Source organism: Elephas maximus, chromosome 3, assembly GCF_024166365.1.
Source record: "Elephas maximus indicus isolate mEleMax1 chromosome 3, mEleMax1 primary haplotype, whole genome shotgun sequence".
In the NCBI taxonomy this organism is placed as follows: domain Eukaryota; kingdom Metazoa; phylum Chordata; class Mammalia; order Proboscidea; family Elephantidae; genus Elephas; species Elephas maximus.
This window is the reverse complement of record NC_064821.1, coordinates 207,640,327-207,711,853: the sequence shown is the minus strand read 5'-3', so window position 1 is coordinate 207,711,853 and position 71,527 is coordinate 207,640,327. Positions and strand designations below refer to the sequence as shown.

General features: G+C 43.6%; 2 protein-coding genes across 3 annotated transcripts; one reads left to right on the top strand and one right to left on the bottom strand.

Moving 5' to 3' along the window:
- The first annotated feature begins 15,479 nt into the window (after positions 1-15,479).
- On the top strand, positions 15,480-46,082 carry TADA1 (transcriptional adaptor 1). Its single transcript, XM_049881135.1, has 8 exons — positions 15,480-15,718; positions 20,879-20,970; positions 21,226-21,291; positions 25,061-25,158; positions 29,654-29,863; positions 31,525-31,676; positions 44,367-44,529; positions 44,946-46,082. The coding sequence occupies exons 1-8, from the start codon at positions 15,645-15,647 to the stop codon at positions 45,096-45,098; spliced, it is 1,008 nt and encodes a 335-aa protein (XP_049737092.1). The 5' UTR covers positions 15,480-15,644; the 3' UTR covers positions 45,099-46,082.
- Positions 46,083-50,230: 4,148 nt separating this feature from the next.
- On the bottom strand, positions 50,231-68,326 carry POGK (pogo transposable element derived with KRAB domain). Of its 2 annotated transcripts, none has more exons than XM_049881132.1 (6): positions 68,244-68,326; positions 66,702-66,835; positions 60,191-60,317; positions 59,359-59,457; positions 52,335-53,819; positions 50,231-50,318 (listed from the first exon to the last, which is right to left on the bottom strand). In XM_049881132.1, exons 2-5 carry the CDS (start codon positions 66,831-66,833, stop codon positions 52,348-52,350), a joined length of 1,830 nt encoding a protein of 609 aa, XP_049737089.1. In that variant the 5' UTR covers positions 66,834-66,835; positions 68,244-68,326; the 3' UTR covers positions 50,231-50,318; positions 52,335-52,347. The 2 variants fall into 2 exon arrangements, with proteins under 2 accessions (XP_049737089.1, XP_049737087.1); XM_049881130.1 differs by lacking the exon at positions 68,244-68,326 and adding an exon at positions 68,070-68,206.
- Between the last annotated feature and the right edge of the window lie 3,201 nt (positions 68,327-71,527).

Below are 71,527 nucleotides of genomic sequence, written 5' to 3'. Positions count from 1 at the left end.
GAGCACAGTCCCACCCTGTCACACATGGGGTCACCATGAGTTGGAGCACAGTCCCACCCTGTCACACACGGGGTCACCACGAGTTGGAGCACAGTCCTACTCTGTCACACACGAGGTCACCACAAGTTGGAAGCCACTGGTTGTAACGGCAAAACGGATGAGCACATGGGACTCTGGTGCCAGTCAGACCTGGGGTCAAGCCTCAGCTTTGTGTGACCGAGGGCAACTTAACTCTCCCTCAACAACAACATGGGAATAACAGCAGTTCATGCCTCCTTAGGTTATGGTTGAGGAGGTGACGTAGCAGCACAGTGCCCCAGGGGTAGGCAGTCACTGTGAGCTGTCATTATTGGCTGTAAGGGGAAAAGTTCTCACAGTGGGCCTTCCATTCCCTGTCTCCTTCAGGACCCAAGCCTTGGGGTTGTGTAAGCTCCACAGACTCCTGTACTGTCCGGCCGTCACCATCCCACTGCTCTTATGGTTGTTCCCACTTGTGACAACTCGTCAATTTCTTTCTGTAGGTGACAAGCCTGACTGGAATCTGACAATGATTTTGAGTCCAGTGCCACAGTCGCTGTCAACCAGCTAAGCCTGAACACCCCAGGGGTATTGTCCTCCAAATATTCTCAGGTCTGAGAACTCCCACCACTGGATGGCCAACGTGTGTGAGCCTGCACATTTCCAAAGGCGAGGACATCCCAGCCCCCTCCTTATTCCTAGAAGGGCGCGCAGGTCAGGTGGCCATTCTGAGACCCGCTGAAGACCAGTGACAACGTCCCAGGCCGAGGCTCCGGCTGGGATCCTAAAACCCACGTCTGCCCCAGTAGCCCGCATCTTAGAGGAAGCCTGGTGGCTGCCGCTGCAGCGCTCCCGGGGCCGTCTCGGCTTCCTCCAGGGAACAGTGACAGTGCGCTGTGGGACATCCTGGCCTCTCTTCTCAGGGACAGCCTCGGGAGCTGGGCTCGGCATCGCGCTACACTTAGTGCGGCTGAACGTGGACTTCCCAGGCCAGCAATTGCTTGAGCCGCCTGGAGGAAACCAGACATGAAATTGAATTTGCAAGTTCGAGAACGTAAACTCACTGTTTAAAAGTAAGTGGTGGAAGCCCTGTTGATGTGTGCCGTCCAGTCTAACGCGACTGATAGCGACCCTGTAGGACAGAGTAGAACTGCTGTCCTGAACAGGCTGTAAATCTTTATGGAAGCAGTCACCAGGTCTTTTCTCCAACAGAGCGGCTAGTGATTTCTAATCTCCAACCTTTCACTTAGGAGTGCTTTAACCATTGCACCACCAGGGCCCAGAATTAAAGAACCCCACATCTGGCCTTTCCCTCACCACATGACCCCCCTCTAGTGGCATCACTAGGGGGGTGGGAGGGTACGTTGACACTGCCAGAGGGGTGACACCAAAATGACTGTCTATAAAAATACCCCTGCAGTTAGTTATAGCAGCAAAAACAATTTTGGTAAGCCCAGCTTACATGTATCAATATATCCGCAAGGGTAAAGCTCTAGGCTAATTTACTTTCTGAACTTTCTAATGCCCTCCAGTCAGAGCTGACATTATTACCCCGTTACAACGACCTGACATCAGGCGGTTTGTCTACAGCACAAGAAGTAGGCCTGCTGATTTGTTTTTTATGCAGTTATAGTTTTTATAGTTGCTGATTTTGCCCTCATGGTGCAGCGGATAAAGAGCGTGGCTCCTGACCTAAAGGCTGGCAGTCTGAACCCACCAGCCCCTCTGTAGGAGAAAGGTGTGGTAGTCTGCTTCTGTAAAGATTATAGCCTTGGAGACCCTACAGGGCAGAGTTACTCTGTCCTACAGGATTGCTATGAGTCCTAATCTACTGGATGGCAGTGGGTTTGGTTTGGTTTCGTTTGATTTTGTCAAATTTTCTGGTGTTTCAGCTACAATATTGTGGTAATTAGTATGTGTGAACCTACATCAATAACTTCTTTGAGAATGCAGTAGTAATTAAAGGAAAAGGAGTGATATAGGGGAATTACAATTTATGAGGACCATTAGTACAAAAATTATTACTAAGGATTCTGTATGGTCTGGTACAAGAGGAGGCCCATGAGGGGTGACACCAACCCTAGTGACGCCACTGGACCCTAATCGCAGCACATTAGGCCAGAGGAGGGAGCCATCTTTTGAGGTGTCAGGAAAAGAGTAATGTGTCCAACATTCAAAGGGTGGAGGGTGTTAGCAAAATAATAATGGATATCACATACTGACTTTTTCTATATGTCTGGCACTGTGCCAAGGGCTTTCACATATTAACTCTCTCCATTTTTACAAAAACACGGAGGTAAGTACTATTATTTCCTCTTTGCAGATGTAGTGACTGGGGCCACGTGATTAAGCACCTTGCCCAGGACCACACAACTGAATAGGAAGTGCTGGGATTCTACTTTGGGCAGACCAGCTCTAGAGCTTGCACTTCAGCACTATGTTATGCTGCCTCCTTTGCATTCCAGCACACCCACAAAACGAGTTAGATAACAGAGAGAAAAAAGTAACAGAAAAGTTATCTTTACAAGAGCAACAACATTTCCAAAGGAAATGAAAAACAAAGCTAAGGGAAGTTAGATATACAAAACTGAGCTCTTAGCTTTGGGGAAGTGCTGGCTCCTAGCAGGCTTGTTTCTGATGAGGCTGAGAGTGGATGGAGGGTACCAGTAGGTAGGATGCTCTGTTTGATATAACAGCAGCTGTAACTCCAGGCAGCGAGTTACCTCTTGGATTTCAGCCAATGAGCCGAGGTCAAATCTTCCAAAATTCACTTATCAAGTTCCTTCCCTAGGGTCAGGCATTTGAGGGCAACACCACATAACAATGTCTTTCTGGATTAGCATTTGTGGCTTTCCCTCCTTCCAAAAGGGTGAGGCTGCAGCCTAGCCTCCGTTCAGCTTAGTCTCCCTTTGTCACTACTAGCTCCAGTGCAGTATGTCTGTTTGGAATCTCCACCCACTCAGAGTGCCAAAGAGCTTCTTCCCAATGCTTGGCCTCCATCACTACACGTCATGGATTAAATTGTGCCCCCCCCCCGCCCCAATATGTGTTGGAATCCTAGCCCTACACCAGTGGGTGTAATCCTGCTTAGAAGTAGGTTTTTCTTTGCTATAGATCAGACCCAAATAGGGTGGGTTCTAAACCTAATCACTTCTGCATTATAAAAATAGCAGAGGCACAGATACATGGTGGTGGGGGGTGGGGGGAGACTGTCTACAAGCCAAGGAAACAAGAAGTGCTTGGGACTGCCTGTAAGGAAGGAATCCACACAGCTGAGACCCTGATTCGGACTTTTAGCCTCCAGAACCATGAGAAAATAAATTTTTGTTCTTTAAAGCCGCCATTTGTATTTCTATTACAGCAGCACTAGGAAACTTAGAACTGTACATAAACATATTTCAGCACCTTGGAGAGGCTCTTACCTGCATTCTGAGTAGTAGCCAAACGCTTCAGCCAGGCTTCCCAAATTTCAGTTTCACTAACTGCTCATAGAGGTTTGAAGTGGTTCTTGGTCCAACTTGTGTAGTTCGATAACTCGTGTTTTGAAAGGTCTGAAGAATGGTCTCAGCCCTCCATAAATACCCTTGATAGTATGCCCAGGGCTAACTTCACCCTTAGCAGGAGTTCTTTAAGCTATTGGCTCAGTCTCAGTACAAGGATGGTCTGTAGTGTTCTCACTACCATCACAGGATCAAAGGGGTCTTCACTGTCAGGCACCCAAAGAAGAGGCAGTGGAATGAAGAGCGTCTTCTGACATTCCCTTCAGGGGATAAAACTAGACTGGGGAGAGCTACGGGGCTGTGTCCATGGTTAGCCACCTCTTCATGTCCTCGTAAGCTAATTAGTGGTCCAGTTCTGCCCCATATTCACCCCCTCCCCCAGCTGAACAGTAAGCTCTACCGCATCTCAACTCTCAGTTGATTTTCCCAATCTTAAATCTTTCAATTAAAGCAACTCTGGAACTCCTCTAACTGGGGAAGGAAAGATAACTGCTATAGGATTTTAAAAAAGATGAAAAAAGGGACTAAACTAACATTTGTAGAGTTCTTTACATTTGATGGAGCCCTGGTGGTGCACTGGTGAAGAGCTAGACTGCTAACCAAAAAGCTCAGCAGTTCTAATCCACCAGGCGCTCCTTGGAAACCCTATGGGGCAGTTCTACTCTGTCCTATAGGGTCACCATGAGTTGGAATTGACTTGGCAGCAATGGGTTTTATGGTCTGGCTTTATGTTTGATAATGTGTAAGTATTGTACAGTTGACAGACTTCTAATTATCTTCTATGTGTCTTCCTTCTATCCCTTAAATATTTAACCCTCTGGTTTCAGACTCACTAACTCCAGGAAAAATGTTTTGATCGAGTCCATTACAACCACAATGGTATAAAAGCACATTGTAAAAATAGCATCTGCTTTTCAGTATTCTTGGCTTTGCGTAGGTATTTTTCTTTCACTAGAATCCCTAGATGCCCTCTGTTTCTCAGAGTTCTGGAACTCTAATCCCCTAGAGCTTCTGAGAAAGGGAAGGAGAAACTATAGCTAGGTCCCTGTAGTACCTATAAAGCATTAGAGGGTCTTAACCTAGGCTAATGGATAGAACTGTGTTTCAATGAAATTCAATAATGCATTTAAAAATTCTATATTTAGAGAAGGGGTCCAAAGACTTCACCAGATTGCCAAGACACACACACCCAAACCTTTACTTTCTCTGGCAGACATAAAATGAATATATGTGACATCAGGGCAAGATGCCCTTCAACGTGTTATCAATTGTAAATTTTACTGTTGTTGTTAGGTGCCGTTGAGTTGGTTCTGACTCGCAGCGACCCTATGTATAACAGAACGAAACACTGCCTTGTCCTGCGCCACCCTCACAATCATTGCTATGCTTGAGCCCATCATTTCAGCCACTGTGTCACTGAGGGTCTTCCTTTCTTTTGTTGACCCTGTACTTTACCAAGCATGATGTCCTTCTCCAGGGACTGGTCCCTCCTGATAACATGTCCAAAGTATGTGAGCCAAAGTCTTACCATCCTTGCTTCTAAGGAGCATTCTGGCTCTACTTCTTCCAAGACAGATTTGTTCATTCTTCTGGCAGTCCATGGTATAGTCAATATCCTTTGCCAACACCACAATTCAAAGGCATCAACTCTTCTTTGGTCTTCCTTATGCATAATGTAACTTTTGCATGCATATGAGGTGATTGAAAATATCATGGCTTGGGTCAGGCGTATCTTAGTCCTCAAAGTAACATCTTTGCTTTTTAACACTTGAAAGAGGTCTTTTGCAGCAGATTTGCTCAATGCAATATGTCATTTGATTTCCTGACTGCTGCTTCCATGGGTGTTGATTGTGGATCCAAGTAAAATGAAATCCTTGACAGCTTCAATCTTATCATTTATCATGATGTTGCTTATTGGTACAGCTGTGAGGATTTTTGTTTTCCTTACGTTGAGGTGCCATCCGTACCGAAGACTGTAGTCTTTCATCTTCATCAGTAAGTGCTTCAAGTCCTCTTCACTTTCAGCGAGCAATGTTGTGTCATTTGCATATCACAGTTGTTAATGAGTCTTCCTCCAATCCTGATGCCCTGTTTTCTTCATATTGTCCAGCTTCTCCGATTATCTGCTCAGCATACAGACTGAATAAGTATGGTGAAAGGATACAACCCTGATACACAGCCTTCCAGATTTTAAACCATGCAGTATCCTCTTGTTCTGCTCGAACAACTGCGTCTTGATATATATACAGGTTCCTCATGAGCACAATTAAGTGTTCTGGAATTTCCATTCTTTGCAATGTTATCTATAATTTGCTATGATCCATACAGTAGAATGCCTTTGTATAGTCAATAAAACACGGGTAAACATCTTTCTGATATTCTCTGCTTTCAGCAAAGATCCATCTGACTTTAGCAATGATATCCCTCATTCCATGTCCTCTTCTGAATCCAGCTTGAATTGCTGGCAGTTCCCTGTCGATGTACTGCTGCAACCACTTTTGAATGATCTTCAGCAAAATTCTACCTGTATGTGGTATTAATGATATTGTTTGGTAATTTCCGTATTCTGTTCAATCACCTTTCTTTGGAATGGGCACAAACAGGGATCTCTTCCAGTTGGCTGGCCAGGTAGCTGTCTTCCAAATTTCTTGGCATAGCTGAGCACCTCCAACATTGCATCCATTTGTTGACAGTTGATAGTTGGTATTCTGTCAATTCCTGGAGCCTTGTTTTTTGTGAATGCCTTCAGTGTAGCTTGGACTTCTTCCTTCAATAATCATTGGTTCTTGGGTGGACTTGAGAAGGACTGAAGATGGCAGAGCGAGGGGCACCCGGGGGAGCCAGCCTTGGGGCCCGAGGGTGGGCCGGCCCCGGGCAGTCGAGAGCCTCTGATGGACTGCAGGGGTTCCTAGTCACAAGAACATTTTCCCTGACCTTTATGTTTTCCTCATCTCAGAAAGAGAACAAAACTCTGAACTCAGGACTTGGCAAGCATTTCTATGTTGTCTCCTGGAGCAGGTAGCCCTGCTTCTTTTATCCTGCCACTTTCTCTGTTCTTGAAACATGGATATCTCTTCTCTACAGTTTACCTCCAGGATTTGGAATGGAAAAGGCTGCTTTTCTTTTTGTTTCACCTCTCAAATTCAACACAGAGAAGCCTCTAGGATGTAGACATCCTGCCAACTTCTGCAAAGAAAGAAATCAACTGACATGGGTCTTCTGTTGCTGCTAAATTGTAAAGAAATTATTTTGAAAACTGAAGTCTGATGTTTACTTTGAAACATATGATGGTGGTATTTATGAATTCTTTACCCTTTGTTTTATACAAGAAGACTAAATGCATAGCAAGCATGGATGACTTTGGGTTTTTTTTTTTTTAAATGTCTTCCATTTTCAGTCAGTATCATGAAAAGCACAATTCAGACTGCAGCAGTAAATCCCAAATATATGTTCCAATTTGAAATGAAAGCAAAGATAAACAATTACATACAAATCCTGGCTCATCTCATGACATATATTTCCTGAATAAACAAAGGTCCAATTTTGCAATTAAACCCTTGATGTGATAAAGAAGCATAAAGACAAGATATCTTGGGGTTAATTTTCATATGTGAATAAACCATTACAGTCTTTGTACAAATACACATTTTTGCATGTGTAAATCCACGTTCTTGGATGAGAAGAGCTATTTTTTTCCTAGAGAAGGAAGTGTTCAGTTTTTTTTTTCTCAGAAGTCTCTGGACACTAGTATTTAAAAAATTTTTTTCATTCATGTAAGGAAGGACCATATTGTGCAGAAGCTCGCCCTCTGAATGCACGCTTGAGTTTAATGAAAGAGTGGTAAAAGAAAACAAAAGTCTTGCACCCAGTGATGGAAACCTTTTTAACTCCCTAGGAAGTGAGTCTGGTGTGCTATAAGTTACTTCGTCCTTTGTGGAGTTTTATAAATTTTATAATAGCACTTGAGACTTGGTTTCTCATGCTGCCGTGGCTGGTAGAAGACTGGCATGAGTGGTTTTTCAGTTCAGAAGATGTTATAGACCCTATAGTATGACCTGCCTTCAACTGTGGACGTAAAGAGGTGGGGGGGCAGGGAGGGAATGAGAAAAGCTTTCATATAATTCCTTTCCCCTAAGAAAACGAAGCAAAGACGCCTTATGCAGCTCCATCTGGCTACAGTGTTTTACATTCTTTAGCTCTATTTTTTATAAAACCATAAGTAACTTTGTCCCTTCCATCCGAGATGAGTACCTGGGTATTTATTTTCCTAGGTGATTGCTGTAATATTAGGCTAAAAAGGCTAGAGCTCAGGTAACTCTTTCTCTAGTTGGAACCTAAGCTTCTCCTTAGAGAATGGGCCTTAAAGCAATGTTGCCAAATTTGTGTTTGTGTTGGTGTAGATTTAGGAAAAATTCAGGGTCTGAAAAAAAACTTCAAGAAAGAGAATTTCAACAAGAAATATGAATTTTCCTTTCCTTCACTTAAAAATTATACCACATGAACAGACTAAAAGAAAGCTATCCTTACTTCCGAACTAACAGGACCATTGTGTGAATTGTTAGGTTCTTACATACGGAGAAGGGAAATTTATTTATGATCCTTCGTGATTAGAGAAAATTTAAAATTTATTTAGTTGAAATTAAGAACAGATAGCCTTAAATCATTTGTGTTATAGGGAATGTTTGCCCTGAGCCATGCATGCTGCGATACTAGGAATTTAGAACAGATTTACCAGAATTTGATATTGATGTTGTTGTTGTTAGGTGCCGTCAAGTCGGTTCCGACTCATAGTGACCCTACACACAACAGAACGAAACATTGCCCGGTCCTGCACCGACCTTACAATCGTTGTTAAACTTGAGCCCATTGTTGCATCCACTGTGTCAGTCCACCTCGTTGAGGGTCTTCCTCTTTTCCACTGACCCTGTACTCTGCCAGGCATGATGTCCTTCTCCAGGGACTGATCCCTCCTGACAACATGCCCAAAGTATGTAAGACACAGTCTCGCCATCCTTGCTTCTAAGGACCATCCTGGTTGTACTTCTTCCAAGACAGATTTATTCATTCTTCTGGCAGTCCATGGTATATTCAATATTCTTCGCCAACACCACAATTCAAAGGCATCAATCCTTCTTCGGTCTTCCTTATTCATTGTCCAGCTTTCACATGCATATGATGAGATTGAAAACACCACAGCTTGGGTCAAGCGCACCTTTGTCTTCAAGGTGACATCTTTGCTCTTCAACACTTTAAAGAGGTCCTTTGCAGCACAAGATTTACCTAATGCAATGGGTCTTTTGATTTCTTGACTGCTGCTGCCATGGGCGTTGATTGTGGATCCAAGTAAAATGAAATCCTTGACAACTTCAATCTTTTCTCCGTTTATCATGATGTTGCTCATTGGTCCAGTTGTGAGGATTTTTCTTTTCTTTATGTTGAGGTGTAATCCATACTGAAGGCTGCGGACTTTGATCTTCATTGATACTGATAGAAATGGCCAAAAATGGGAAATGTTGAACACTCTATTAGTCAAAAAGAAAGCTTTTTAGTAAAATGATTATTATAATGTAGATAAAATATACTTTGCTTTAATTGAGGGCAATTACTGAGTGGCAAAGCAAAATAGAAATAACTTTGGTTAAAGGTAACTTAAATTTTCCACCAAGCGATCTTCTAGCCACTTCCTGATGTCTTCCTTTGGTATTTTGAAAGTGTTAAAAACAGAATGGAACCTACATACATGGATCCCATTAGTAGTAGAATTTGCGTCTTCCAATAAATTTCTTGTTACCCCCCCAAAAAAAACCCAAAAAACAAATAAACAAAAATAATCATTGATTCTTAATCATATTCTACCTCCTGAAATGGCTGGACGTCTACCAATCTTTTTGGTACAGTGACTCTGTGTATTCCTTTCATCTTCTTTTGATGCTTCCTGCGTCATTCAATATTTTGCCCATAAATTTTACTAGGGTCTAATATATCCCAGCCTATGTTAAAATCTATAGAATGATATAGATATATATGGTGAAAAATATCACATAAGATTTTCTCAAACACTGCATTCTAGTAAACATTTATGTTGCATGTGAGCCACTATGTACCGTAGTATAACCATGTGTGAAAGGAGCCATATGTATATACACATAGTACACCATATGTATACGCACCATGTTTGTAGGTACCACATGTATGTACCAGATGTACGATAGTCTATCATATAACAAGTTTACAAATTTCAGCAAAATATTTTAACAGTAGGTTCAAAAGGGCAATTAAAAAGATTATTAGTAATATTTTTAAGCGGAACTCTTTCAGTAAAACAGCTGCTGATTGAAACAACTCACGTGTGTGCTGACAGTGCTTAGAGAAGAGGCTAATGAGTCAATGATAATAGGTCAGTGGAGTAGAAAGTCAACCAACAAACTTTTTTCTGGTCTAGGCAATAACCAATGTGAAGAAGGAATCTGTGGTTTATAAACAGGTCTAAAGAACCTAAATAAGGTAACGAGGAAAAGGACAGAGTAATAATTACAGAATCCCCAGATACATACCTTATCTATATCTATAACCTTCATCCACCCACTCTAAAAGGTACTGATAAACACTAAGGTAATAGGTAAGGTGGAGTCCTATCTATTCCCAATATCCTGTTGAGTTGATTCCACTAGTTAGCTCCAAACCATCCTCTACATGGGAAAGAAAAAATAGATATAAGGTAATAAAAAAATAGATTCAAAAACTAAACTAAACTAACACTTGTACAGCTCTTTACGTTTTGTAAAGCGCTTTCACACACAGTCTCTAAAGTTATGTAATAGTTCCCTATATATGGTTTGGAAACCCTGGTGGCGTAGTGGTTAAGAGCTACGGGCTGCTAACCAAAAGGTCAGCAGTTTGAATCCATCAGGGGCTCCTTGGAAACTCTACAGGGCAGTTCTACTCTGTCCTATAGGGTTACTATGAATCAGAATGAACTTGATGGCAAAGGGTTTGGTTTTTTGGTTTACACATGGTTTGCGCTATACAAGTATTGCTATAACTAAAAGAAAATTTAGAATTAGTTTCTTAAAAGTAAGCTGCCGAATTGCAAATGGTTTTCAGTCATTTCTGTTAAGTACATTGGTCAGATGCCTACATGTATATATTACATTTGTCTAACACTTTACAGCTCAAATGGACATTTAACAAAATAACTACACTGAAATTTGTGCTAGTAGATGTACAAAGTGCTGAGATGAGAAAGGAATATTTAATTGTGCTAGATGTATAGATCCTTGGTGGTACAGTGGTTTAGAGCTCGGCTGCTAACCAAAAGGTCAGCAGTTCAAATCCACCAGCCACTCCTTGGAAACACTATGGGGCAGTTCCACTGCGTCCTATAGGGTTGCTATGAGTTGGAATTGACTTGATAGCAATGGTTTTTTTGTTTTGTTTTTAGATGTATAGAGGTATGCGTGTTGTCAAGCATGTTCAAAAGAACATCTTTGAGGAATATCTTTCTTAGCGAATAGGTACATAGAGAGAAAGAAGCCCTGGTTGCACAATGGTTAAGCGCTTGGCTGCTAACAGAAAGGTTGGCAATTGGAACCCCCCAGCTTCTCCACAGTAGAAAGACCTGGTGATCTGCTCCTGTAAAGATTACAGATTAAAGATTATTTCTGGGCCTCTATCCTAAAGTAAGAAGGAGCTCTGGTGGCACAATGGTTGATTGCTTGGCTGTTAACCAGAAGATAAGCAGTTTGAACCCACCACCTGCTTGCTGGGAGAAAATCCTATGTGGAAGTTCCACTCTGTCACATGGGGTCCATACGTGTCGAAATTGACTCAACAGCATACTACCATCACCACACAGCATATAGAGATGGGGATGCAGACTGTTGGTGGGAGATAAACCCAAACAGCTGTGTCCTTTGCTAGTCCTGTTGAATTGTCTCCTTAATAGGTTCATCTATATGTTTGAACTTGGTTGAAAAAAATGGATGCAGCCACCCGTAAGCCTCAAAACAATCAGAGGAGAGAACGTTTGTACAGGTACTGAGTCATGTGGTTTGTTATAGGAAGTCAGGTGACTACAGTGCTGTGTGTAAGTGTGGGGAGGGCAGGGGTAGGCTGAGTCCTGGTCATGAGAAAATTCAAAAACCAGGGGAGAGACAAGTTTATTGAGTAGTCAATAGGCAGCCATGGAAAGCTTAAGTGGATGGCTACTTAAAAAAAAAAAAAAAAAACAACAAATGGAAATTTCTCTGGCGTTTTATGACACAGAGACGAAGACTTTACCTGTCTTGTTCACCTTTGTAGCCCCAGCACCGAAAACAGTACCAGGTACATAACAGGTGCTCACTGCATATTTGTTGAATGAATGAATAAACTTGAGGGGGCTTCTGGGGAAAAACTGCACAAGATTTAAAAGCCATTTAGGATTATTTCAAGTCTTTGAGGCAATTTGAAAATATGTATCAAGAATCATAAAGATTCCTAACATTTGGCCCAGTAATTCTATTTGTGAAACTCTATCATAAAGTAAGGAGCCCTGGTGGTGAAATGGTTAAGTGGTTGGCGCTAATTGAAAGGTCTGCAGTTTGAACCTACCAGCCACTTCATGAGAGAAAGATGTGGCAGTCTGCTTCTGTAAAGATTACAGCCTTGGAAACCCTATGGGGCAGTTCTACTCTGTCCTATTGGATTGTTATGAATTGGAATCAACTCAACAGCAATGGGTAATCCTAAAGTAATAGTCCTATTATGTGTGTATTAGTTTCCAGCAGCTATCATAACAAATGACCACAAACCTGGTGGGTTAAAACAACAGAAATGTATTCTCTCACAGTTCTGGAGGCCCGAAGTCGGAAATCAAGGTATCAGCAGGGCCACACTCCCTCTGAAGGCTCTTGGGGAGAATCCTTCCTGCCCTCTTCCAGCATCTGGTGGCCAGATGCTCCTTGGTTTGTGGCAGCATGACTCTAGTCTCCGTCTCTGTCTTCACATGGCCGTCTCCCCCATGTGTCCTCTTCCGTCTGTCTAATTGCACTCTGCCTCACACCTGCCGTTGGATTTAGGACCCACCAGGTAATCCAGGGAGATCTCATTTTGAAATCCTTAACTTAAGGACACCTACAAAGATCCTTCTTCTAAGTAAGGCCACATTCATAGGTTCCAGGAGCTAGGATTTGGGCATATCTTTTGGGGGCCACTATTCAACCCACTAGGAGTCACTGGGGCGTATAAACAGTTCAGAAACGGACTACTAAGCTAAAGGTTGGTGGGTAGACAAACCTGCAACAAGAGTATCACCAAACATGAATTTACAAATGTATACATAGGTAGACAGGTATGCTGAGAGGTATGGGAAGGTGTAAGGGAACATACCCACCTATAGATATAGGCTTGGTGGTGGATATTTCTACATACATGACTGTAGGTAGTGCTTATACGTTCATATAAACAATAGAACACACAAGAAGCACAATCAGGGCAACTTCTTAGACATAACCAAACAGCTCCAGGGATGAAATCCCTAGGCTTGGAGGCAAAGGACCATAGACTCAGGGGACATCTACATCAATTGGCACAACAGAGTTCATAAAGACAAAGTTCTGCATCCTACTTTGGTGAGTAGTATCTGGGGTCTTAAAAGCTTGAGAGCATCCATGGAAGATACAACCGTTGGTCTCTTACCATCAGGAGCAATGGAGACTGAAGAAAACCAGACTCAAGGGAGCAATTAGTCCAAAGGGCTAATGGACCACATGAACCACAAGCTACATGACCTGGAGACCAGAAGAACTAGATGGTGCCCAGCTGCCACTACTGACCGCTCTGACTGGGATCACAACAGAGGGTCCCAGACAGAATGGGAGAAAAATTGTAGAGCAAAAAAATCAAATTCACACATACAAAAAGACCAGAGTTACTACTGTGACAGAGACTGGAGGAACCCCTGAGACTATGGCCCTAAGACACCCTTCTGAACTGGAACTGAAGCCATTCCTGGAGACCACCTTTCAGCCAAACCATAGACCCAAACCAAAAACCAAACCCACTGCCATCAGGTCAATTTCAACTCACGGAGACCCTGTAGGACAAAGGGTAACTGCTCCATACAGTTTCCAAGGAACGCCTGGCAGATTTGAACTGTCAACCTCTTGGTTAACAGCTGTAGCACTTAACAACTACACCACCAGGGTTTCCAGACCATAGACAGGCCCATAAAATGAACGATAACAAATGAGAGGAATGTGTTTCTTAGAGCAATCAAGTATATGAGTTCAAAACGGCAACATTTGCCCCCAAACCAAGATGAGAATGCAGGAAGAGGTAGAAAATCTGGACAAAAGGAAACAGGGAACCTAGGGTGGAAATGGGGAGAGTGCGGACACATTGTGGGGAATGAAACCAATGTTATGGAGCACTTTGTGCACAAACTATCAAACGGGAAACTAATTCGCTCTGTAAACTTTCACCGAATGCACAATGAAAAATTAAAAAAAAAAAAAAGGTTGGCGGTTTGAACCCACCTACGGGTGCCTTGGATGAAAGGCCTGGCAAGGCAACCTGTTTCCAAAACCTGACAGCTCTGAAAATCCTATGGAGCACAGTTTTACTCTGCAACACATGAAGCCATCATGAATTGGAATATGCTTTGTGGCAACTTTTTTTTTTTTTTAATTTAACCCACTAATATGTGAGAATGCTTTATGCATAAAGAAGTTTATTATACTATTGCTTTTAATAGAGAGAAAAATGGAAACAATATTCAGTCTAACAATTAGAAAACAAGTTATTGTATATATTCTCTCTGTGGGGTATTTAATATGTTGTTATTAAGATTATGGTTATAAAGATAATGTAATAAAACCAGAATCCAAACCCACTGCTGTCTATTCTAACTCATGGTGACCCTGTGTGTCACAGAGTAGTTCTACTGCTCCACAGGGTTTTCTTGGCTGGGATCTTTAGGAAAGCAGATCACCAGGCCTATCTTCCATGCTACACCACTGGGTGGGTTCTAACTGCCAAGCTTCAGGTTAGTGGCAAATTGCAAATTGTTTCCAACACCTAGGGACCAAGATAATGTGATACTACAGGGAAATGCTTGTATTAATATATTAAGTAAAAAAATAAATAAATAAAAAATTGAACATAAAATATGATTATAATTTATTGGTGGGTGGGGGGGCGTCTCCCACTTAAGTGTTTGTCAGGGCTGATAAGACATTTTTTCTTTCCTTTGTCTTTACCCTTCTGTGTATTTTCCAAATTTTTCATAAATAATTTACACAACAAATATTGAGTACCCACTGTGTGCCAGGCACTGCTCTAGGAACTCAGGTCAACAAAACACAAATCCTTGTTCTCAGGGAACTTATATTTTAAGTGATGAAGTGAGAAAATTAATAAGAAAAAGCAATTCATATTTAATTGCAACAGCAAAAAATAAGACTGCCTTGGCCGGGTCTTGGGAATCTAATCCCAAGGAAAGGAAATAATATTGATCCTGTATCTACTTTTATGAAGGAAAAAACTAGTTGTTTTTGATCCTTTTCTAACCTAAAGGCTGGTGGTTAGAACTCACCCAGAGGCTCTCCGCAGAAGAAAGGCCTGGCAACCTGCTTCTGAAAAATTCCAGCCAAGAAAACTCTATGGAGCAGTTCTACTCTGTAACACATGGTGTTGCCACGAGTTATAATCTACTTGAAGGCAAGGGGTTATCTACTTTATGAGCCGAAGGAGGAAGGTATTCTTTTAGGTAGAAGGACGACAGGTAGAATTCGGAACTGGTCAACTCATAAGAGACTAGAAACCGCTGGAAGCCGCCAGCCCGGGCGACACTGCAGGCTGCGCTGGGCGGGTGCGTTTAGGTTGGGCGCCGGGAGCCAGGTGAGGCGAATCACGTGACTCAAGGGGCGGAAGGAGGCAGAGGAGAGGGAAAAAGCGGCGTTTGGCTCGGCACCATCTTTCCAGAAAGGCGGGCGGAGCCGGAAACCAAACATCTTCGGAGAGACTCGGGGCGGGACAGACGGTAGCGAACTGGCTCCCAGGGCCCAGGCCTTCTGCTGAGTTGGTTTTTTGGTTGTTGGTCTCAGCGGCCAGGCCCTCCGCGGTCGGGCTGAGACGTGCGGAGCAATGGCGACTTTTGTGAGCGAGCTGGAAGCGGCCAAGAAGAACTTGAGCGAGGCCCTGGGGGACAACGTCAAACAGTAAGAGCTGCCCGAGCGCGGCCTCCGGGTCTCCTCCCGGGTCCTCTCCTGGCTTCGGGCGGCCGAGACGCCCCCCGGCGCCCCGAGGCCTGTGCAGCTTGGCGTCCCGGCCGGTGGGGCCTCCGGGCTTCTGGAGCCGGGGCCGGGCAGGCGACGCAGACTCACCCCGCCGAAGGGGCCAGGCCTTCCTGGTGCCCTCTGGGACCCCGGCGGCGCCTTCGCCCGGGGCTCGCTGCCCTGGGCGGGGCGGGAGAAGCGTGCTTCACGCCGAAAGGCTTGCTGAGCCGCTAAGCGTCCGGCGCCGGGCTGCCGGACCCACGAGGCCGGCGGGGCCCAGTGACCGGGAGCCCAAGGCGCCCAGGCCGGCGCGGGCAGCGCGCAGGGCGGCCAGCCCCAGGGGGACGTCCTGGAGGCGAAGGGGTGAGGCAGGCTTTGAAGGGCGGGACAGCAGTTCCCACCGGCCGGGGAAGGTGCGAGGTGCACAGCGAATACATTAATTGAGCTCAGGTAGTATACTAGGCACTGTGTGCAAGGAGCAGTGACAGCACTCTCGGAAGGCAGAAAGACTCTGGAGTAAAATAAGTCATGAACGTTGCCGAAATAATAGTGGGATAGCTCACGTTTATTAAACACCTTTTAAACATTATAAATGTATTACCTAATTTTCAGAACAGAGATGTGAAGTTGGTACAATTATTCCCATTTGACACAGCCAGGATTGAAACCCACGCTTTCTCATTTCTGATGCTCTCACAGGGGTTCCACAGGGCTCCAGAGGCGCCCAGTCAATCCATCACCCAAGGCATAGCGGAGGACCCAGTACGAAATCGGGTCAGATGCTGAATGGCCCAGTGTGAAAGCAATGTTTAGCCAAGGCCGAGACTCACAAGGATGAGTTTGAAATTTTTCGAAACACTGTTATCGCAATTTTAGTTTTCAAAATTTTAGGAAGTAAGTTTTAAGTGCTTAAAATCATAACATCTGTGTTTTTGCTGCTGGATGCCTTTTGCGGGGTTCTCGGCATTTGGAATACTAAATAGATGCTCATTTTCACATGAGGCTGGTGGGGAAGCAAGGTGTTTGGGGAATACTTTTTCTCCAAAGATTTCTTTTTTTCATATTCTTTCTTTGCTTTGTATTTTTTATTATGACTAGATTGAAGTTGCTTAGTTTGGATGTCATGCGTGAGTGAGTTTTGGAGTTTTTTCTTGGGAGATTTCAGGGTGGTGTGACATTCTGCTCTTCATCCTAACGAGATATGCAGAATTCCACCTAGGATAGTCATGGCCTAGGTGGAATAAATAAACACTAAATACAATTCTTAAAGGTTGTGTTAATATTACACACGCTAACAAATCAAGCTTCTACAAAGACTAGTATTAAAGTCTAATCTGTTATTCTCTCATAATTTTTTAGTTTTTTGTAAACATTTATTAACTCCCAAAGGATATAATGTTCTGCCCGAAGAGTCCTGGTGGCGCAGTGGTTAAGAGCTCGGCCGCTAACCAAAAGGTCTGCAGTTCGAGTCCACCAGCAGCTCCTTGGAAACCTTATGGAGTAGTTCTGCTCTGTCCTATGGGGTTGCTACGAGTCGGAATTGACTCGATGGCAATGGGATAAAGTTATCTTTTAATATTCTTGTTTCCAGTCTGTTTCCTTTCTTGTTTAATTAATTAAAAATTGTTATTTCAATATGTAAAATTGACAACTTTTACCTTTCTTAATTACTATAGCTTTGTATTTTTGTCATACTGACAGAATATCCTGTTTTAAGCACGAATAGGTGTTTTTCACTCTGTTACATCTAGAATACTTACCAAATATTTGGAAGGTGAGTACTTACTACTACAGTAAATCTGAAGGATGTAGCTTGTGTGTGTGATTGACTTTAACCCTGATTAGATTCAGTGGTGACCTCTGTGATCCCCCGCTCATCAGTCACATGCAGGTTTAGAGATGCCGCTGATGTTGCAGTTGGCCGCTCTGCAGTCATTAAGAGCAAAGCTGACTAGCAGGTGTTGGTCAGGTACCAGAGGTGACGCTGAATTTGGTGCATCTGTAACGTGAATCCCTCTGGACAGTGCTATCAAACTAGGCCTTTGTGTCAGGAGCAGTTAATGGTACAGTAGTGTTCTGGGTTCCATTCTCTCGTCGATTTTTTTTCTCCTTTCTATTAAAAGTGCCTCTTGTTTGAACAACTGCTATACAGTTTCTCACATTTTCCTTCAAGAGTAACATTGGTTTATATAGCCTGACCATCTAAATGTGGTCCTTAGGGCTAGGTGCAATACATAAGGCCTGTCAGGAGCCAGGATGTGAGTTGTGTGTTATTTATCCAGTGGTCCCAATGTCCTTTATGCCTGACTGTGACACTTCGGATGCCTGTGTCAGCTTCCGGAAAGACAGGCTTTGCTAGCTAACTTACTTTGTACATAGCACCCAGCAAAGGTACTAAATAATTTTCTCATGACTTGATCATATCTTCAATGCTTCCTGGATGTAGTATGACCCACTTACACTCCTCTGCCGTTAGCCTCATCTTCATAGGTAGACCAGCTCCATCTGGTATTGTTGAGGAAAATAGCCATTTGTTTGTGGGTATACAGCACTTTAACACAGGGACCAGGATTGGGGAGCAAGTCTTCCAACTCCTGTTAGGCAGTGTTGGCCGTTGGGCTGTTTCCTCCAGAAGGTTTGCTGTTGGAGAAAATAGTAGCATTATGTTGGCAGGACTTCCTGATAGAAACTTGTCAGAATTCTAGACGCTCACACATTCCAAATATGGCTATATATCTTTCTTATAAAATGGTGATACAGACCAAAAAAAACAAACCAAACCCGTTGCCCTCGAGTTGATTCCAACTCATGGTAACCCTACAGGACAGAGTAGAACTGCCCCATAGGGATTCCAAGGAGCAGCTGGTGGATTTGAACTCCAATCTTTTGGTTAGCAGCCAAGCTCTTAACCACTGTGCAACCAGGGCTCCAACAACAACACAGGGCTTTTAAATAATGAATTTTTCTCTCCTGTTCCTATTCCCTTTTGTCATACAGAATGAAGTGGGAAAACACCTTTGCTTTTTGTGACACTATTTTATTTTATTCCAGAATTGTTCTTGTTCTTAAAAACACAGAAGTGTCCACTGTAGTGGAAGTTATCATGGCCTGATGAGTGTGTGAATATCAGGTGGGAAGCTAAACACACTTCGCTGTTGAGTGAAATCAGCCTGAAAGATGGCAGTGCCGTGGGCCTTGAATCACTTTGAAACTCCATAAAGCTGTGGAGTTTCTTCCTAAAAAAAATGCACATGAAACCACAGTTCTGCATACGGTTAGCATACATGCATACATAGCCAGTTTTGTCCATCCATACGTGCACACACAGCCGGTTACATCCACGTGTGCATGCAAAGGTGACTTGAAGCTAATCCGTGTATGTAGAGGAGAAGCCTTGCCCTGGGTACTAAAAAGCAACAAAAACCCGTTGCCTTCAGACATGGTGACTCCATGTGTGTCAGAGTAGAACTGTGCCCTGTAGGGTTTTCAATGGCTAGTTTTTTTCGGAAGTAGATTGCCAGGCCTTTCTTCCAGGATGCCTCTGGGTGGACTTAAGCCTCCAGCCTTGCAGTCAGCAGCTGGGCGCATTACCCATTTGCACCACCCAGGGATGCTGTGGGTATAAGATGGTGATAAGTAGATAATAAATATACATAGAAAATAAATAACAAATAGAAGATCTCAGTTAGAAATCTGCATTTTTTTTCCCCCGTCAGGAACTCACTTGAGCATTAAAAGGTGACCTTGAATTGAAAGTGATTTAAGAGATCTACTGAGTTAATTCTGTTCCATAAGGGAGCAGCTTAAACACCAAAAGAAAAGGGCCGTGGATGTGAAAAATCATGTATGTTACTCCTTTTTCTAATGTCGAAGTATAAAAGGTTGGGTCTTTTTTTTTTTTTTTTTTCCTACCAGATAACTAGTAATTTTTATTATTAGTGGTTGGTTTTCCTTTAAAAACTACTAAGTTTCTCATATCCAGGAGTATATTCTTTGTGGTGAGGTATTTAGAAACCCATTACTTCAACCATTTAGATTAAAATTTGAGTTCATTGTAAGGGAAAGACATCACCCAGAATCAGTATTAATTACCACACCCACCCCACAAAACATATTCACATTTTAAAATATAAATCTTAAATGCTGGATTCTAGAGAGTAGGCCTTTAGAAAGTTGACAGTGAGGACTGCAAGGTACAGCTGTGGGTTTTGGCTGATTGAACCATGAGTCCGACTGTGTGGCTGACTAAGGCCTCTTTGAGGGAGGACTTTCCTTCCTGTTTTTTCTCTTGGTATTCTAATGTCCTTGTGGCGCAGCGGTTAAGAACTCTGCTGCTAACCAAAAGGTCAGCAGTTTGAACCCACCAGCTGCTCCTTGGAAACCCTATGAGGCAGTTTTACTCATGATGGCAATGGTTTGGTTTCGGTTTAGAGTAGGAGACCCTCAAACCAAAAAAACCAAACCCAGAGTCCCTGGGTGGTGCTAAATGGTTAACACCCTTGGCTGTTTACCGAAAGGTTGGAGGTTTGAGTCCACCCAGAGGCACCTTGGAAGAAAGGATTGGAGATGTGCTTCAGAAAAATCAGCCACTGAGAGCCCTCTGGAGTACAGTTTTGCTTTGACACATGGGGACATTATGAGTTGAAATTGACTCGATAGGAAAAAGGTAAAAGATATGGTATAACAAAAACCAAAAAACCCCATGCCTTCGAGTTGATCCCGACTCAGCGACCCTGCAGGACAGAGTAGATTTGCCCCACAGGGTTTCCAAGGATTGCCTGGTGGATTCAAACTGCCTACCTTTTGGTTAGCAGCCATAGCTCTTAACTGCTACTAAAAGCCCAAAACCCTTTGCCGTCGAGCCAGTTCCGACTCATAGTGACCCTGTAGGACAGAGTAGAACTGCCCCACAGGGTTTCCAAGGAGCGCCTAGGGGATTCGAACTGCCGAGCTTTTGGTTAGCCGTGGAACTCTTAACCACTACGCCACCAGGGTTTCCTGTGGTGCGGGGAATGCCAAATTCCTTCCTTGGGAGTTTGAGCAGGTGAGGGGCGCTTGGGAAAGACGTAGAACGTGTGGCGGTTAATGCTTCTGTCCCTGCAGGTACTGGGCCAACTTAAAGTTATGGTTCAAGCAGAAGATCAGCAAAGAAGAGTTCGACCTGGAGGCTCACAGGCTTCTCACACAGGATAATGGTAAATAATTACCTGGGACTGACTTTACTGTTCGGAAGTTTCCCAAGTTTGCAAGAAGTTAGTCTTTTCACTTTAAAAAAAATTAAAGTTTTGACTTTAGTGCTGTAGTAAGGTCACCTTAAGAGTGAGAATATCTTAAGGGTAAAGAATGTCGGAGTAGAGAACATCCAAACCCTTACAAGCTAGAGTAAAGTGATGGTTTCTTTACATTGTGAATATTTTGTATTTGACATGTGATGCTCTTCCCTTTTGCAGTCCATTCCCACAATGATTTCCTCCTGGCCATTCTGACGCGTTGTCAGATTTTGGTTTCTACACCAGGTAAGGCAGTGGACGTACTTCCTGTGTGTGTCAGGCGGCAAAGCCACGGGGTACGGGGCCTTAGCCTCCTTTAACAGACACGTCTGCCAATGAAACGTTCCCTGAACTGCTTAGAGGAAAAATCTTATTTAAAAAAAAAAAAATTTTTTTTTTTTTTACGTAGGTACAACATCTTTTACAGAGTCTTTTAGAGCAGGTGATTTCCCTGTACTTACATGGACTTTTGGTCTTTACTCCCCGGACACCTGGATTTTAGTTTACTGAAATAAATAGGGAGGGAGAAAAATGGGAGGTCAGGACGAAGAAGCTGAAGGGGAATGAAGAGAGGGAAGGTTGTGTTGGGAGAAAGTACTCGATGGATTTAGGGGAGATGGGATACGTGGGAGAGGAAGCCACATCTGTGCTAGAAACCTGGACTTCTCACTTGTATTCTTAAGTAAGCTGTTAGCATGTGAAAGGTTCGCGTTTCATACTGCTGATGGCCAAGTGTGCAGCACGCCATGTGTGTTTGGCAGGTATCGGTGGAGAAGAAGAGGTAGGAGATAGCAACACTTAGCTGTCACTTGAACCTAGAAAGGTACAAATAGGAACACTGGCCCTTGACCCCTAAGTTCTTGGAGTCTAAGTGGCAGATTAAATTACCAGTCACCTCTTTAGTCTGTTAGTCGACAAATAACTTATTAAAAACTTGCCTCATATAAGATTCATTGTGGGCTCTTGTTAAAGGCTTGGATTCATAGGTCCTTCCTGCTGTGGATTAAATTGGAAATTTTTTTTTTTAAAGGCCAAGGGTGATCCTATGATCATTTATCAAAAGCCCATGTTTTGCCTGGAAATGACTGGTATTTTGTATCATCCTTCTCTGCTAACCTCTGCTCCGTAATGAAGAACACTCCTAAAGCCTAATCCCTCCACCCTGAGAGCAGTGGTCCTCAGTGTCAACAGTGAGCACTTGTTTCTGGACGCAGGTGTTAGAGGATCGAGGCTGCTTCCCTTAACCACTGTTCATTCTCTCACTATGCTGTGTTTTTGATGTTCTGTTTATTAAAATGTCTTTTAGTTATACCTTTTTTATGCCTAAAGTTAGATCACAGGGAGGATCCACTTTGTAGTATAAAATTTAATTTGATCAGAAAGCCAACATTTTGAGGATTAAGTCTTTTTAGGTGGCTATATTCTAAAGTGCCACAAACCCAGAAGGTTACTGAAGTGATAAAAAGAAAAACCCAGGTTGAGAAAACGAGGTTGAAAGTCCAGGTTTTATCACCAGCTTAGATAACGCAGTTAACTGCTTGGTGGGAGGGAGGCAAGGGTCTTAGCTTTCAGATTTATGACATAGGGACAGTTATACCTATCCTAGAGGATTGTGAAAGAGCAAATGAAAGAACATGGAAAAAGTGCTTTTAAGAGTAGAAAAATGCCAAACAAATACGAAGTGGTATTAGTGAGTCTAAGTGACTGATGCTAGTTACATAGGCACCTCTGATAGTCTCGAATGTTTGTTTCTGGTTATTTAATGTGGAGGAACTGCCCATTGGGAATTTGAGAGGTTATTTCTCCATCAACACCCAAAATATATCTCCTCAAGATGAAATAAATGTTTTTTAGCAACGAAGAGATGCTTTCTATACATTAATCGTGGATGGATTATTTTATGTTTTTCTAAGTTAGGCAGGAAAGGTGATGTTAGTAACATTATTGAGTGACTGCAGTGTGCTAGATACCTGACACGCATTGTCTGTAATCCTCACAGCGACCTTGCAGAGCACTTTTACAGGTAAGGACGCAAAGCAACAGCTTTTTTGGTCCTGTCCAGCTAGTAAGTGGAAGTGTTGAGTTCCAAACGGCAACTCACGGGCCATAAAACCCTCCTTTTCGGGGTCAGTCCTTCCCAGGCTTGGCTTCCTTACCCCACAACAGCAGCTCCTCGGCCCTGATTTTGAAGGCCCGTATCTGCCTCCTTCTCTGCACGTTCAGCCTACTTTCTCTTTTCGTCACCAAACTTTGAGCTCCACGTATCAGAATAGGTTTCTTTGGTAAATCATCTAAGATTGACTGAGGATATTATCAAGTGAGGTCTGGTGTGCCAGAGACATGTAAGTGATGGAGACTTCCCAAACAGTTCTTTTAATTGAGGAACTTAGAACATTTTTTCCCAAAGCTTTAAAAACTTGTCCTTCCTAAAACATCAATATTACAATAGCGTTTTGCTAGGATTTGGATTTTTTTTTTCTTTCTTAAAAAGTACTTTTTGCATGTATTTTTTAAATACATTCCAATGAGCTTGTATAACTTTGGGTTTTTTTCTTTTTTTTTCCAACATTAAACCATGATTTAAAAAAAAAAAGTACAGATCATCTTATAATTACAGCCACAGCTTCTTCCCACACCTTTACTTGTCTCCAGAAGCACCTGCTTTTGTTTTTTCTGTTTCTGGTGGTACGTCCATAGCTCCTGATGGTATGCTTGGTTCTGTTTCTGGATTTACTGACTTTAGACATTATCTGTCTTTTGTCTCACTGCTTTGTGTTCTATGTGATTTCCCCAACTCACATCTTTCAGCCTTTCTGTTTAATGCATTCTTTAATTCAGCAATTTTTATAGTATCTTCTCGTTTCACGGATACACATCTCAGATCTCCTTAAGGATACCAGAGGACTTTCAAAGTCCTCTTTGGATCCCTGAATTTTTTAATTTTCCTAAGACTTCTATTTACTGTTTGTTTATGTTGGTCTTTTCTTATCCTCATGTCTGGTGATTCATTGCTGTCCTTTTCATATTAAGGATGCATCATAAAAAAGTTGCCTGGAGGCTTTGCTTTAGGCTAAGCTGACAGAAAGCTAGCAGTTAAACTGAGGAGCCCCCAAATGCCAGCATGCAGAGAGCTTGGCTCTGGGGTGCCAACATCCGTACCAACTACCTTAGTTCATCCTAGAAATTTTGTGCAGTTGAATTACAGAAGAGTAGTCCATTCCCTCCCTTCCTCACCTGTGTAGATACTGGGCTTCGTGCATGGGGGTGAGCAGGGCTGGCTTCATGGGCGTGCAACCAGGAGGGCCCAATGCTTGGTTTAGTGCTCTGCTGTTGTCTCACATTTCGATTTTGTACTGAGCCAGGCAAACTATGTAGCCAGTGCTCAAGGTGAGAGAAGGGGTTGTGTGGATGACTTTTGAATATAAACCTTCCATGAATCTTCTAGTTTTTCACCTTAGTGATCTCTCCTGGTTTCCACTATGCTCACATGCTCCACATCTAGATTCCTTGTGGGTTTCTAAAAGTCAGGTTGACTTGCTCACGCCTCATTTGCCAACCTCGTTTGTGTAGCCTAAGTTACAGCTTCTGTGTGTCTGCTTTGTAAGTCACCACCCTTTTAGCCCCTCCAAGACATTTGTTCAGGTGTCTTCCTGTCTTCTGCTGGTTTTCTTCTTTATGTCTGTGTTGTGGACATGTGCCTTTTATCTTCAGCTCCTCATTTTTAGTAGGATCTTGGAAGGAAGAGGAGATAAATCTGTGTGCTTAGTTCACCATCTTGAACTACAAAACACTGTCCAGCTCTTACAATAGCAATGAGGAGCAAACCAATCACCCAATAGACATTAATTACAAATAAAAAAAGCCAAAAAACAAATTTGTCTTCCTAAAAAATAAATAATTTTGGTTACAGCTAGAAAAATGTGATTTTAGAGCCTTTATAACTTTTTAAAGAGTAGAAAGAGGGTTTGAATTTACGCATGTTATAACTTAAGATTGTTATTTTTCTGTCTCGTAGAGGGTGCTGGATCTTTACCCTGGACAGGGGGCTCTGCAGCCAAGCCTGGAAAACCCAAGGGAAAGAAGAAGCTTTCTTCAGTTCGTCAGAAATTTGATGTAGGTTACTCTCCAATAGATATTTGTAATGACTGAGTTAAGTGTGCTGTAACTAGCTTTAGTTTTTTGTTTTTTTTTTTTTTAGCTTTAAGGAACAAAAGTTTATTTTCTCAGAGTTCTGGAGGCTGAGAGTCCAAACCAGGGTATCAGCCATGTCAACTCCTTCTAAAGGCGCTGAGGGAGGAGCTGTTCCATACCTCTTTCCTAGCTTCTCGAGGCTGCCAGCAATCCTTGGCGTTCCATTCAAAGGGATTAGGACCTTCATTAAATGATAACATCTACGAAGAAAATCTCTATTTCCCCAAACAAGGTTACATTTGCAGGGGCTAGGACATCAACATATCTTTTTGTGGGACACAATTTAATCTGTAACAGGCTCCTAAAAATGATAAAAGCCTCAGTATGAATACTCTGGTGGGATCACAGCCTAGACAACTTGTCAAGAGACGCAACTGGTTTGTCCCTTGTGGCGGAGGAAGTGGCTTGCGGGTGACCACAGAGGGGCAGTCACTTTAGTCTTAGTGCTGTGTGGGTTTTAATTCTATAACTTCAGAGGAATAGGGTGGACCTTTGGTTGCCTGCCTGGGGATGTTATTTATTTATTTATTTATGTATAATTTTTATTGTGCTTTAAGTTAAAGATTACAAATCAAGTCAGTCTCTCACACAAAAACTTATATACACCTTGCTACATACTCCCAGTTGCTCTCCCCCTAATGAGACAGCCTGCTCCCGTCCCTCCACTCTCTCTTTTCGTGTCCATTTTGCCACCTTCTAACCCCCTTTACTCTCTCATCTCCCCTCCAAATAGGAGATGCCAACATAGTCTCAAGTGTCTACCTGATCCAAGAAGCTTACTCCTAACCAGCATCCTTCTCCATCCCATTGTCAAGTCCAATCCCTGTCTGAAGAGTTGGCTTTGGGAATGGTTCCTGTCCTGGGCCAACAGAAGATCTGGGGGCCATAACCACCGGAGCCCTTCTAGTCTGAGTCAGACCATTAAGTCTAGTCTTTTTATGAGAATTTGGGGTCTGCATCCCACTGCTCTCCTGCTCCCTCAGGGGTTCTCTCATGTTCCCTGTCAGGGAAATCATAGGTTGTAGCTGGGCACCATCTAGTTCTTCTGGTCTCAGGCTGATGTAGTCTCTGGTCTAGGTGGCCCTTTCAGTCTCTTGGGCTCGTAATTACCTTGTGTCCTTGGTGTTCTTCATTCTCATTTGCTCCAGGTGGGTTGAGACCAATTGATGCATCTTAGATGGCCACTTGTTAGCGTTTAAGACCCCAGACGCCACTCTCCAAAGTGGGAAGCAGAATGTTTTTTTAATAGATTTCATTATGCCAGTTGACTTAGATGTCCCCTGAAGCCATGGTTCCCAAGCCCCCGCCCTTGCTACGCTGGCCTTTGAAGCATTCAGTTTATTCAAGAAACTGCTTTCATTTAGTACAGTAGTGCTGACCTTGCCTGTATTGTGTGTTGTCTTTCCCGTCACCTAAAGTAGTTCTTATCTACTATCTAATTAATGAATACTCCTTTCCACCCTTCCTCCCTCTCCACTCTTGTAACCATCAAAGAATATTTTCTTCTCTGTTTAAACTACTTCTCGAATTCTTGTAGTAGTGGTCTTATACAATACTTGTCCTTTTGCAACTGACTAATTTCACTCAGCATAATACCTTCCAGATTCCTCCATGTTATGAGATGGCTCATGGATTCATCACTGTTCTTTATCGATGCGTAGTATTCCATTGTGTGAATGTACCATAATTTATTTCTCTACTCATCTGTTGATCGGCACCTTGGTTGCTTGCATCTTTGCTATTGTAAACAGTGCTGCAGTGAACGTGGGTGTGCGTATATCTGTTCGTGTAAAGGCTCTTATTTCTCTAGGATATATTCCAAGGAATGGGATTGCTGGATAGTATGGTAGTTCTATTTCTAGCTTTTTAAGGAAGCACCAAATCAATTTCCAAAGTGGTTGTACCATTTTACATTCCCACCAGCAGTGTATAAGTGTTCCAATCTCTGCACAGCCTCTCCAACATTTATTATTTTGTGTTTTTTGGATTAATGCCAGCCTCATTGGAGCGAGATAGAATCTCATTGTAGTTTTGATTTGCATTTCTGTAATGGCTAATGATCGTGAGCATTTCCTCATGTATCTGTTCGCTACCTGAATGTCTTCTTTAATGAAGTGTCTGTTTATATCTTTTACCCTTTTTTTAATTGGGTTGTCTTTTTGTAGTTGAGTTTTTGCAGTATCATGTAGATTTTAGAGATTAGGTGCTGATTGGAAATGGCATAGCTAAAAGCTTTTTCCCAGTCCATTGGTAATCTTTTTACTCTTTTGAAGTCTTTGAATGAGCATAGGTGTTTGATTTTTAGGAGCTCCCAGTTACCTAGTTTTTCTTCTGCATTGTTAGTAATGTTTTGTATATTGTTTATGCCATGTATTAGGGCTCCTAATGTCCCTATTTTTTCTTCCATGATCTTTATCGTTTTAGATTTTATATTTAGGTCTTTGATCCATTTTGAGCCTGTTTTTGTGCATGGAGTGAGGTATGGGTCCTGTTTCATTTTTTTGCAGATGGATATCCAGTTATGCCAGGACCATTTGTTAAAAAGACTGTCTTTTACCCATTTAACTGTTTTGGGGCCTTTGTCAAATATCAACTGCTCATCTGTGGATGGATTTATGTCTGGATTCTGAATTCTGTTCCATTGGTCTATGTATCTGTTGTTGTACCAGTACCAGACTGTTTTGACTACTGTGGTGGTATAATAGGCTCTAAAATCAGGTAGAGTAAGACCTCCCACTTTGTTCTTCTTTTTCAGTAACGCTTTACTTATCTGAGGCCTCTTCCCCTTCCATATAAAGCTGGTGATTTGTTTATCCATCTCATTAAAAAATGTCATTGGAATTTGGATCGCAATTGCATTAAATCTATAGATCGCTTTTGGTAGAATAGACATTTTTATAATGTTACATCTTCCTATCCATGAGCAAGGTACGTTTTTCTGTTTATGTAGGTCTCTTTTGGTTTCTTGTAGAAGTGTTTTGTAGTTTTCTTTGTGTAAGCCTTTTACATCTCTGGTAAGATTTGTACCTAAGTATTTTATCTTCTTGGGGGCTACTGTAAATGGTATCGATTTGGTGGTTTCCTCTTCAATGTTCTTTTTGTTGGTATAGAGGTAGCTTTAGTTTTTAGAGGAATATTAAAATACTAGTAATAGTGTTGAAATAAAAAGGGGTATGATTTTGGGAGAAAAGGTGTTGCTGTAATTGAGACTGGTAAAGGCTTCAAAGATAGTGAGTCCTAGCTGTCTGCATTTTTATAGTTCTAGGTTGTTACTCCTTAAGTGCTAACATGCTATCATTAATAATCAGTGATTTTTCAGTGATTCAAAAGCCATACCACTGTTCTTTCTCCTCTTAAATCTTGAAAGAATAATGTTTCTCAGATTGAATGACTCTGTTCCAAGGGTCCAGGAGGCCTGGAGGCTTCTGTCAGGACCTCAGCAGTCCCTAGGTGGGCTGCTGAGCCTTCAGGGAAGAGCAGAGATACCATGAGGACATTTGACTATAGAATTTGTAACCATTTTAGTTACTTGGTTTTTTGGTTTATACCTAGGGAAGAAAGTTTCTCAGAAGCATCCTTTTTATGGGTTTGACTGAATTATCGATAGCTTTATTGGATAACATCAACAGATACTTGTTTACTTCAACGTGGTAATAATAACCTGGATGGCGTCGTCATCTCCAGAGAGACATGCTTGGTTTAAAAGGCATGTTTGATATAAAATACAGTTTTATACTTGGATAATGAAAAAACAATATATTTTGTTTTTATAATACAAACTGCAACAGAACAAGCAGTTTTCACTATATAATCTTGTGTTTTGGCTTTAAGCAAAAGCTCACTTGGGCGTATCTCCCACTGATAATGAAGAATACAAATGGGATATCAGAATCTCCCGAAGGAAGACTGAGGTTATGGGTGAAAAAAAGTTGAGAAACAAACTTAAATGATTAATGTTAGATAAGTTCTGTGTTGAGAATTTTAAGTAGAAAATAACAGAAGCAGAACAGTTACACTACCCAAGATGATCATAGTATTCGTTATTAGATCTGTTATATTGGCTGGTTAGGTGTTTAAGTGCTTCATTGAAGCATTGTGTATTTATAATTTCAGAGTTTCATTAGTTATATCTCCTCCTCCATAATGATTGTTTTTAGCATATATTCTGTGATCACCAAGGTAGTAATTGAATAGACTAAACTACTGTGCACACTGTCACTATTTCCCCTTGATTTGTACCATCATCATTACCACGTAATGAATGTCAATTTATGATTCTTTGTTCACAAGTTACTTTTCTTCTGCCATGGGGCTTAGTTTTGGGGGTCTCAAATCCAGCACATGGATTACTGTTGTTTGTGTTTTATTACTCGGCACTGTAATGAATAATTTTTGAATTTTTTTTCTTTACCTCTAGCATAGGTTTCAACCTCAAAATCCCCTCTCGGGAGCCCAGGAGTTTGTGCCAAAGAATCCCCCGGATGATGACGACTTGAAACTTTGTTCCCACACGATGATGCTCCCCACCCGCGGTCAGCTGGAAGGGAGGATGATAGTAACCGCTTACGAGCATGGGCTGGACAACGTCACCGAGGAGGCAGTCTCTGCTGTTGTCTACGCAGTGGAAGTTAGTTTGCTGTTGACAGAAGTATTTTCACAGATTGAATGTGATGAGCTTGTGTTGGTTATTTAAAGTTGATATTGCAAGAAAGGAACCAGAATGTCGCTCTGATCTCATGGGATTGTCATCGTTAGAGTTGTTATCTTTTGAGGGGGAAACATATCACAGATCCAGAGGATTACCTTGAGTGAACAGACTATAAACTTTTCAGATAGGTTACTTCTGGCCTAACATTCTGCTTGATTTAATGTTTTATTTGTCAATATGGGAACAGTCTTTAAGGAAAAAAATAAGATTGAGAATCCTATGCAGTCCTTGGTTTTTGCTGGGATGCGTGATATTGGAAGAGCATTAGACTCGGTGTTTGAATTTGGGACTCTTGTCTTTACACACATGCGTGCGTCCCTTCGTTTCAGTCATGTAGCTGACAGAATGTGCGTTGGGGTGTATAATGTGCAGGTACAATCAGGTGGACTTGGGTAAGTCCTCTGGATTCCCTTGGCCTCAGTTTCTTCATCTGTACCTCAAAGATAGTAATAGCTATATTGTGGAGTTTTAAACATTAAATGACTTCTGTATGTGAAAACCCATTATAAATTGAACAGTGTTGCCTTGTGTAAGGTGGTTTTATTGGTATAATTGAAACTCCTGCTTGGTCCTGGCTCCCCTGGTACTAATGGTCATCTAGGACTGGTCCTCCTCTCCATTTCCATAGACCTCTCCATCCCTCTCTTAATGTAATTGCCTCTCATAAAAGTGAAGAAACATTAAGTACCTTTTTTTTGTGCTTATTTCCTACATACCTGTTGTTTATGTAGCTTTTGAAAGTGTCAGGGTGATTCTAGGGAATATCTGCACACTGTTCCCAGGCAAGGATTTTAGTATCTTGGGCATTCTAACCAATAAATACCAGACCCGGAAACTTTTTGTTCTGTTTTTAAACCAAGTTCCAAGGTAGTTTGCCTCTTTTAAAATTTTATTTATTTATTCATTTGTTTTACTTTTACCCTATTTAAAACTATCCGAAAATCATTTCTGAGACAGCAGAGCAAATTTAGAACATGAAAACTTCTTTTAAATTTCAGATAGAGCAAGCTCATCTTAAACAGAACTAAATAAAAATGAGCATGTCTCCCTCCTTCCTGCACCCTCCTGCTCTTCTGCTGTGGTCCTGTTGCTTATTAGTGAGCATTCGTCTGGTTCTAGCATGTGCTAGCCTGCCCCATACCTCTATCCACCAGATGCCAATTAATGTTTCTATGATTTGCTTTACTTTTATTTTTAATTTTGTTGTTGAGAATATACACAGCAAAACATACACCATTTCAACAGTTTCTACACGTATAATTCAGTGACGCTGATTACATTCTTCGAGTTGCGCAACCATTCTCACCTTCCTTTTCTGAATTATTCCTTCTTCATCAACATAAATTCATTGTCCCCTAAGGTTCGTATCTAATCTTTCAAGTTGATGTTGTCACTTTGATCCCATATAGATAGTTGTTAAAAGAGCATAATATTCAGGGCAGACATTTTTTACTAGTTAAGCTAAACTATTTTTTGGGTTTTAAGAAGGCTTCAGGGGATATTTTTGGTTTAAAGATTAATCTCAGGGTGGTAGTTTCAGGGACGATTTGCTTGTGCTAATTTTCTTTCTTGTTTTACAGAATCACCTTAAAGATATTCTGACATCAGTTGTGTCAAGAAGGAAAGCTTACCGGTTACGAGATGGTCACTTTAAATATGCCTTTGGTAGTAATGTGACTCCACAGCCATACCTCAAGAATAGTGTAATAGCTTACAACAGTTTAATAGAAAGGTAATTGAAGTTTGTGATTTTGCTCCCATCGCTTGCTAGCTGGCTAAAACACTTATGTAATAGACTGCTGTTAAATAATTGCTTATTGTGTTTCTGTAAGTGCCTTTGACAGCAATACAGTTCTATTTTTTTAAGTTCTATCCTTGCATGATATCTAGTGAATTATTCAGATGTTCTTTATATGATGAGTGAGGTTTCAGAGTTTGGCTGCTGCATGTGGGTTAACATCGGTCCATGCCCCACACATGGAGGTGGATGGTGGGTCCCTTGGGCAGTGCCTCCTCCCAGCTTCTTGGGCAAGACGTGCCTGGCAGTGAAAGCGGTTTTTGGTCAGAAGCCTGGCATGTGATTCCTAGGTTCAGGCTTTTTTTTTTTTTTTTTTAATTTTTATTGTGCTTTAAGTGAAAGTTTATAAATTGAGTCAGTCTCTCATACAAAAATTTATATACACTTTGCCATATAATCTTAATTGCTCTCTCCTTAATGAGACAGCCCGCTCCTTGCCACCACTCTCTTTTCGTGTCCATTCCGGCAGCTTCTGACCCCCTCTACTCTGCCATCTCCCCTCCAGATAGGAGATGACAACATAGTCTGAAGTGTCTACATGATCCAAGAAGCTCATTTTTCACCAGCAGCTTTTTCTGTCCCATTGTCCGGTCCAATCCCTGTCTGAAGAGTTGGCTTTGGGAATGGTTCCTGTCTTGGGCTAACAAAAGGTCTGCAGGCCATGACCACTGGGGTCCTTCTAGTCTCAGTCAGACCATTAAGTCTGCTCTTTTTACAAGAATTTGGAGTCTGCATCCCACTGCTCTCCTGCACCCTCAGGGGTTCTCTGTAGTGTTCCCTGTCAGGGCAGCCATCCTTTGTAGCCAGGTACCATTTAGTTCTTCTGGTCTCAGGCTAATATAGTCTCTGGTTTATGTGGCCCTTTCTGTCTCTTGGGCTTGTAATTACCTTGTGTCCTTGGTATTCTTCATTCTCCTTTGGTCCATGTGGGTTGAGTCCAATTGATGGATCTTGGATGGCCATTTGCTAGCATTTAAGACTCTAGACACCACTCTCCAAAGTGGGATGCAGAATGTTTTCTTAATAGATTTTATTATGCCAATTGACTTAGATGTCCCCTGAAGCCGTGGTCCCCAAACCCCTGCCCGTACTATGCTGGTGTTTGAAGCATTGAGTTTATTCAGGAAACTTTTTTGCTTTTGGTTTAGTCCAGTTGTGCTGACCTCGCCTGTATTGTGTGTTGTCTTTCCCTTCACTTAAAGTAGTTCTTAACTACTATCTAATTAGTAAATATGCCTCTCCCTCCCTTCCTCCCTCTGCTCCTCGTAACCATCGAAGAATATTTTCTTCTCTGTTTAACTTTTTCTAAAGTTCTTACAATAGTGGTCTTATACAATATTTGTCCTTTTGCAACTTACTAATTTCACTTACTATAATGCCTTCCAGATTCCTCCATGTTATGAAGTGTTTCACAGATTCATCACTGCTCTTTATTGATGCATAGTGTTCCATTGTGTGAATATACCATAATTTATTTATCCATTCATCCATTCATGGGCACTTTGGTTGCTTCCATCTTTTTGCTGTTGTAAACAGTGCTGCAGTGAACATGGGTGTGCATGTATCTGTTCGTGTAAAGGCTCTTATTTCTCTAGAGTATATTGCAAGGAATGGGATTGCCGGATCATATGGTAGTTCTATTTCTAGCTTTTTAAGGAAGCGCCAAATCAATTTCCAAAGTGGCTATACCATTTTACATTCCCACCAGCAGTGTATAAGTGCTCCAGTTTCTCCACAGCCTCTCCAACATTTATTATTTTGTGTTTTTTGGATTAATGGCAGCCTTGTTGGAGTGAGATGGAGTCTCATTGTAGTTTTGATTTGCATTTCTGTAATGGCTAATGATCGTGAGCATTTCCTCATGTATCTGTTCGCTACTTGAATGTCTTCTTTAGTGAAGTGTCTGTTCATATCTTTTGCCCATTTTTTAATTGGGTTATTTATCTTTTTGTAGTTGAGTTTTTGCAGTATCGTGTAGATTTTAGAGATCAGGCGCTGATCGGAAATGGCATAGCTAAAAACTTTTTCCCACTGTGTAGGTAATCTTTTTACTCTTTGGTGAAGTCTTTGGATGAGCATAGGTGTTTGATTTTTAGGAGCTCCCAGTTATCTAGTTTTTTTTCTGCATTCTTTATAATGTTTTGTACACTGTTTATGCCATGTATTAGGGCTCCTAATGTTGTCCCTATTTTTTCTTCCATGATCTTTATCGTTTTAGATTTTATATTTAGGTCTTTGATTCATTTTGAGCTCGTTTTTGTGCATGGTGTGAGGTATGGGTCCTGTTTCATTTTTTTGCAGATGGATATCCAGTTATGCCAGGACCATTTGTTAAAAAGACTGTCTTTTCCCCATTTAACTGACTTGGGGCCTTTGTCAAATATCAACTGCTCATATGTGGATGGATTTATGTCTGGATTCTCAGTTGTGTTCCACTGGTCTATGTATCTGTTGTTGTACGAGTACTGGCTGTTTTGACTACTGTGGTGGTATAATAGGTTCTAAAATCAGGTAGAGCGAGGCCTCCACTTTGTTCTTTTTTTTCAGTAATGCTTTACTTATCCGAGGCCTCTTTCCCTTCCATATGAAGTTGGTGATTTGTTTCTCCATCTGATTAAGGAATGTTGCTGTAATTTGGATCAGAATTACATTGTATTTGTAGATCGCTTTTGCTAGAATAGAATGTTAAGTCTTCCTGTCCATGAGCAAGGTATGTTTTTCCACTTACGTAGGTCTCTTGTTTTCTTGCAGAAGTGTTTTGTAGTTTTCTTTGTGTAAGTCTTTTACACCTCTGGTAAGATTTATTCCTAAGTATTTTGTCTTCTTGGTGGCTACTGTAAATGGTATTGATTTGGTGATCAGTATTCTTTTTGTTGTTGTAGAGGAATCCAACTGATTTTTGTATGTTTATCTTGTATCCTGATACTCTGCTGAACTCTTGTATTAGTTTCAGTAGTTTTCTGGAGGATTCCTTAGGGTTCTCTGTGTATAAGATCATGTCATCTGCAAATAGAGGTACCTTTACTTCTTACTTGCTAATATGGACACCCTTTATTTCTTTATCTAGCCTAATTGCTCCAGCACAATGTTGAATGAGTGCTGATAAAGGGCATCCTTGTCTGGTTCCTGAACTCAAGGGGAATGCTTTCAGACTCTCTGTTTAGGATGATGTTGGCTATTGGCTTTGAATAAATGCCGTTCATGATGCTGAGGAATTTTCCTTCTATTCCTGTTTTGCTGAGAGTTTTTATCACGAATAGGTGTTGAACTTTGTCAAATACCTTTTCTGCATCAGTTGACAAAATCATGTGATTCTTGTCTTTTGTTTTATTTGTATGATGGATTACATTGTTTTTCTAATGTTGAACCATCCCTGCATCCAAAAAGCAACCAAACCCAGTGCCGTTGAGTCGATTCCGACTCATAGCGACCCTATAGGACAGAGTAGAACTGGAGCGCCTGGCGGATTCAAACTGGCGACCCTTTGGTTAGTGATTTCCCTATCTGGGTTGACATCTCATTGCTCTGTCTGGTGTTTGAGTCTTGGGTTGATATCTGATATTACTGATTTTCTAACGAACTCCTTTTAGTATTTCTTGTAGTTTTGGTTTGGTTTTTACGAATTCCCTAAATTTGTGTTTATCTGGAAATGTCCTAATTTCACCTTCATATTTGAGAGAAAGTTTTGAGGGATATATGATTCTTGGCTGGTAATTTTTTTCCATCAATGCTTTATATAAGTCATCCCATTGCCTTCTTGCCTGCATGGTTTCTGCCAAGTATTCCGAGCTTATTCTTATTGACTCTCCTTTGTAGGTGACTTTTCATTTATCCCTAGCTGCTCTTAAAGTTCTCTCTTTATCTTTGGTTTTGGCAAGTTTGATTATGTCTTGTGACTTTCTTTTAAAATCTACCTTATGTGGAGTTTGATGAGCATCTTGGATAGATATCTTCTCATCTTTCATGATATCAGGGAAGTTTTCTGCCAACAAATCTTCAACAATTCCTTCTGTATTTTCTGTTATCTGTCCCTATCCTAGTACTCTAATCACTCATAGGTTATTTCTCCTGATAGAGTTCCACGTGATTCTTAAGGTTTCTGTATTTTTTAAAATTCTTTTATCAGATTTTTCTTCAAATATATTGGTGCCAAGTGTTTTATCTCCAGGTTCACAGATTCTGCCTCCCTCTTGCTCAGTTCTGCTCCTGTGTGTTCCTTGGCTTGTTCTGTGTATTGCTTGATTTCCTTTCTGATATCTCTATGGGTTTTGTATATTAATCTTTTTGTATTCTGCATCCGGTAGTTCCAGGAAGGCACTTTCATGTAGAAGATCCTGTGATTCTTTGTTTTCAGAGCTTGTTGAGGCTATCATGGTCTGTTTCTTTATGTGACTTGATATTGACTGTGTTGTCTCTGAGCCATCTATAAGTTATTGTATTATTTTATGTTTGCTTACTGTATCCTAGCTTCTTGCTTTGTGTTGTTTTGATATGCCCAAATGGGTTGCTTGAGTGAGCTGGATTATTTTCACCTTTGGAGCTCTGACGTCCTGTTCCCAGGTTGCTAGAGATGTTATCAGGTATATCAGTCTAGGTGTCCATTTACTTTTCTTGTATGAATTCAGCTTAGATGTCCAGGTAGCTGATCATCAAGTGTGTGGTACAGGCTCTGTCCTACAGTATTAGAGGGGCAGGGGTGATTGGGGTAGGTACCGGTATCTGGTTGCAGCAGGGGGTCATGCTCTGAAGAGGATAGGGGACTGAGAATGGTCCCCCAAGTGTCTTAGAGGAAAGCAAGTCCCTCTTCCCTAGAGCGTACAGGTGGGTGGGTTCTGTAGACGGCCCATGGGCACCCAATATTTTTGGTTGTAAGGACTGGGACGTACCAGTTATTCTTGGACCCCTGTCGAGGGTGGCTGGGTGATCTGAGTGGCACTGTCATTCCTTAGGCCCCTCAGTGGGTAGGTGAGGACCTTGTTTAATAGGCAAAGTGGTGTCAGACATCAAACACCCACTCCTCTGTACAGGGATACACAGAGTCACGGTACCATTTCAGGAGGAAGCATATGATCAAGAAATAATGGTACTGAAGGAAGAAGTTCAAGCTGTACTGAAGGCATTGGCAAAAAACAAGGCTCTAGGCATTGATGGAGTACCAGTTAAGATGTTTTAACAAATAGATGGAAGGACTCACTTGTCTGTGTCAAGAAATTTGGAAGACAGCTACCTGGCCAACCGACTGGAAGAGATCCATATTTGTGCTCATTCCAAAGAAAAGTGATCAACCTGAATATGGAAATTATCGAATAATATCAATATCACACGAGAAAAATCTTGCTGAAGATCATTCAAATTCAGTTGCAGCAGTACATCGACAGGGAACTACCAGAAGTTCAAACCAGATTAGGAAGAGTTCATGGAACGAGGGATAAATCATCGACAGTATCAGATGGATCTTGGCTGAAAGCAGAGAATACCAGAAAGATGTTTATCTGTGTTTTATTGACTGTACAAAGGCATTTGACTGTGTGGAACATAACAAATTATGGACAACCTTGCAAAAAATGAGAATTCCAGAATACTTTAATTGTGCTCATGAGGAACCTGTACGTAATCTAAGGGACAGTCGTTTGAAAAGAACAAAGGGAGACTTCATTGTTTAACGTCAGGAAAGATGTGCGTTTTATTCAATCTTTATGCTGAGCAAATAACCCGTTACGCTAGACTACACGAAGAAGAATAAGGCATCAGGATTGGAGGAGGATTCATTAACAACCGGTGATACGCAAATGACACAACCTCATTTGCTGGAGGGAAAGAGGACTTGAAGCACTTACTGATGAATGTAAACGACTACAGCCTTCAGTATGGATTACATCTCAATGTAAAACAAAATTCTTCACAATTGGACCAGTAAGCAACATCATGATAAATGGAGAAAATATTGAAGTTGTCAAGGATTTCATTTTACTTGTATCCGCAATCAGCGTCCATGGAAGTAACAGTCAAGAAATCAAACAGTGCATCGTCAGGAGCAAGGAAGAAGGAAGAAAACCAAAGACATGAGGGAAAGTGTAGTCCAAAGGACTAATGGACGACAACTACCCCAGCCTTCACCAGAATGAGTCCAGCACAATTAGATGAGCAGCTCAAGAAAAACGAAAAGTTGCATACAGAGGAGAAACTATAAGGCTAAGCTCTGATTATGTGGCAGAAACCCTCCAAGCAGGATGACATGTATAAAACCTTGAAAGAAAAAAATTGCCAACCAACAATAATATATCCTGCAAAACTCTAGTTCAAATATGAAGATGAAATTAGGACATTTCCAGATAAACAGAAATTAAGGGAATATGTAAAAACCAAACCAAACTTACAAGAATTATTAAAGGGAGTCCTTTTGTCTGAGAACAAACAACATCAGACCACAGGCTGAACCTAGTATGCAAGATTGTACCAGCCAGATACCAACCTAAGAAATGAACTCTCAAGGACTATTCAAAACCAGAATAATTACAACAGGGAAACCAGAAAGATTAATCCGTAAATGACGTCAAAACAATAAAAGAAGGAATAAACAGTGTAGGTATAGAACTTCCCAATGGAGAGGAAGGCAAGGTGAGACGAAGTAATAATAGACTGGTTCAAACCTAGGATGATACAGGTAAATTTCAAGGTAACCACAAAGAAAGTTAGCAAAGCTACTAAAAAAAATGAAGAAAAACATAAAGTCTCAATAAAAACAAAATTATAAAAACAAAAGAAATCCACAAACAAAAGGAATTCAGCAAATCAGTAAGAGGAACAAAGGAAACGTCAGCACCACAAGAAGAAAAAAGCACTACAAAATGACAGCAATAAACACACACATATCAATAATAACACTCAATGTAAATGGCCTAAACATAGCCATACAAAGACAGTGACCGAATGGATTAAAAAAAAAAAAAGATCCATCAATATACTGTCTACAAGAGACACACCTTAGAAACAGACATAAATTTAGTAAAAATCAAAGGATGGAAAATAATATATCAAGCAAACAGCTACCAAAAAAGAGCAGGAGTGGTAATACTAATCTCAGATAAAATACTTAAAATCCACCATAAAAGACAAAGAGGGGTAGTATATAATGATTAAAGGGACGATCGATCATGAAGACAAACAGTAATAAACATCTGTGCACCCTATGACAGGGCTCCAAAATACATAAAACAAACTGTAAGCACTGAAAAGAGAAATGGACAGTTCCACAATAACAGTAGGAGACTTCAACACACCTCTCTAGCTAAAGGACCAAACATCTAGAAAGAAACTCAGCAAAAATACATTAGAGCTAACAGGCACAATCTGCCAAAATGACCTCATAGACATATATAGAACACTCCACCCAACAGCTGCAAAGTACACATTCTTTTCCAACGCAATGGAATGTTCTCTAGAATGGAGTATATCTTAGGCCACAAAGAAACCGTCAAAAAAATCCTAAACATTGACATAATAAAAAGTATCTTCTCTGGCCACAACACCGTTTAGGTAGAAATTAACAACAGGAAGAGCAAGGGAAAAAAAAGTCAATTACATGGAATCTGAATAACACCCTGCTTGAAAACCACTGAGTAATAGAAGAAATCAGAGATGGAATAAAAAAATTCCTAGAATCAAACAAGAATGAAAACACATCATACCGAAACCCTCGGGACACAGCACAGACAGTCCTCAGAGGTCAATTTATAGCAATAGATACACACATTGAAAAAGAAGAGACAAAATCAAAACATTGGTTATGCAACTCGGACAAATACGGAACAGCAAAAAAAGCCCACAGCCGCCAGAAGAAAGGAAATAAAGATAAGAGCAGAAATAAATGAAATAGAGAATAGAAGAACAATGGAAAGATCAACAAACCACTGACCAAACTGACAGAAGAAAAACAGGAGAGGACACAAATAACCCAAATAAGAAATGAAACTGGGAACATTACAACAGACCGTACTTAAAAAAAAAAAAAAAAGGATCATAATAGAGTATTATGAAAATCTATACTCCAACAAACTTGAAAACCTAGAGAAAACAGACAAATTTCTAGGAACACTCTACCTACACACTACCTAACAGAAAATGATGTTGAAAATCTGAACACACCCATAGCAAGAGAAGAGTGTGAAAAGGTAATAAAAAAAACTCCCCCGCCCCCCCCGCCCCAAAGCCTTGGCCCAGATGGCTTCAGTAGAGAATTCTAGCAAACAGTCAGAGAAGAGCTTATACCGGTACTACTCAAACTAATTCAAAACATAGAAAAGGAAGGGATACTTCTGAATTCGTTCTATGAGGACTGCATAATCCTGATACCAAAACCAGGGAAAGACACCACAGAAAAAGAAAATTAGAGATTAATATCTCTCATGAATATAGATGCAAAAATTCTCAACAAAATCCTAGCCATTAGAATTCAGCATCGTATCAAAAATAACACAGCACGACCAAGTAGAATTCATAGCAGTTATGCAAGGATGGTTCAACATGGGAAAATCAATCGACGTAATCCACCACATAAAAGGAAAGAATCACACGATCATCTCAATCAGTGCAGAAAAAGCATTCAACAAAGTCCAACACCCACTCCTGATAAAAACTCTCAGTAAAATAGGTATAGAAGGGAAATCCCTCAATGTAATAAAGGGCCCTAAAAAAAAAAATTTTTTTTTTTTTTTTTTCTATGGGCCATTTCTGCTCTGTCCTGTAGGGTCGCTATGAGTCAGAACTGACTCCACGGCACTGGGTTTGTTTGTTTGTTTTTTATGGAAAACCAATGGCCAACATGATTCTTAATGGAGAGAGGCTGAAAACATTCCCCTTGAGAACAGGAACAAGACAAGGATGCCCGTTATCACTACTCCTCTTTAACATTTGTGCTGGAAGTCCTAGCTAGAGCAATAAGGGATGAAAAAGAAATAAAGGGCATCCAAATTGGTAATGAAGAAGTAAAACTGTCCCTATTTGAGGATGAGATGATACTATACAGGAACAAGAGAAGGATGCCCGTTATCACTCCTATTTAACATTGTGCTGGAAGTCCTAGCTAGAGCAATAAGGCAAGAAAAAGAAATAAAGGGCATCCAAATTGGTAATGAAGAAGTAAAACTGTCCTTATTTGAGGGTGATATGATGCTGTACATAGAAAATCCAAAAGACTCCACAAGACAACTACTGGAACTGTTAGAAAGATTCAGCAGAGTATCAGGATACAAGGTAAACATAAAAAATCAGTTGGATTCTTATACACCAATAAAGAGAACAACGAAAAGGGAAATCAGGAAAACAATACCATTTATATTAGGCCCCCCCCAAAAAAAAAAAAAACTTAGGGATAAACCTAATCAGGGAGTAAAAGACCTATACAAAGAAAACTACAAAACACTACTGCAAGAAACCAAAAGAGAACTACATAAATGGAAAAATATACCAAGCTCACGGATAGGTAGACTCAACTTTGTAAAGATAACAATTCTACCCAAAGCGATTTACAAATACAATGCAATCCTGATCCAAATACCAACAGCAGTCTTTAAAGAGGTAGAAAAACTAATGATTAACTTTATATGGAAAGGGAGGAAGGCTCAGATAAGTAAAGCACTATTGAAGAATAAAGTAGGAGGACTCACACTACCTGACCTCAGAACCTACTATATAGCTGTGGTAGTCAAAACAGTCTGTTACTGGTACAACGGCAGATACATTGACCAATGGGACAGAATTGAGAACCCTGATGTAAATCCATCTACCTGTGGTCACCTGATCTTTGACAAGGGCCCAAAGTCCATCAACTGGGGAAAAGACAGTCTTTTTAACAAATAGTGCTGGTAAAACTGGATGTCCATCTGCAAAAAAATGAAACAAGACTCATATCTCACACCATATACAAAAAGTAATTCAAAATGGATCAAAGACTTAAATATAAAGCCAAAAACTATGAAGTACACAGAAGAAAAAATAGGATCAATGCTAGAGGCCCTAATACAAACCACAACCAAGAACACACAAACTTCAGAAGATAAGCTAGATAACTGGGATCTTCTAAAAATGAAGCACTTAGGCTCATCAAAAGACTTCACCAAAAGAATAAAAAGAGAACCTACAGACTGGGAAGCAATTTTTGGCTATTACAAATCAGACAAAGGTCTAATCTCTAAAATCTACAAGAAAATCCAACACTTCTACAACAAAAAGACATAATTGGATTAAAAAATGGGCCAAGGAAATGAACAGACACTTCACCAAAAAAGGACATTCAGGTGGCCAACAGACACATGAGGAAATGCTTGCAATCACTACCCTTTAGAGAAATGCAGATCAAAGCCACAATGAGATACCATCTCACACTGGCATTACTGGCACGAATAAAAAGAAACAGGAAATAACAAATGTTAGAGAGGCTGTGCTGAGATCAAAACTCTTATATACTACTGGTGGGAATGCAAAATGATACAACCATTTTGGAAAACGATATGGCCCTTCTGTAGAAAGCTAGAAATAGACATAGTGTATGATCCAGCAATCCCACTCCTACGAGTATATCCCGGAGAAATAGGGGTCGTCACATAAATAGACAAACATTCATTGCAGCATTGTTCAAAAAAGATGGAAACAACCTAGATGCTCATCAACAGATGAATGGATAAACTGTGGTACATACACACAGTAGAGTATTACATGACCATAAAGAACAACGATGAATCTGTGAAGCATCTCCTAACATGGATGAATCTGGGGGCGGGGGGGGGGGGCATCATGCTGAGTGAAACAGGTCAATCACAAAAGGACAATATTGTATGAGACCACTACTGTAAAAACTCATGAAAAGGTTTACACACGAAAAGAAATAATCTTTGATGGTTACTATGGAGGGGAGGGTTGGGAATGGAAAAACACTACAATAGATTAGGTGGTAACTTTGGTGAAGGGTAATACAGTGCACAATACCACAATACTAGGGAAGCCAGCACAGCATGTACAAGGCAGGGTCATGGTAGCTCCACAGATAAATCCAAACTCCCTGAGGGACTGAATTGCTGGCCTGACGGCTGTGGTGACCATGGTCTTGGGGAACATCTAACTCAATTGGCATAACATAAAGAAAATGTTCTACATTCTACTATGGTGAGTAGTGTCTGGGGTCTTAAAAGCCTGTGAGCAGCTATCTAGGATACTCCACTGGTCTCACCCCTTCAGGAGCGAGGAAGAATGAAGAAAACTAAAGACACAAGGGAAAGATTAGTCCAAAGGACTAATGGACCGCATGTACCACGGCCTCCTCCAGACTGAGTCCAGTACAACTAGGTGGTGCCCGGATACCACCACTGACTGCTCTGACAGGGATCACAATAGAGTGTCCCAGATAGAGCTGCAGAAAAATGTAGAACAAAATTCTAAATCACAAAAAAAGACCAGACTTATTGGCCTGACAGACTGGAGAACCCCTTAGAGTATGGCCCCCACGCACCCTTTTAGCTCAGTAACGAAGTCACTCCTGAGGTTCACCCTTCAAGCAAAGATTAGACAGGCCCATCCAACAAAACGGAACTAAAGGGGCACACCAGCCCAGGGACAAGGACGAGAAGGCAGGAGGGGACAGGAAAGCTGGTAATAGGGAGCGCAGGGTCGAGAAAGGAGAGTGCTGACATGTTGTGGGGTTGTTAACTAATGTCACAAAACAGTATGTGTACCATCCAATGAGAAGCTAGTTCTGTAAATCTGTACAATTAAAGAAAAAAAAAAAGTACATTGGCATAGAGTTTTAGCGTTGTAGGTATATTGATACTTGTGAACTGGGCTTACATAAGATGCGTTTGTTGTTGTAACTACAGGGATATTTTTATAAAAATAATTTTCTGCTGAAACACTGCACAGGAATTTTATAGCCAGTCATTTTGCTGTCACCCCCTCTGACAGCGTCCCCTGGTGCAATCTGTACCCCCAAGCCCTTCTGATGAAACCACTGGCTTCTCTAACATGGCTGCTTTTGTCTGCTGCCTCTAACCCATGCTAGTGTTCTGCTCTTGCTTTCCTTTAAGTTACTTCGTCACTTGCTCTTGTTTTACCTGCTTGTATGTTCCTCAGATTGTATAGGTTGTCCCGTTTTTGATGATGGAAAGCTCATGGTGACATCCCAGCTTGTGTTGTAGCTGGGTTCTAATTTGAGGAAGTGGGCAAGGTCTGGATTAACTCTCCATCGTCTGTTTTTGCCCGATGCTTCTTTTTGTGACTGTATTTTTTTCCCTTGCTCTTTATTTCTGATCGCCTTGTCTCCAATACTGTTTACCTTCCTCTGCAGTCAGTTGGTTTCAATTTCATATTCCTAATTAAGCCCCTTAAGGGCAGGAACCGATTTTGATTTCATATCCTGAGCTTAGTAAATATTTTAACATTGTGGAGGCAGGAGGGTAAGTGTAGTTGCACTGTATTTTTGGCTGCCTTTAAAAATTAAAGCAACTAGTTAAAACATAGATTTCGAATTCATTTTACGGTTTTTAATAAGATGTATTCTAGCAGCCCACTCCTATTCCATTTGTTCAGTTGTCTCCATCTTAGTTGCTAAGGATGTTCCTGAAATGTTTTTTTCAGCCCTCCAGCCTTTTCTGCTCCTTGTGCTGGTCAGAATCCAGCCTCTCACCCGCCACCCGATGACGCCGAGCAGCAGGCTGCCCTCCTGCTGGCGTGCTCTGGGGACACACTGCCCGCGTCTTTGCCTCCGGTCAACATGTACGACCTTTTTGAAGCTTTGCAGGTAACTCTGGGCTCCTTAAAGCTTACCTAGACTTACACGTAGGTTAAAATACTCTTCAAGTCCGCCAAGATGTACACTGGCTTTTTTCACTTCTTGGCTTTTCAGTTTTTGTTGTTATTAAAGCCATTAATACTAGCCACATTTTTCATATCCTGGGCCCATGAGTTCTTCATAATTCACTCTCCCCAACCTGTGCACCTTCCCCTCTTCCCTACATGGTAAAAGAAAGAAAAAAAAAATCCTCTTGTTCCCATTTGAGAACCTTGTTATGTCCTTTTCCCCAAGTTACCTGATTTGGGGTTTATGAGGTTCTGACTTTAAGGCGGCTCTGTCTGTTGCGTGGATGCTGTTTTATTTTGTATATTGAAAAAGCACACTAAAGTGTAATTGGAGACCTGCTGCTTTTTAAACCGCAGGTCCACAGGGAAGTGATCCCCACACACACTGTGTATGCCCTCAACATTGAGCGGGTCATCATGAAGCTCTGGCACCCAAACCATGAGGAGCTGCAGCAAGACAGAGTTCACCGCCAGCGCCTGGCAGCCAAGGAGGGGCTCTTGCTCTGCTGAGTTAGAATCTGGGGGTATGAAGCCCTCAGCAAATTAGTATTGAGAGTTGAATGTTTTTGGGGTTCACATTTCAAGGCTGAAGTGTATAGTGTATATATAACCTTTCCTATGGAAATGTGTGACATAGACTACATTTTGTGTTGCTACTGTGAAGCCATCAACATAAACCTGACTGTGATGATGACCCAAGTATCTGTGTGTGCGTCACTTCAGTTATGGGAGTGAGAATTGAGTGAGTTCTGGAGATGTTCAGGCATCTGGGACTTAGTGTCCTGTGGTCTGCAGGTGAGGGGGATGACATCCTAGAAAAAAGAAGCCGTTATCACTTAGTCCCCACGATCAGCAGGACAACCACATCATATATTCTGTATCTGGCAAGTCTAAAATTTCTGCCTTTCTCACGTGTTTTGACTGAAATAACCTACACAGTGTTAAAAGTCACATACCTCCTTGAGTGACCAGTTCAATTTTTAATAACTGTAAGTAGGCCCCCCAAGATTCATCGTTACAACTCCACAGAGAATATGACTTGGCAATGCTGTGTTAATAGACAAAGTCCTTTCTTAGCATTAAAAAACAAAATAAAAAATCTTAGAATGCAATTAACCTTGTAAACTGTCTCCCTTCACTCGTTTCTTTCAGTTTCACAGAGTTAAGACTTTGATTAGTGGGTTCATCTAATTAATTATTCCTGTAGAATATGTTTTAAGAAGTACTTAGAACCAGATTGGATTTGTGCTTGGTAATTCCCATCTGTTTCTACCCTTTCAAGTCATAAAGTGAAGGTAATTTACATTTCACAGTGTTACTGGTATCTTTTTTGAAGAGGTATGTTGTTCTTTACTGAAGATACAGTGTTGGTGAATGAAGTAGAATGTACAGATGGATTTGTGGAGGTCTTTTTTTTTAAATAATGTATATAATGATTAAATGTCTGGATCTGTGGATTTGATTTCATACTTTAAATGTGACAAATAAACCTTTTGGGAGAAAACAATGGTGTTTTTGTTTTTTAAAGTAAATACGTAAGGAATAGTGCCTTCTACAGAAATATGAAAAGCCCTGTTTTATGACAGACTTTTCAAAAGAGTGTAATAGCTGTGAAAGATTACAGCAGGCTCCAATTAAGATGCGCCATTTCTTCCTTTTGTGATGTGTAGATTAAGACTAAAAAGAAAAAAACAGTTTAGTTTCAGTTCCTGGCACAAGTCTGAAAAGCTTTTAGAGTTTTAGGGGAGGTAATACTCAGTTTTTAAGGTCTGGAAGAATTCAAACCAATACCCAGTGGTTATTTTGGACTACAAACACATGTGCCCTGATGCTGTCCAGGAAGTGTGTGATGTGTTAACATTTCATGGTCTTTGTAGACAGCCAGGAGGCTCAGTCATGGCCTGCTTTTCTAGGGTTGTGTATAACACGGGTAAGTCCAAAGAAATTCCTTACTATTCCCTAGGTCCTGCCCAAATCCCTAGAGTTACCTCCCTGGCCCGGCAGGCTTGGTAGGATGGCAGGATACAGAAGACTCTTGCCTCATGTACTTCAGGTTTACGCTCTATTGAAGACACTGAAGACGTCTGCTCTCTCTCTGCCAGTTTTCCTCAGGAACTCATTTTCTAAAGTGGGGAGATGGGGTTGAGGGCAGGGCAAGAAGGTGCAAAGAGTTAATATTGAGGATTTTCAAGAAAGCCCCTGAAAGAGACTCGAACTCATGTTCTGTTCATCAAAGGCTGGCTCCAACTCCCCAGTGCTTCCTAAGAAACCCTGAGTGTTTTTATCAAAAATTACTTAGAAAATAATTGTTTCAATGAGGAAAAAAGCGGTAGAAACCAGGTAATTTCAAACGCAGAATAAAGCTTGATTTTTCCTATATGAATTCCAGTTAATACCTGCCTTTTAAACCTATTGCCGTTGAGTTGATTCCGACTGAACTGCCCCATGGGGTTTCCAAGCAGCGGCTGGTGGGTTCTTAGGCTTGCAGCCTGGCTCATAACCACTGTGGTACAGGGATATCAGCAAAACTTGGTTTAATGAGGCTTATTTTACCTGGCACCACGAGGGCCATCTCAGCACTGTTACCCCCTACTGTTGTGATCCACAAAGCACAAATCTCACTTTTCCTCCCCATTGCCGGATTTCACAGAGTTGTCTTCTGATGACTTTGCCTGTGTCCCGTCATGTCCTCAACTCATACCACAGTGCCTCCAGAGTATCAAGTAAGGGCCAGGAAGCTCAGCTTTAGGGGTAAGACTTAAGAGGGTGTGGCTAACTAGTTAGTTCAGCATTTAATTCTGGTGGCTTAAAAAGCAAAAAGAAACGTTTATCCTTGGAGAGCAGACTGCTGTATATTTGAGTCTGGACACAGTGGAGTCCTTGGGTGGTGTAAACGGTAACCTTTGAAAGGCTGGAGGTTTGAGTTCACCTAGAGGCAATCTACTTCCAAAAAAGCCAGCCATTGAAATCCCTACTGACACACATGGGTTATGTCTCGTAGTCAACTCCACAGGCAACTGGTAACTGGTTGCTGTTGTGTGCCCTCGATTCTGACTTATAATGACCCTATGGGACAGGACAGAGTAGAATTGCCCCATAGAGCTTCCTAGGCTGTAATCTTTACAGGAGCAAATTGCTAGGTCTTTTCTCCCAGAGAGCCACTAGTGAGTCAGAATGGCTACCTCTCAGCAGCTGAGCCCTTGACCATTAATTACAGCACTAGGGCTCCTTGGTAACTGTTACAAGCCAAAAAACCAAACTCGTTGCCTTCAAGTTGATTCCAATTCATAGCAACCCTATGGGACACAAGCAGGACTGTCTCATAGGGTTTTTGTGAAGCAGCTGGTGGATTCAAACTGTTGACCTTTTGGTTAGCAGCCAAGCTGTTAACCACTGTGCCAGCAGGGCTCCGGTAACTGGTATGGGCATGATAAATTATCAGGACAACTTTTATTGAAAGAGCACACAATAAAAGACATACTAATTCATCACACTTTCATTTTTAAAGATATTTATGAGAACAGGATATCCTCTTCTGCCCATCAACTGATTAGCATATTTTCACTCATTTTAAATTAATGCCAGTTTTGGGGTTTCCTTTGTATGATTTTGTAATGGACCATCCTGGAAAGCACCTGAAACATGATTCTTGAGGAAAAGAACTGTTTCCCTTTTCAAGCTAGTTTAAAACCACGCACATCACTTTTATTCCCTTTGTCTTCAAAAACAGCAGCATTACTCACACTGCCATCCCATGGGCAGACTTGTGGTTCAAGGGTGTAACAGACTGGTAGGTATCACACTGGATGGAGAACAGGATGGAGACAACAGCTTGGAAAGCAACAATGCCAGCAAGTAAATAAGAAAACCACCATAGCCTGTTGTCTTTATTATCAAAGTTTATTGTTGGGGTGAGTTCCTATCTACTGAGGAGTACAACTATGTCTCAATATGTGCTGTAATAACTCCAGGGTAATAGCCATTCTGCAAAATAGTTGTACTGGGGCTCTGTTAGGCATACAGATCATAATTAAGTCAGTGGGGAAAGAGCCCAGAGAAGCCCTGACAGTAGAGCCATTACTCTAGAAAGGTCCAGTGCTATGCAACCTGTAAGGCATCCTCCATCTGCTGATGATGAGACTCGAGTTGGTGGTGGAATGAAACAGGAGTTGAGACCATTTTCTACTCTTCTCGCCAAGACACCTACGGCTCCAATTAGGTATTGAACTGTAAAACCCTTTAAGCTCCCAAAACAAATGAAATAAGATGTAAAAAGAGGAAAGGGCCAGGAACTAGGGCAGTGGAGGATTAAGGAGAACTGGAGGGAATGGAAGGTTCTGGAATGGAAAGTAGCTGGGTTTAGAGGCCATCTGAGATGACAACATAATACAGGTAAAAACAAACGGGGAAACAAATACCAAAAGTTTACTCAGACACCTGAACTGACGTGAACTTTCTCCCTTTGGGGGGTAATTGGTTGTAAAAATACCAGAAAGGTGAATCACTAACAAGGGAATGAGTACCTGAGTAGAAACTGGTGCTTCAAGATGCCAAGAACACCTTATGATATACAGGTGAGCTGAGTCTACAGGAAGAAGTGGTTACAGTAATCTGTTATCCAGATTTGACACTGGAATGACATTTCTGGCAATGGCTTTGTCTACGAGGTTCTGGCATATTTTTGTAGCAGTTTTAAAGGAATGTTTTTTAACACTCGACTTATGTGGGAATGCAAATTACTGTAGTGTAAAAATTCAATGCTCCCTCCCCCGACCTATATCCAGCAGGGTAGATTAAAAGTCCTGAAATAGCTGTGGCTAAAGGTCCAACCTCTCCCACCGCCTTGTGATAAAATTAAAGAAATCAACCAAACAAGTATCAGATGAGTCAGTGGGCCTCATACATAGAAGACAGCAGATAATTTATGGTGACTTCTTCGCAGGCAGCCTGAGAAACAGAAAAGCCTGTGTGCTAAATGCTGCCCTCTCATTAAATATAATAATGGGGGGAAAAAGGGCCATTAAACAAGACCCTAAATAAGTCTAGCTGCCGAACAGATTGGGAAGATAAATAAAATGGCATAGTTGCTTTTAACTTCCATCTTCCACGCTAACCTAGTTTGTCTATTGAAACGCCACCTGCTGGCATCAGGCCAGTGTGTCCTCATTTTGCTGTTATCATTAATATCTCGTTTTTCCAAAAGAGGAAATGTGTAAGTCACAGGTGTACGTAAGTGACTCAACATTTCTACAAGGCCTTCTCTGTAGTCTTAACCTGTGTGAACACAGGCTCTACTCTTGGAAGCATTTTCAAAGGCAGGATAAAACACCGGCTTGAGGTTTTCTGCACAGACGACACCAGTAGAGCCGTGATGTGGATGAGTCCCTTGTTGGTGCTCAACAGATGGTCTCTTCTCCAGGAAATGCCTGTGTTCACTCCTATTTACAGGTTCCTTTTGATGGGCACACAGAGTAACCTCCAAACCAAGAAATGGGGCAGCAGTAGTTTCTTCTCCAATCGTATCTCTGATGAGCGAGTGTCCTAGACGCAGGTGATGCCTCACGTGGGTGTGGCTGGGCTGTGTCGCCCAGGTAGTTAGCACAGGCTGCCATCCAGACTCAGCCTGTTGGGAGCACTGTGGCCTTTTCCTGCTTCTCCCTCTGCACTCAGACTGCCAGCAATCTTCTAGAGGACGTTCCTCCCCAGTCATTGCAATCACAGTTTCTTTTGCTGGAAAACAGAGAAACCTAAGTATGAAATGATCCTTGGATTTTGGATATCTTGTAACTTAACAAACACAATAATCCTATTGCCATATCATCAGTCCGATTTCCAAACAGATGAGAAGGGCAATTCTGTCCACATCCCTCCTATACCCTTTGCGCAGGGCAAAGAAGGGCAACAGTAAAGAGAACGAGGTCAGTCAAGAAGAGCAAAGGCTCCTGGGGAGCTGCAGCTCAGCTCTAAGTCCACATGCTTCCTTTTCTCTCCTGACAGTTTCTGACTGACACCCCTGGGGAGAAAGAGCTTAGACTATTATAAATACATAAAAACGTCCCCTAACAAGGCGAGGAAATGCAAAAGGTAAGCTGATGAGAGGAAAAGAGTGCACTGCACCTCAAGGGTGGATATGCAATACCAAAACAAACCAAACCGGCTGACATCCAGTCAATTCCGACTCATGGCGACCCTGCAGGACACAGCAGAACTACCCCATAGGTTTCCAAGGAGCGTCTGGTGGACTGGAACTGCTGACCTTTTGGTTAGCAGCCATAGCTCCTAACCACTGTGTCACCAGGGTTTCCTGATAGCAATGGAGGCCGTAAAAAACAGCAAGCAGCAAGGCGCCTGACTTCAAGGGGTGGGCAAGCGATGGACATGAGACAAGAAGGCAATTCTGGTGAAGCTGGATGTAGTGCAAGGTTCTCCCTCGTTCTGTCGTAATTCTCATGACCCCAGAATTACAACGGGGTTTCAATGATATGGGTACAATTTGAATGGGGACAGGGAGGAGACACAAGCCACTCATTAACACATGGATGTACAGGATCAGGTGGGGTGAAAGAAACCAAAGAGGTCAAGACGGCTTCCAGTCGGTCCTCTGAAAAAGAAGGAATGGCCTCCTGCTTCGTAGCAAATACTGTGCGGAGGGACAAATTAGCCGACAATTAGAAGAATGAAAAGGAGGGTAAGATGAGTCATTTGTTTCCCTCCCGTATGCGGACATTCTCCTTGGTAGTGGGAGGGGTGACCTCATTTCACTTGTGTTGTCTGTTAGCCCCCCAACCCCATTTCCTTTTAAAACTGCTCCTCTTCTATATTCACCTCTGAGGATCCCAGGGCTATGGTCCTTGGCCCTAAGCTTTACTCACTTGTGCTATACAGGCACACTGTTTTATTTTCCTTTTTGTGCAAAGATTCAATTTAAAAATATGTCCCTTCGGACATCTGTTGAGTACAAGAAATGACGGTGGCTGCCCACTCCACACGTAGAGATTATTTTGAGAATAGGATGATGTTTTAACTCACTTAAATTCCATGGGACAATGCAAGCAGAAGCATATAGTTTCTGCTTCCCCAGTGGGCACACTGCAGACTGCCCCAGGGCTGAGATCCTGGGGCCCAGAGGACCCCTCGCAAAAGGCACCCTCAGTGTTCTCCCTGTCCCAGCCCCACCAGGCCATATGCTCATTGGTCTTGTAACTTTTTGTTAACTGAGCAATGTTAAGACTATGCTCCTTCAGGCCCAAATATTTTATTTCAGCATTACAGCTCTCAGATGGCAGCTCACTCCGCTTGTTTTATTTATTATACAAGTGCTTCTGGGTCCGTAGGCTACAGAACAAACCACACACAGTAAAGTCCAGGCAATAAAAGTTTTGCATAAAAGAGAAAGTGTTGACGGCTTAGTATCTACACGATTACACCGTGCGCTATAACTTCAAGATACAGAAAAATAACTGAAACAGAAAAACTATACGTAGAATTCAAACACGTGCCAATGAAAAAACAAACCCGTTGCTGTCGAATCGATTCTGACTCATGGTGACCCTGTGTGACCCAGCAGAACTGACTGCTCCATGAGGTTTTCTGGACTATCATCTTTATGGAAGCAGACAGGGCTTCTGCGGCACCACTGAGTGGGTTCAAACCGCCAACCTTTCGGTTAGTAGAGGAGCACACACCATTTGTGCCACCCAGGGACCTCTATCAGGGAAGACAGGGTATTTATTCGTGGTCGCTCACCTTAACATTTCCTTCACTTGCTCTCCGCCATGCTTTCAGCATCACATTCTTTTGGTGGTTCCCCTCCTCCTGACAGTTCACTCTCAATTTCCCACAGGACATCATCTTCATCTTCCAAGTTGCTGGAGATGTGGCACTTCTTGAACCCTTGCACGATGGACTCACTTGAGATGCTATTCCATGCCACCATGACCCATTCCAGAAAGAGGCCCAGGGGTGGCTTCTTGGCATTCCCGGTGGGGCTCAGGGCCAGGTTCCCAGCCAGCAGCCAGTTGGAGTACTGGGCCCGCACACTGTCATTCAGGGGTTTGTAGACCACCACGTCCAGCACCTGAAGCTGCGAGGTCAGGCCTCCTGGGATGATAACCATGTCGGTGTTCATGTTTTCCATGGAGCTCTTCACCGAGTCAGTGGCATGGCCCCGAAAGCCGTTCAGGATCAGCATCCCTCGCTGCTTGGGTGCCGCACCAGTCCTCCGTCTCCACACCACTTCCAACCAGTCCTGCATCAAGTCCTCAGTCATCCATCCGTACCGGTGACAGCGGATTTCCATTCCACTGGGGAACTTCCCTGGCGGGATGTATGTCCCCCTCAAAATGATGTATGGAGGTAACTTCCTCCCATCAGCCAAGACACCGAGCATCGCTGTGATTTTCAGTTTTTCCCTGCCTGGAGTCTTGACCAATACGGGCTTCTCCCCCTGGTTGTCCACAGTCACCCGTGACGGCACCTCTAAACAAATTGGAGTCTCATCTGCATTCCCCATCTGCGCCACCTCATACTCATGCGTCCTCCGCAGGGCCAGGACACTCCGCTGGTAAGTGACCAGCTTCTCTGTCAGGTCTTCAGGCAGGTGCTGTGGCACAGGCACTTTATGCCTCAAAGACAGGTCATACCTTCTCATCATTCTCCGACACCAACCCAAGCTTGCTTTGAACCCTTTCTCTGGAATGTTCATTTCCTGGGCAATTTCGAGAGCTTTCAGCTGCATTGCCTCTCTGGTGATAGGGTCCCCTTTGGCCTGCATGTATCTGACATATTCGGCCACACGTTGGTCCACCAAAGCAAACCTCCCATTCTTGGGGCCCCGGAATGCCCGCCGCATGGCGTGGGCGTTTTGGAGTTGTGGCTTTACTTTGCGCCAGTCTCTGACATTTTTTTCCAACACTCCGAACTGCTTGGCGGCCTGGCAGTTGTTGGTGCTCTCGGCGTATTCCACCACCATTAACTTGAACCCTGCGTCGTAACTGCGGCGCATGCCTCGGCTGAACTGAAACTTGCCGGCGATATCGTCAGCCGAGAGGTCATACCCGGGGAAGCCCATGGCCATGTAGAAAGGGTACCCCTCGCTCCACTCGGGCAGCTCTGTGAGGTCCCGAGGCAAACGGAGGCCAAAGCTGTCAAAGTGGGAAGGCGGAGGAAATTGGGAGGCAGCACTCACTGGGCCTGCCCAATCTGGAGGCTTCACGTCAGAGTCTTCGTTTTCTGGGAGACAAGTAGGGAGGGGCAAAAACAATGCCAATAAGTAAAGCAATTTCTGGTTTATTACCCAAATTTCTGGTCAAAATGCAAGAATACCTTAATGTGAGAGTCACAAAAAGTAGTTAATTTTAATAACAGATGTTTTCATTGTTAAGGGCCGTCAAGCTGGTTTTCAACTCACAGTGACCCTATGTGACAGACTAGAACTGCCCCAAAGGGTTTTTTTTTTTTTTGAGCATATAATACTTTTACATTTTATTTTTTCATTGTACTTTAGATGAAGGTTTACAGAGCACATTAGTTTCTCATTAAACAATACACATATTGTTTTGTGACACTGGTTGCCAACCCCATGGCATGTCAACAGTCTCCCCTTCTTGACCCTGGATTCCCCATCACCAGCTTTCCTGTCCCCTCCTGCTTTCTCATCGTTGCCCCTGGGATGGTGTGCCCATTTAGTCTCGTTTTGTTTCACGGGCCTGTCTAATCTTTGGCTAAAGGGTGAACCTCAGAAGTGAGTTCGTTACTGAGCTAAAAGGGTGTCCGGCGGCCATACTCTCAGGGTTTCTCCAGTCTCTGTCAGACCACTAAGTCTGGACTTTTTTTCTTTGTGTGTTAGAATTTTGTTCTACATCTTTCTCCAGCTTTGTCTGGGGCCCTCTATTGTGATCCCTGTCAGGGCAGTTGGTGGTGGTAGCTGGGCACCACCTAGCTGTGCTGAACTCAAGTCTCAGGGAGGCTGTGGTACTTGTGGTCCATTAGTCCTCTGAAGGGTTTTCAAAGCTGTATTCTTTACGGAAGCAGATTGCCAGATCTTTCTCCTGCACAGCAACTGGGTAGGTTCGAACCACCAGTCCTTCCATTAGCAGCTGAGTGCTTAACTGCTGTGCCACCAGGGCTCCTTTTAATAACAGGTACCATTTCCTAAGACCTTATCCATGTGCCAATTTACATCTATTACCATACATAATTTTCATAGTAACTATATCCTTTACAGACGAGGAAAGTAAGGCTACAAAGGATAAGTAATGCATCAAGTGGCTGCGCTACACACTGGTAGATCTGAGAATTGAACATAAGCACCAAGCTTGGACCAAATAATAATTTGGGGGCTGTGTTTAGTTCAAAATAATTTTTATATGGACGAGAAGTCGAATATAACCCACAATACCACATAATATTAGAGAGATTTAGATGTACCACGGGCTGAATCATATTCCAGGAACCAAGAGTATCTTCTATAGCATAAAACTACATTTAGCAAAGTTAAGCTTGCAAGGCAGAAAACTGGTGACTAAGTTATCTAGTGCTGCTATAGCAGAAATACCACAAGCGGATGGCTTTAACAAATTTCTTTTCTCACTGTTTAGGAGGCTAGAAGTCCAAATTCGGAGTACCAGCTTCAGGGGCAGGCTTTCTCTATTGGCTCTGGGGAAAGGTTTTTGTCTCCTGAGCGTGCTTCCTGGTTCTTTGGAGATCTCCATGTGGCTTGGCATCAGTCTTCCCCCATCTCTGCTCCTTTACCTTGCTTGTCATTTGTATCTCAGAAGAGACTGACTTAAGACACACCCTACACTAATCCTGCCCATCAACATAACAAAGTCAACCCATTCAAAATGGAATTATAATACAAGCATAGAGGTTGGAATTTCCAACACGTATTTCTGGGGGACACAATTCATAACATTCTACCCTTTGGCCCTCAAAACTCATGTCCTTGCCACATACGAAACATATTCATGCCATCACATCATACCAAAATTCTTTAATCAACTCCAAGTCCCAAATCTCATGTTCTGAATCATCTAAATCAAATATGGGTGAGATGTTAGGCATATTCCATCCTGAAACAAAATTACTCTTCATCTGAGAGCCTTTGAAATCTAGAATACAGGCTATCTGCTTCTAAAACACAAAGGTGGAACAGCCACAAGGTATGAATTTCCATAATAAATGGGAGAAATTGAAGGGAAAGAAAGATTAAGGGGCACCAAGCAAGTCCAAAACAGAGCAGAACAATTTACATTAGCTCTCAAGGTTAGAAAATAACCCTCTTCTCTTGAGGCCATCTGGGCAATGGCCCTTTGCCCAGACTCTGGGTATTGGCCATGCCTCAGGATTTCGGGTGGAAGCCTCTTGTCCCTGAGCTTCAGCTCTGCCTTCCAGGCCCCCTGAGACAGTAACTCTGCTCCCTGTGCTTTGGGTGCCCCATTCTCCTAGTTCACGTGAGTGGTGGTTCCAACCCTGCGGCCCTGGCAGGTCCTATTCTTCTGCCTTTTGGGAATGGCAGGCCCACTCCCCAGCTTTAGGTAGTGGCCCCATTCCCCTGGCACACCTTAACAGCAGCCCCACACTCCGGAACTAAGGTGGTGAAGACGCAACTCTTTAAAACCTAGGAGGCTGTGGCCCTACCCTTTGAAACCAAGAAGGCCCTGCTTCCTGTGCTCCTTCCAACAGTTCTGCTGATCTCTGAGCTGCTCCGGGGATGGTCCTTTTCTTTTCCTGGAGGACAACAGATGTAGCTTCTTTGGCCTGTTTCCTGCCTGCAGAATTCAAGAGGCAGACAGCGTTATTTCCCTGTCGCCTTCAATCTAAGCTGATGGGCTTTCTGCTGTGGTGGTTGGTTAGACCCATCAGTCACAGGCTTAATCTCTTCAACAAAAGATTGTGTAGCCACATCCTTGGTGAACATTCTAGGACATGTGTTCTTACTCTGTACAACACAGTTTTCCAGATCTTAAAGCTGTTTTCATTTTGCACAGTTCATTTTTAAGTCCACCTCTTTCTTCTCACATTTTACTGCAAGCTTCAAGGAGAGACAATGCAGCATCTGTAAGACCTTGCTTAGAAATCTCATCAGCCAGATATCCAGGCTCATCACTTACGAGTTCTACCTTCCACCAAAAATTTAAACATAATTCAGACGAGTTCCTTGCCACTGCACACAAAGCATTGCTTTTCCTCCACTGTCCAAGCACATGCTCAACATTCTTCTTTTAAAGCCTCACCAGAAGTATATTTAACATCCACATTTGTATCAACACTGTTGCTGCTGCAGTACGTATTCTCGAAGACAGAGGCTTTCTCTGAAGTTCTCTTCACTTCCTTCTGAGCCCTCACCAGAATTGCCTTTGATGTCCATAATTCTACCAACAGTCTCCCCAAGGCAATCTAGGCTTTTACTACTGTCGTCAGGTGCCATCCAGTTGGTTCCGACTAAAAGAGGCCTTACGTACAACAGAACGAAACACTGCCCAGTCCTGTGCCATCCTCATAATCGTTGTTATGTTTGAGCCCACTGTTGCAGGCACTGTGTTAATCCATCTTGTCGAGGTTCTTCTATTTTTCACTGACCCTCTCCTTTACCAAGTATGTTTTTCTCCAGGGACTGGTCCCTCCTGATAACGTGTCCAAAGCTGGTGAGACTAAGTCTCACCATCCTCACTTCCAAGCAGCACTCTGGCGGTATTACTTCTAAGACAGACTTGTTCGTTCTTCTGGCAGTCCAAGATATATTCAATATTCTTCGCCAACACTATAATTCATGGGCATCAATTCTTCTTCGGTCTTCCTCATTCATCATCCAGGTCTTTGCATGCATATGAGGCAATTCAAAATATCATGGCTTGGGTCAGGTGCATCTTAGTCCTAAAAGTGACATTTTTGCTTCTGAACACTTTCAAGAGGTCTTTTGCAGCAGATTTGCCCAATGCAATACGTTGTTTGATTTCTTGACTGCTGCTTCCATGGGTGTTGATTATGGATCCAAGTAAAATGAAATCCTTGACAATATCAATCTTTTCTCCATTTATTGTAATGCTGATTATTGGTCCAGTTGTGAGGATTTTTGTTTTATGTTGAGGTGTAATCCCTACTGAAGACTGTAGTTTTTGATCTTCATCAGTGTTTCATTATCAGTAAGCAAAAAGGTTCCCTTTCAGCAAGCAAGGTTGTGTCATCTGCATATCAAATGTTGTTAACGCATCTTCTACCAGTCCTGAGGCCACATTCTTCATATAGTCCACCTTCCCTGATTATCTGCTCAGTGTACATGTTGAGTAAGTATAGTGAAAGGATACAACCCTGACACATACCTTTCTGGATCTGAAACTATGCAGCATCCCCTTGCTCTGTTCAAACGACTGCCTCTTGGTCTATGTGCAAGTTCCACATGAGCACAATTAAGTGTTCTGGGATTCTCATTTTTTTCTTTTACTATTACTATTAAAAAAAAACTATTAGGCACCTTAAAACTCTTCCACCTCTTACCCATTACCTAATTCCAAAACCACTTTCACATTGTAGTTGTTAGCGCAGCAGAGCCCACTCTTCCGTTATCAAATTGTCTTCTTTAGTGTTGCTGTAACAGAAATACCACCAGTGGATGGCTTGAACAGACAGAAGTTTATTCTCTCAGAGTTTCGGAGGCTGTAAAGTTTGAATTCAGGGTGCCAGCTCCAGGGGAAGGCTTTCTCTGTTGATTCTAGGGGAAGGTCCTTGTCTCTTCAGCTTGTTTTCTGGTTCCTTGGCGATCTCCATGTGGCTTGGCATTAGTCTTCCCCCATCTCTGCTCCTTCAGCTTGTTTATCTTTTTTATATCTCAGAAGAGAATGACTTAGGACACACTCTACACTAACCCTGTCTCCACAACATAACAAAGACAACACATTTCCAAATGCGATTACAACCACAGGCAAAGAGGTTAGGATTTACAACACATACCTTTGGGGGACATGATTCAATCTTTAACAATTGGTTTGGTTTTGCAAACCAATGTCAGAATTGGGTTTCATCAGAAGGTGGTTACAGAAATTGAGTGTGATTTGGGGAAATTACCATATTTTATTAAAACTAACATGCCACCCATTATTAGATGCTCTATTATATGTCATGAAGAAAAAAAAAATGCCACTAATTAAACTAACACATGTCATCAATTTTAAGAGGCAAACAATTCCAGAAATGTTAAAATGGTGGGGAGAAATACATCTTAGAATCAATGAAATAGGGCATTTTAAACTCTTTCCTAAGAAGAGAAGGCAAACGAAACCATTCTGCCTGTCTGGAAGCTATGCTCTGTTTATCCAACTGCTACTCTCCTGCTCATATTCCTTGATAAAGGACTACGTGTTGTTTAGACAGGTTTGTTTGAATATGCACCCAGTATGAAATGAACAGGCAGCTGGGGTGATACCTCTGGAAGTGGGCTGCATCACACTGCCCCTAGCTTTGTAGGGGCCCTGGTTCACTGCTGACGTGGTCACGTTAACAAAGATATGCTAGGCCAAATGTGTCTTAAGCTGCATTTCACTGCACCTCCTACAGCCTACAGATGAAGAACTGGAGACTCAGGTGAAAGAAGCCACCTACGGTCACACAGAATTAAGAGGAAAGAAGACTTTTTAAAACTCTAAAGCCAGTACTCTTCCTGCCTTGCAGCCTGACTCCCTCTGAGAGCCCCAACAAGAGGTACACGGAAAGGTAGACTCCAGCTTCCTAATGCTCCCATGTGTACGGATGCCAAACTGATGAAGTGTACTACCTGGGAAAGGTCCTCCTTGGAGCTGCCATTCGTTAGACTTCTGAGACTCTTCCTCCCCTTCCAGCCGAGTGATCATGTCCGGCTTAGGAAATGGGAATTCTGTTTACAGGAAATGAAACAGCTGTGTGTTACAGTCCTGGAGGGCTGCCAAAGTAGAATACTGAAGGATCTCCCCGACCGCCCGCTACCACCTCAGTTCTCTTAATATGGAGATTTGAGAAAGGAAGGGGGAAACGGGTTAGGGAAACATAAGGAAAAAAACATGGCGGAATAGAGGCCTGCCCAAGGGAACTTACGGATCTCTTCTAAAGAGGGCGGCACTCACAACCACTACATTTAGCAGGAAGTGGGTCAGCCACTAATCTGATGAACTTTTGGGAAATGAGCAATCTGGGAAATCTCTCCAAATGGATACATTCCAGTAATACGGATGGTAGCCATGTGGGGAGGGGAGCAAAGATTCTTTGGGGGCACGTCCCCAAGCTTCTGAGGCTAATGATAGCAAGGAAGCCTGCCTTCCCTCCTTTGGAACACAAGAACCATAGGCCTGGATCCATGGTGACATTTCTTAGGTTATATATATTTATTGCTAACGAGAATGCCTGAGTTGCACTGGTCGCAGTTCCGAGAAGTGGCACACGTCGCTGAGATAGATGGATGCCACATTGATATCCTGCCCAAATCAAAAATAGGAAATTCAGTGGGAACGGCACTGAGGGGACACAGTCCAAGTTCAAGAGAAAAGGATGTCTGGCTAGACCAGAGAACAAAGACAGAGAAACAATTCTCTGGGCTCAGAGCATCTAGGAGACAAAGGAAAACAAAGCTTTACCCAGGGACAGGACAGTTTCATAATTCATCCTCATGACTTCCCGGTAGAGGGCCTTTTGTTGCTCCGTCAAAACTTCCCACTCCTCATCGGAAAAATATATGGCCACCTCATCAAATAGGGCCGGTACCTGGAACAGTGAACAGGCCTTTCTCAACAACTAATAGACACATGCAGACAGATGCACAGCAAAGGCAGGACCTGAGAGACCACCTGGCCCAGTCCTGCAGCGTACAGGTAAGGGGCCGTGACCCAGAGGGCTAAATAGTCTGCCCGTGTTTTTGTGGCAATCAGAAGTAAAACAAGACAAGAGGTCTTACGCCTCACTCCACCATGGCAGGCTGCACCCCTCAGTTCATGGTAAAGAAAAGCCGCACCCTGAGAAGAAAACTCTCCCTACCACACGCTGGCAGGACAGGGACACTGGGCACCTTCCTCTCATGCACTAGGAGTCCGGTGAGAGCTGCTTACGGCATCACCCCTGACTCCAGAAACGGGAACCAACCACACTCAAGGAAACACCTCAAGAAACCTCCCCTACCAACCCGCTCACCCCAACCATGTGCTTCCCCTTATCCCCCAAAGACCCTCAGTCTGGGTGGGAGTCTAGGGGAGCTAGGGCCTGGGCTGGATTTGGTTTGTAAATTCAAGTAGGATTACTGCTGTCATTGGGTCTTTGGAAAGGGACGCTATTACTTTCTATCAATACAGCTTCCTAGTCCTATTAACATGGCCTCTCGGCTGTTTGATGATACAGGTGGGAGGTTTTCAGTTCACCTGGGGGATGCATCAGTTACGATGCAGGGTTTAAGTTAAAGGAACTGTACTCTCCACTTCCAGTTCCACCCTAGTGGCTGACTGGGAACCCGGAGGCGCCCAGGGAGGAACCCATGAGGGCAAGGGCCCTACCTGGCCTTACTAGCCTACAAGAGCACAAGCAGGAAGAGAGAAGGACTAATTAGAGCTTAAATTTATTTAATGAGATACTAGAGCAAACTTGTTTCCTTCTGCTTAGACATGGCTGGCAGAAAGCCCTGAAGACAATCCCTTTCCTGCAGGGAAGATGGCTCTACCCTCCCCTTTCCGGCCAGCTGGGGGAGGCTCTTTAGCAGCTAAAGGCAAGCAGCCACGCAAACCAACCTCTTCTCGTTTAGCAAATATTTGCTTTTCTTCACACAATATTTTTTTCTTTTGGTCATTGAAACTCCTCCACAGCTCATCGCATTAGTGGTAAGAAATCACTGGGCAGCTTGTTTCAGGTTGGTTCTTTTGTATTTCCACTTTCAGAGCTATTCCCCAAAGCTGGATGCAGGGTCTGGGTGATGACAAGAACATTTACTCTCAGCTCAGAAAGCTGGTCCGGGCCTACACCACCTGCATGCAGCCTCTTCAGGTGTGAAGTCATCCATCACTTAAACTGGCCTTTCCTCCTTTATGGAAGCCCACTTATTTCCTCCTTTCCCCCTGTATCTCACTTCCACACCATCTTACATTTAAACTCAAACCAGCTGTAACCGAGTTGACTCTGACTCATAGCGGCCCCATGCGTGTCAGGGTACAACGGTGTTCCAGAGAGTTTTCAATGGCTGGTTTTTTTGGAGGTAAACCTCCAGGCCTTTCTTCTGAGGCATGTCTGGGTAGTCTCAATCTCCAATCTTTCAGTTAAGGAGCACTTCCTAGTGCTGGCCCTGTACCTGCTTCACTTATTCCCCCCACTTCTGTGGAGAAGTAGGCATAACCCCATTTAATCAAGGAAGAAGCCGGCCCAGAAAGGCTACAGTGCTAATCCAAAGTCACACAGCTAACGAACGGCAGGGCTGAGATCTGGACCTAGCATTGCCTGTCTCCAAAGCTCCTGCTCTTACGCAGAGAACAGCGCAGCCCATTGGGTGACTGAGACTCGGTGACCCCCACCCTCCTGCCTGGCTTTTTTATTTGCTTGTAGTTCCCTGAACAAACCATTCTCTGACGCCTCCAGGTCTCCGCACACACTTCTCCCTCTGTCTCGGAGCCCCTCCTCATTCTCTGCCTGCCTAACGCCCACCCATGTCCTAAGACTCATCCTGGGTGTCCTGCTTCCTGTGCCAGGTGCCCTCCTACACGCGCCTGTAATGCCCTGAACTCGACGCTGCGGCAGCACTTACCAGTCCGCATCACTCTTTTTGATTCCGCGCCTGCTTCCTCTACTAGTACACAAGCTCGTGGAGGGCAAAGCCTGTGCTTACTCAGTTTTGCTTCCCTAAGTCTAGGGCACTTCTTGGAGATAGCATCCATACCAAACCCACTGCCATCGAGTCCACTCTGACTCATAGCGACCCTATAGGACAGAACAGAACTGCCCCATAGGGTTTCCAAGGAATAGCTTGTGGATTTGAACTGATGACCTTTTGGTTAGCAGCCAAGTGTAGACAGTTTTCATTAAAAATATGTCTTTGAATAAACGATCTAAAGCAAATAATCTCTGGATTTCTCTTTTCTTGTTCCACTTGGAACAGCTTCAAATAAGCATTAAATTTGATCTGTCACAAAACCAAGGCTACTCTTTGGAGTAACAATGGACAAAAATCCTTAAGTGTGAAATACTAGGAGGTAAAAATGGATTGTCTCTAGGTTTTCCTCAGACTTACTCACCAACTGGAAAGCCAGTCAGCCCAGGAATTTTCCACCCACCCTTTCCCACTCCACAGGCTTTGAAGCAACTCTCCCTTTGGCTTCTTCTCTCCCTAGAAGTTCCAGATTCAGGCCATTCCTATTTATAGCCCCTCTTCCTTTGTCAGTAAAACTAGATGCAGGCCTGGCTATGCCCATTGCTTCAGAGTAACACATCCTCTAAACCAAACTCAACCCACTGCTGTCAAGTTGATTAAGACTTGTAACGACCCTATCGGACAGAGTACAACTGCCCCATAGGGTTCCCCAGGCTGGAATCTTTACAGACACAGGCTGCCACATCTTTCTCCCACAGAGGAGTTGGTGGGTTTGAACCATCGACCTTTGGGTTGGCAGCTGAGCCCTTAACCATTGCACCACCAGAGCTCCTAACACATCCTAGGCCTGATAAAAATATCAGGAGCCCTGAAGCCAAGAGGAGGTCAGAGGCGGGTACGGGATTCATCGCCTCACACTGCGACTGAGCCACGCAGGATCTTCACACAAGACCACATTATGCTCCAGAAGCACATAGTACAGTGGCTGAGAAATTCTCCTCACAGCAACCCTCTGTGTGAAGCCAGCGAGCCTTCAGCCAGGCCCTGCTGTGCAGGCTCCCCCACTCCACAGAGGCCTTTTATCTGGCTGAGCCCAGCAGAAGGTAAACAGAACCAGCCCTGGGCAACACGAAGAAGTCAGCCAGCCTGTGGCCAACCCCCAGCCACCCTTTCTTGGCCCTGCAGGTAGATGCCCCCAATCCTGCCCTCCTCCCCTTCCCTCAGAAGATCAGAGACACGTGTGACAGGTGTTCTTCCGTTAGTTTGCATGCACTGCCTTGCTCTGCCCAGGAAGTTGGCATTCCAACCTTGTCATAAAGTGCTTATACGTTCCAGGGCCTCACTGAAGCCTTACAACCACCTGGCAAGGAGGGCGGGGATCTCGCAGGGGGAGGCTGCACTAGTGCAGCACGCTGTGTGCCAGGCACTGTGTCAGGACCTACCTCGTACACGTTTAATTACAGCATCTCATAGAACCCTTTAAATAGTCTAGGGATACAGGAATTAGGGAGCCCTGGAGGCACAGTGGTTAAGCGCTTGGCTGCTAACCAAATGCCTGGCAGTTCAAATCCACCAACCGCTCCTTGGAAACCCTGTGGGGCAGTTCTAGTCTGCCCTATAGGGTCGCTGAGTCAGAATCGACTTGATGGCAACAGGTTTTTTTTGGGGGGGGTTTATGGGAATTACTACCCCACTTTTACGGATTAAAAAAAAAAAAAAAGTGGTTAAGTAACTCGCCCAAAGTCACAGAGCTTTCTTACCAGGCAACTTACACCTTAGCATGGTGGCTCTCAGAACCTTAAAAAAGTTGCCTTCTAGTCCACCATGACTGCTCCATGGGGTTTTCAGTGGCTGATTTTTCACAGTAGATCACCAGGTCTTTCCTCCAAAGCACCTTCGGGTGGACTGAACACGTTAACCATTTGTACCACACAGGGACCGTGGTGAGAGCCTTAGGCTTCCCTCAGAAGCATGAACTGAAGACTGATCCCTCAGAGCTCGTAAGGAGAGTCCAACTCCCTGGCATAGCACTCCACATCCAAGCGGCTGCTCGTGGCCCACGGCCTGGCCTACCTCTCCTGTCTTACCTGTTTCCACTTCTCACCATGCACTGTGGGTTCCAGCCATGTGAACGGCTCCTAATTCCACACACAGGTTTCTCTCCCCAGTGCCTTTGCTTGTGCTGTCCTCTCCTCCCAGAACGCTGCCCCATCCCTGGGTTGATTCCACTCAGGACCATGATACATTTCAAACTGCACTTTTCCTTTTTCTACTTGAAATTGTGTTTCTACTCCAATTCTCCTATGGAATTTTATCCTAACATATAGTATGGTTCTTATGTCAGAAAGGCTTTTGATTGCCTAACATCATTCAAAATGCCTATCTAAAATACAGACTCAGTTCTTTTCTTCCCCTAGTTTAACGCTCTAGAGCAGGGTTTCTCCACCTCAACACTCCTGACATTTCGGGCTGGATAACTCTTTGTTGTGGGGGATGTTCTGTGCACTGTAGGATATTGAGTTGCATCCCTTAATGTCAGTGGAATCCCACCCCTTCCCCCCAGCCATGATAAAAATGTCTCCAGGTATTACCAAATGTCCCCTGAGAGGCAAAACTGCTCCCAGCTGATACCACTGCTCTAGACTAGGTCAAAGGAGCCCTGGTGGTGCAACAACCAGGTGCTTGGCTGCTAACGGCAAGGTCTACAGCAGTTTGAACCCAGACAGTGGTTCCACAGGAGAAAAGACCTGGTGATCTGCTCCTGTACAGAGTACAGCCAAGAAAACCCTATGCAGCAGTTCTATTCTGTAACACATGGGGTCGCTATGAGTTGAAAATTGACTCAGTGGCACCCGACAGCAGACCAGGCCAATGATGAGCGGCCTCTCTTCTCTTGGCTGCCATTGCATCCTGAGCTGACCTCCACCACTGTGCTTTGCCCACTACTGTTAACCATCTGTTTACTTCCCTGTCTTCCTCATGGGACTAGCAACACCACAAGGGTAGGGATCTGGTCTTCACAGCACCTAGCACTGTGCTTGGCAACTGCCGGATGGATGGCAGAGCCCCTAGAGGCCACCAACGCCAAATCCCCAGTACCACCAGGCTGCTGGTCCCCCTCTTCCAGCTTCTCTGGTTACTTCCTTCTTTCCCAACTCAAGTATGGTCTTCGCCTTGCTCTTTTCTCACGGCCTCAACACACTCAGATGTCCACTGTTGCTGCACTTGCTTTCCAAGGCTCTCTACTCCATCTAGACACCCTGGGTTGGCCAACTTGACTTCTAAACCCAGGGCCTCTGCTGCCTTCAGGTCTCATTCCAGGCCAGATGGGACTGACTCCTTCCTTCCAAGGCCTCCTCAGCTGGGGGAGTCAGAACTGGGTAGGATGACAGGGTGGGCAAACCCGAGCCTGTGTTGATGTTTTTGAGATATAATGTGCACACAGCAAGATGCACTACTTTAAGGGTATGGATCAAGAGACTTGTTTTTAAGGACAAGTGTCAGTGTACACAAGTATTCTTGGCACGAAACATCTCCCTGTGGCCCCGTTCCCTCATATGGTAAGGGATCTGGACTGATGAGTTGGAAGTAGCATGGTTCTATGAATACAGGTCTTTCCTTAGAAAGAAAGACTATTACAAATACTGAGATTGTTTATATAAGATGGGAAGCTAAACACGGAAAAGGAATGTCAATCTGTTGCTTATTTAAAAAGTTTATTATTCATGCCCAATTATCACGAAGCCCAGTAACTGCCATAGATAACTATAAATGTAAATACCTGTTGCATTTACACCTTTATAAGTTTACTCTATCACACTATTCTGTGGTAAATCTCCATATCCCGTTGCCCACCGCCCCAAACCCTCGTCCTGGCACAGCTGGACATGCAGCTGTCCTGTGTGAATTATTAATAAGAGGTACTCACACAGAACCAAGTGGCCTGGGCTCACAAAGCTCTCCTCACACCAGCTCAACACTCCAAATCTTATTTGAAATGGTTCCCTTTGCCCAGAAGTCAGGCAGCAAACATTTATTTGATGCCTACAATGTACCTGGGATCAAGCAGGATTCAGGGGTGAAGACAAACAAGGCCTTTTGGATTTCTAGCCCAGTGATGATAAGGACACCGGAAGGCTGTTCCCATAACCCGCATTCTTCAGGCAGCCTTTTAAAGCCACAGGACTGTTTTCTCAGGAATGCAAACATACCGGGCTGGGCTATTTTTAGTTCCCCTGTCTGCCTGAGAAGGAGACTTCACACAAGCCTGGCTCCCAGGCTTGCTCCTCACCCCACACCTCACTTACCCATCCACCCTCTGAGCAGATTCGCACTTTCTGCATATCCGAGTGGCCATCCTCCAGGTCCCGGCTCTGAATCTCTTCTTCCTCTTCCTCTTCCTTCAGGGTCATATTGAGAGGGTAGGCTGTGGACTCCATGTCTGCAAGAGAGATTCAGTTCAGAAAAATCAGGTGTCAGCGTGAGCTCTTGTGATAGGAGAGGTTCAGCGTACCTTTCAGCTTCAGACACTGTGCAGGCTGGAAGGCAGAAACGGAACAGAGCCAGGCCTGAGGAGGAAGGGCTCCAGGGAAAGCACTAGGAAGCTGGAAGGCGACATATTTGATTATGATAAGAGGGGCTGTAGGCAGGGAGTAGATCTGGATGCCTTTAAATATTTAAAAAGCTATCTGTGGAAGAGAGACCAGACTGGTTCTGTAGGGACCCAGAGAGCAGAACTGAGGCTGTGGGTAAATATTCCCAGAGGAGGTTGAGGCACTGCATTAAAAGGCAGAACTTTCTCACAGCAGTGCCATCGGAACATGGAGTCAGTGGCAGGAGAAGGGTGCTGATTGCCTATCAGCGAAGGGGTGTGAACACAGATAGGACATTTACTCAACTGGTCTGTTACTAGAGGCGAGTTAAGCATGGTGAGGGTGGCTGGCCCAGAATACCCACCACCTGGCTTTTCAAGGGCAATTCCAAATTCAAACGTTCTGTCCATGAGTCTGTTTGGAATATGGAGTCACTCTTTTTTTTTCTGCCTTAGGAGCCTCTGTGAGCCAGGGAGTCAGTGACACATAGAAGGGGTAATGCCTGGATACTCAAGAGGGTGCAGAAATCTCTGCTGGCCGCCCAGACTTTGGGGCCCACCCTGACCACGAAATGACTCCGTCGCATCTGGGCCACAAAAGCTCTTGCCTAGCTCGGAGGCCAGTACAAAGGGCCGCGCTCCTGCCCTCTAGGGGCGCGGGTAAATGCTAGGTGTGCAGTCAATGTGCATCCTGCAGACTGCGTCCTCCGGAGGTGCCAAAGAAAAGATGCCTCCAGAGTTCAAAGTCAGCTTCTTCAGTATTTCCAAGAGACGAGCGAACGCGGCAGGGATGGGTCAGGGGCGGGCGAGGCAGGCTTCACACTCGCCCAAACTTGGCCACCGCCTCCCGCCGGCACCCAGGCAGGAGGTGGGAGGGGACGACGCACCGCGGCGAAGGTGCCCGCAGCGACAGCCGCCGCCCGCCCGCCCGCCCTCTTCCCGGCGCCCCGCCCGCCGCTGCCGCCGCGCCCCCAGGCGCGCTGGTGTTTCTCCTGCCATCTTGTCCCATTTCCCTTTCTCCGCGGCCCCGCGCCCCGCCGGCCGGCCCGCCTCCCCGCCCGGGCCCTCCCGGCCCGCAGCGCACCTGCGGAGCGGCGAGCGCCGGCGCTGCCTCCCTCCCCGGCGGGCCCGCAACAAAGGCGGCGGCGGCGGCAGCTGCAGCCTCGGTGCCCCCGCCCGGCCGGGCCGAGCCGCCCAGGACCCGGGGAGGGGCCGCGCCGCCCCCGCTCCGCTGGCCGGGCCGCCCGCGCGCACTCACCGCCGGGCCGAGCGGCCGGGGCGCGGGCCGGGGCCGCGGGCTGGGGACGCCGAGGGCTCCGGCCGGCTGTCAGAGCGCCATCCTTTCCGCCCCTCCGGCTTCCCGTGCGCGCGGCCCCTCGGGAGGGAGCGAGGGAGGACACGTGGTGGGAGGAGGGAGGGTCCGGCCGGGAGCTGAGGGTGTTGGGAGGCGAGGGGAGGAGCGCGGCTGATGTCAGCAGGCCTCGGCGGCGCGGGGACGGCGGCGGCGCGGGGGACGGCGCCCGCGCGAGCTCCCGGACCCTCCTCCCGGCGCGGCTTCCGGCCGGTCCGCGCGGCGTGCTCCTCCCGGCCCGGCCCGGTCCGGCGCCTCGCTGGCCTGCGGGGGTAGCGAGCGGGCAGCGGCGGCGGTGCCCCCTGCCTTCTCCTCGTCTTCTGGTGCAGTCGGCTTCTCATGCACTGTGTTTGACCCCTGCGCCGAGGAGGCGGAAGATCCCGGATTTCGCTTTTAGCTGAGTCGGACGTGGGTTCACACATCCATGTGCTTTTTCGCATTCGTTAGTGCTTGCACTTGCTTGGATGGCCGCTCTCGGCACTCTCGCCAAGCTCGGGTAATGTGTTAGGAAGGCAAGACCGGCAAAAGAATGCGGTCCGGGATCGTTTCGGCAGAATATTCTTATTCCGGCAGTTACATGTTCAGAACTGTGTTCCTGATACACACGGATAAGGAACTTCATGATTTTTGTGGTTGTTGCCTGTCAAGTCCCAAGCACGTAATCCCGTGGACGAAGTAAGTGTATAGAAGAACCTTTTCTCGAGATGTTTAGGGGAATTGTTTATTTGCAGCTCTGTGGACAATACAACAAAAGAGATGGAAAAGTCCTTCTCGTTCTAGAAGATTTGTGGGTTTGGGTTTTTGTTGGGAACTTTTCAGACTGTCCCTGAAATCTGAGTACCTGCTAGGGAAGATCGCTTCAGGTGTTTGTGATCAGTAATCAGGAGTCGTTCCTTTTTATTTAGATGTGAATTTTACTTCTTTCTGCCCTGGAGAGACCAATGTGGAGCTGCGCATCTAGTGTAGAATACAGTATGATACACACGTCTTTGAATTGTAATGAGGGCTGACAGCCCAAGGCCAGAGAAGGTCCAATAGATGGGTGGAGAAGAATATTCAAATATTGACAGAGAGGGGGTGTTAAAATTAATTTCTGTTTGTTTTAACTAAACCGTCCTTTTTGTGTGTAAAGTTAGCACATTTAGAGCCAAAGTGACACCTTAGCTGAAATTGATTGACTTTCCCGTCTTTACTTTTCTGAGGAAGTGGCAGGTTCAAACGGAGAAGTGAGAAGGGTGTCAGGAAGGGGGGTAGGTACTGGAAGCATTGCTGGTTCCTCGATTTCTTAAGAAAATTAATACTAGTTAAGGGATAAATGGAAACGCTGGTGGCATAGTGCTTAACAGCTACCGCTGCTGACCAAAAGGTTGGCAGTTGAATCCACCAGGTGCTCCTTGGAAACCCTGTGGGGTGGTTCCTTTAGGGTCACTATGAGTTAGAATCAAATTGAGGGTGAGAGGTTTGGGTTTTTTTTTTTTTTTAAGGGATAGGCAAAAAAGGAATATTATGTTAGGGTTTTAGTCTCTTGAGAGCCTTAATGTTTTCATGCAATCCTGTCTGGGAAAGGAGACCTGCCCAACTGTGACTCACCTGAATTCTTGACGTTGAACCCACAGCCCTCATTATTTTTCTTAAGACTTCATCGTAGTCTGCAGTAAGTCATTGAGACAGTGCATGACTCTGGTAATTCAGTAGCACAGATTTCTTTTAGTGGGTGGTTAACAAATATCAGTGCTGAAGAGCCCTGGTGGCATAATGGTTAAGAAATACGGCTGCTAACCAAAAGGTCAGCGGTTCGAATCCACCACGTGCTCCTTGGAAACTCTATAGGACAGTTCTCCTCTTCCTGTAGGGTCACTATGAGTTGGAATCGACTTGATGGCAACAGGTTTGGTATTTTGTTTATGCTTTCAACATAATAGTTCTTTACTGATGCCACTGGTCTAACCTCATCTCCTATTTAATTAATGCAGTGAACAAGTCTTAGGGATTCTAAAGAGCCACAAATCCCACGAAATACTGATTATGAACTGTAGTATCTCCTCCTGAATACACGTTTCTGAGCTCCTTCGGCAGATGCTTTACAACCCTGAAGTCAGCAGAGCTACTGGCCCACGTTCCTTCATTCCTTAGGGATGTGGCAGATTGAATTAATAGTCTCGAGTCATCGTGTCCCTGTGGTAGTGTAACACATCCACACACTTGCTGAAGTCTCATGCGTGCAAAGTGTACTTCAATACCCCTTCAGTTGGCCTGGCTAAGTGATGTTCTTTGGCCAATGGAGTGTGGGTGGAAGTGACTGTATATGAGTTCTGAACATAGGACCTAAGAGGCTTCATATGTTTCCATTTGCATTTCTGGGAGCCTTTGACCTCTGCTATGACAAAAACATGCCCAGGTAACCACTGCCCCACCAGCCTGGGCTCCAGAATGAAAAATGTGCTACAGATCTGTCCTGGCCAGACCAGTGAACGTGAATGAGATCATTGTTATTTTAAAATACTGAGTTTTGGGGTGACTTGTTAATACAGCATTTTTGTGACTGTAGCTGGTTGGGACAAGCACAAAAGGCAACCCTGGGCTTGGGGCCCCTAGCATTGGCCCTCAGGGGTACGTTCTGAGGCAGGGGAAAGGAGAATTACTTATTTCATGAGGGAAACGCCCAGATATGTGGAGAAGGAAATTCTAGAGTGGGAGGGGTGGGAGGGAGAGCCATATGAGGAAAGGGAATGTCACTGCTGACTGTGCTTCTTCCTTGGGATTCTGGCACTTCAGAGAAAGAGCAAGACGTGACACGACCTTGGAGATTTCCCAGTAAAGCCTCAAGATCTTGCTGGGACATCTTGGTAAAATGCTAAGGTGAATCTTGCTCAGGACAGTTCTTGGAAGGGCTTGGGAGGTTCCTGGAGAGGGGAATGTGTGTGGTTAGAGCACCTAGGAGGGTTAAGGAACACTCTTAGAGGCTTCTCAAGAAGAGCAAAGGAATTTATAATACTTAGTATAATACTAGAGACCTGGTGGTGCAGTGGTTAAGAGTCGGCTGCTAACCAAAATGTCGGCAGTTTCAATCCAAGAGCTGCTCCTTGGAAACCCTGTGGGGCAGTTCTACTCTATCATTTATGGTTGCTATGAGTCAGAATCAACTTAACAGCAGTAGGTCAACAATATAATACTAGCTACATAACAAGCAG

Coding starts and splice junctions, on each gene's coding strand:
- TADA1 (XM_049881135.1), top strand. CDS start 15,645: ATGGCGACTTTTGTGAGCGAGCTGGAAGCGGCCAAGAAGAACTTGAGC. Junction 15,719..20,878: donor CTGGGGGACAACGTCAAACA/GTAAGAGCTGCC, acceptor CTGTCCCTGCAG/GTACTGGGCCAACTTAAAGT. Junction 31,677..44,366: donor TACAACAGTTTAATAGAAAG/GTAATTGAAGTT, acceptor TGTTTTTTTCAG/CCCTCCAGCCTTTTCTGCTC.
- POGK (XM_049881132.1), bottom strand. CDS start 66,833: ATGGAGTCCACAGCCTACCCTCTCAATATGACCCTGAAGGAAGAGGAA. Junction 60,318..66,701: donor TCTGCTCAGAGGGTGGATGG/GTAAGTGAGGTG, acceptor TCACTGTTCCAG/GTACCGGCCCTATTTGATGA. Junction 59,458..60,190: donor TGAAACTGTCCTGTCCCTGG/GTAAAGCTTTGT, acceptor TCCTGTAAACAG/AATTCCCATTTCCTAAGCCG.